This window comes from Carettochelys insculpta, chromosome 3, assembly GCF_033958435.1.
Source record: "Carettochelys insculpta isolate YL-2023 chromosome 3, ASM3395843v1, whole genome shotgun sequence".
NCBI lineage: Eukaryota > Metazoa > Chordata > Testudines > Carettochelyidae > Carettochelys > Carettochelys insculpta.
The window spans coordinates 85283154-85355242 of record NC_134139.1 but is presented as its reverse complement, the minus strand read 5'-3'; the positions used below and the strand labels follow the sequence as shown (position 1 = coordinate 85355242).

Genomic DNA, 72089 nt, shown 5'->3' with positions numbered 1-72089 from the left:
ACTATGTTTGTTGGAATTGTATATCTGGGATCTGTTTAGCCTTTGTTCCCTTCATCAGCTTCAATCAGCCTTGTGATCATCTGCCCCTGGTGAGGCTAGCCAGGGGGTAGGGCTGACCTAGGAGAGAAGGCCTTCAAACCCAGAGTCTAAGTGACCAGGGGGTGGGTTGAGAGGCAGTTTGTTGGAGGGAGTTTGAGTACAACCAGTGTGGTCAGGAAGGGCTGCATTGCCTGTGTCAACATTGCTGCTGTCTCCTCTGCCTGTAGCCAGGCAGGCAACCTGACCTGAGATGCCTCTACCCAGATCTTGGTATGGTTTTGCAGAGATTGTGGCCAGCATTACCCACTTACATAGATCCGGGCTTGGGGGGAGCCATCCAATGTGAGAGGTGCCTGCTAGTGGACTATCTCAGAAAACAGGTGGGAGAGCTACAGGAGGTGGTGAGTAGGCTGAAAAGCATTTGTGCCCATGAGTGATTCCTCAAGTGTATTCATGTGGAGACATCCAAAGTTGAGGAAGCTATCCAGCTACAGAACACTGCTGGCCCACCAGTGTAAGGGGAGGAGATAGCTCTGTCTCTGGGAGGACACTGGCAGCTGGCTACTTCTCATGCAGGCAGTGCTCCACCCTTGCTTCCAGCCCACTCGCCGCAGTTCTGGAGAACCATTAAGCTGCCCTGGCTCGGAGAGATGAGGAATTGCCCCCTAAGGCAACCGAGGAGAAGCTGCATACCCCCAAGGCATGTGCAGCCACCATTCCCAGGAAGAAATGTAGGGGCAGCAGTGGCTGGACACTCTTGTCTTAGGGGAACAAAGGCACCTCCTTGACACGACACCCTGGCCATGTCTACACTTGCCCCAAACTTCAAAATGGCCACACAAACGACCATTTCGAAGTTTACTAATGAAGCTCCGAAATGCATATTCAGCGCTTCATTAGCATGCAGGCGGCCGCAGCACTTCGAAATTGATGCACCACGCAGCCGCACGGCTCGTCCCGACGGGGCTCCTTTTCAAACTCATGGGAATAAGGAGACTTCGAAGTAGGCGGGGTCCTTTCGAAAAGGAGACCCGTTGGGGCGAGGCGGCGTCAATTTCAAAGTGCCGCGGCCGCCTGCATGCCAATGAAGCGCTGAATATGCATTTCAGCGCTTCATTAGTAAACTTTGAAATGGCCATTTGCATGGCCATTTTGAAGTTTGGGGCTAGTGTACATGTAGCCCCTGGGAGGCATGCTGCCAGCCAGGGGGCTGCTTATTCAGGGCATTATGGAGGGATCGTGGAGGCTCGTTTGGCCATCTGACTACTACCGCATGTTACTCATCCACACAGGCACTAACAATACTCTGATGTGTCACCCTGAGCAGATCAGAAGTGACTACACGGCTCAGAGTATGGAAGAGGGAGATTGGAGTGCAGGTGGCATGCTTGTTGCTCCTTCTGGTCAAGAGTAGGAGCCCAGACGGAAACAGATGCATCTTGTAGGTGAATGCCTGCCTGGCTGTGAAGATGGTGTTCCCAGGAGGGCGTTGGCTTCCTGGACCAGGGGATGCTGAAGCAGGATTGCTAAGTGGAGATGGGGTCCACCTTTAAGGAAAGGGAAGAGAGAATTTGGACATAGGCTCATTAACTTAGTGAGGATGGCTTTGAACTAGGTTTGATGGGGGCAGATGAACAAAGCCCATGGGTAAGTCAAACTTAGAGACCAGAGAGATGGGTCAGAAATGGCGAGGGGAACCATGGGCTGCAGTAGGGGGGATAAAGGAGAAAAAAGACAGAACTGGGGGCAGGGGTGGGAAATGCAAGATCAAATTAGTATCTTAGTTGTCTATACACTAATCTGAGAAGTATGGGGAATCAGCAGAAATTCTAGTAAATAAACACAACCATGACATGGTTGGTATAACAGAGACTTGGTGCGATAATACATAAGATTGGAATATTGGTGTAGACGGGTACAGCTTGCCCAGGAATGACAGGAAAGGAAAAAAAGAGGTGTAGGTTGGAGTTGTCTTTTTATTTTAAAAATTTGTTGGAAGTTTCTGGTTGAAAAGGGGTAAAAATCAGGGTGATGATATGGTAGGGGTCTGCTACAGACCACCAAACCAGGAAGCAGAGGTGGATGAGGTGTTTAACAGCTAACAAAAATCCTCAGGCACAGAGGACTTGGTGATGATGGAGGACTTCAACTTTCCAGTCATCTGCTGGGAAAGTAAATCAGCAGCGCACAGATTATCCAACACGTGCTTGGAATGTATTGGAGAATTTTTTTATTTCAGAAGGTGGAGAAAGCTACTGGGGGAGGCTGTCCTAGATTTGATTTTAGCAAATAAGGAGAAATTGGCTGATAATTTGAAAATGGAAGGCAGTTTGGGTGAAAGAGAATCATGAACTCTCACTTCATGATCAAAGGAATGGTAATAGGGAGAACAGCAAAATAAAGACAATGGATTTTAAGAAGCTGGCAGGTTTCAGCAAGCTCAGTGAGTTAGTAGGTAAGGTCCCATAGGAAGCATGTCTTGAAGGAAAAACTATTAAAGACATTTGGTAGTTTTTCAAAGAAACCTTTCTAAAGGCAGAAGAGCAAACTGTTCCACTGTGTAGAAAAGAGAAGAACTATGGTATGAGACTACTCTGGTTTAACCAGGAGATCTTTAACAATCTAAAAGGAGTCCTACAAAAAGTAGAAACTAGGTCAAATCACAAAATCTGAATACAAACAAACGCACAAGGATGTGGGGGCAAGATAAGAGAGACCGAGGCACAAAATGAAGTCAAGCTAACTAGGGATATAAAAAAGTAGCAAGAAAACTTCTAGCCATCTCTTGGGGCTGGCAGCGACGGGCGGCCTGAGCTTTGCCCAAGGCCCGGGGACGAGGAAACAGTGGAGCTGGGAGGGACCCGGAGGCGACCGCTCCGTGGGGTTCAGTAAAGTCCCCACTCGCTGGTAACTAGAGCCCGTTACTAGACCCAGGGGCGGCCCCTCACCAGCCCCTGAGGCTGAAGCCGGGCCTCCCCCACCTCCGGGGGTGACTAGGCTGCGTCCCCCTTCCCCTCCCGCCAGTGAGACCCGCCCCAGGGTCTGCCCAGCCCAGCCTGGGGCCAAGCGCCTTAGAGAGCTGGGGGACGGGCAGGACCCTGTGGCGTGGGGCTCCGTTTTGGGGGGTAAATTCACCTTGAGAAAGAGGGAAACACCCCCCCCCCCGGCTGGGATTGAGGGATCCGTGGAGTAGCCCCTAGGGGAAGCTGCAGAGCGGCTGTTTCCTCGGGTAGGCCCCCTGCCACTGCCAGGGCTTGGGCACGGGCCCTCTCCTGCCTGGGCTCGGGTGTGAGTGACAGTTCTTTCCCAAACTCCTCGGGGACTCCTGCGATCACAGAGTCCCTGGGTCAGCCCCAGCTGTTAAGTGGAGCAAAGAGAAGATCCTGTCGGTACTAAGGTCCTTAGACTTTAAGGTCTGTGCTTCTCCTTTCCTGGGGCATGCTGGGGCGGGGGGGGCGGTCCTGAAAAGGAACCTGTTGTCAATTAGTAGTATTGCAAGGCTGCACACAGCAGTGCCCCAAAGGGATTGAACTCAGGATCGAGACTAACTCTGGCTGCACCCAGTTTAGCTGACTTCAGGATACGTGCAAAATCAAATAGATGGTGACATTGGCCTTGGCGGCTTAAGACCAGCAGACAAACCAACAAAACCCTTCTGTCAGCTTTGATTTTTAATTGAGAATGAAAATACAAAAATAGCATCTCCTATCCTATCTGTCAGTATGTGGAGTTGGGAAATCATTCCCAAAGCTGCTGCTTTGGGGAGCATGGGTGCACATTGCACTCGGGGGTTGAGCTATGAACCTTATTTTCAAAGTAGAATGCTGTGTTGTTTGATTATAAAAATGAAATATCCTTGGAATAGTTAATTTTGAAACTAGGATACTTGGAATTATCACTGTAGTGTGAATAGGTTCAATGTATATGCAGTTGATCAGGTTTAATAGACAATGCTAAACTTGGTGCCAGATACTTGAGGATTTCAGGGAAAAGTTGGTGTCAAGGTGTTTCCTTAGATCTTTTTTTTTTTTTCCCCTCTTAAAATAGTACCCACTAAAGCAACTGGTTCAAGAGCAAGTTGACTCCTCCAGACACTCAAAAAAGACTACTGAAGGGGCAAGATCAGTTGTTAATAATCCCATAGTAAAATTAGTCCCAGTTCTGGCATAAATTTTGGAAATAGGGAAATGAGTGCATTTGGAAAAATTAGATGTCTGCAAGTCACCAGGGCCTGATGAAATGCATCCTAGAATCCTCAAGGAGCTGATAGAAGAGGTAGCTGAGCCGTTAGCTCTCATTTTTGGAAAGTCATGGGAGACAGGAGAGATTCCAGAAGACTGGAAGAGGGATAATATAGTGCCAATCTACAAAAAGGGGAACAAGAACAACCCAGGAAATTACAAGCCAGTCAGCTTAACTTCTGTGCCAGGAGAGGTAATAGAGCAGGTAGTTAAGGAAGTCATCTGCAAGCACTTGGAAGGTAGTAAAGTGGTAGGGAACAGCCAGCATGGTTTTGTAAAAAAACAAATCATATCAAACCAACCTGATAGCTTTTTTTGACACGATAACGAGACTCGTAGATAAGGGAGAAGCAGTGGATGTGGTATACCTAGATTTTAGTAAAGCATTTGATACGGTCTCGCATAATATTCTTATCGACAAAGTAGGCAAGTCCAACTTAAATGGGGCTGCAATAAGGTGGGTGCATAACTGGCTGACTAATCATACCCAGAGAGTAGTTGTTAATGGTGCTCAATCCTGCTGGAAAAGCATAACAAGTGGGGTTCCGCAGGGGTCTGTTTTGGGACCAGTTCTGTTCAATATCTTCATTAATGATTTGGATATTGGCATAGAAAGTACGCTTATTAAGTTTGCAGATGAGACCAAGCTGGGAGGGGTTGCAACTACCTTGGAGGATAGGGTCATAATTCAGAATGATCTAGATAAATTGGAGAAATGGGCTGAAGTAAACAGGATGAAGTTTAATAAAGATAAATGTAAGGTGCTGCACTTAGGAAGGAATAAACTGTTTCACACATACAGAATGGGAAAAGACTGTCTAGGAAGGAGTACAGCAGAAAGGGATCTAGGGGTTCTAGTAGATCACAAGTTAAATATGAGTCCACAGTGTGATGCTGTTGCAAAAAAAGCAAACATGATTCTGGGATGCATTAGCAGGTGTGTTGTGAACAAGACACGAGAAATCATTCTTCCGCTCTACTCTGCGCTGGTTAGGCCTCAGCTGGAATATTGTGTCCAGTTCTGGGCACCCCAATTCAAGAAAGATGTGGAGAAATTAGAGAAGGTCCAGAGAAGAGCAACTAGAATGATTAAAGGTCTGGAGAACATGACTTATGAAGAAAGGCTGAAAGAATTGGGCTTGTTTAGCTTGGAAAAGAGAAGATTGAGGGGGGGACATGATAGCGGTTTTCAGATCTCTTAAAGGGTGTCATAAGGAGGAGGGAGAAAACTTGTTCTTCTTGGCCTCTGAGGAGAGAACAAGAGGCAATGGACTTAAGCTGCAGCAAGGGAAGTTTAGGTTGGACATTAGGAAAAAGTTCCTAACTGTCAGGGTGGTCAAGTACTAGAATAAGTTGCAAAGGGAGGTTGTGGAATCTCCCTCGCTGGAGATATTTAAGAACAGATTAGATAGATGTCTATCAGGGATGGTGTAGATAGTGGTCGGTCCTGCCGTCGGGGCAGGGGACTGGACTCGATGGCCTCTCGAGGCCCCTTTCGGTCCTAGTGTTCTATGATTCTATGATTCTTTCAGTGTGCCAATCTTCTCAGTCTCCCTCAGTAGTATATGCAACACTTTAATAGTGCTGGCAGTCTGGAAATTATTCCCAGTGCCCATTCTGCCTCAGACTCTCATGATATTCTTATAAAAAAACTAGGCAAATACAATTTAGATGAGGCTACTATAAGGTGGGTGCATAACTGGCTGGATAACCGTACCCAGAGAGTAGTTCTTAATGGTTCTCAATCCTTCTGGAAAAGTATAAAAAGTGGGGTTCCGCAGGGGTCTGTGTTAGGACCGGTTCTGTTCAATGTCTTCAATAATGATTTAGATATTGGCATAGAAAGTACGCTTATTAAGTTTGCAGATGATACCAACTTGGGAGGGGTTGCGACTACTTTGGAGGATAGGGTCATAATTCAAAATGATCTGGATAAATTGGAGAAATGGTCTGAGGTAAACAGGATGAAGTTTAATAAGGACAAATGCAAAGTGCTCCACTTAGGAAGGAACAATCAGTTTCTCACACACAGAATGGGGAGAGACTGTCTAGGAACGACTACAGCAGAAAGGGATTTAGGGGTTATAGTGGACCACAAGCTAAATATGAGTCAACAGCGTGATGCTGGTGCAAAAAAAGCAAACATGATTCTGGGATGCATTAATAGGTGTGTTGTGAACAAGACACGAGAAGTCATTCTCCCACTCTACTCTGTGCTGGTTAGGCCTCATCTGGAGTATTGTGTCCAGTTCTGGGCACCGCAAGTTCAAAAAAGATGTGGAGAAACTAGAGAGGGTCCGGAGAAGAGCGACAAGAATGATTAAAGGTCTAGAGAATGTGACCTATGAAAAAAGGTTGAAAGAACTGGGCTTGTTTAGTTTGGAAAAGAGGGGAGACATGATAGCGGTTTTCAGGTATCTAAAAGGGAGTCATAAGGTGGAAGGAGAAAACTTGTTCTTCTTGGCCTCTGAGGATAGAACAAGAGGCAACGGGCTTAAACTGCAGCAAGGGAGGTTTAGGTTGGACATTAGGAAAAAGTTCCTCACTGTCAGGGTGGTCAAACAGTGGAATAAATTGCCAAGGGAGGTTGTGGAATCTCCCTTGCTGGAGATATTTAAGAACAGGTTAGATAGATGTCTATCGGGGATAGTTAGATAGTACTTGGTTCTGCCATTGGGGCAGGAGGCTGGACTCGATGGCCTCTCAAGGTCCCTTCCAGTCCTAGTGTTCTATGATTCTATAACATTCTATTTGAAAAAATCTGCAAAATAGATGCAAAGGGGAACTAAGGGCAGGGTAGGCCACTAACTCAATGAAGAAGGAAAAACAATAACAGAAAATGTGGAAATGGCAGAGGTGCTTAATAACTTCTTTATTTTTTGCCAAAAAGATTGGGGGTGATTGGATACCCTAGTGCAGTGAGTGCTGGAGAAAATGAGAGAGGCTCAAAAGTTAGAGGGGAAAAAAAGTTAAAATGTCTTCAAGTCACCAGGGCCTGCTGAAATGCATCCTAGCGTACTCAAGGAGCTGACTGAGGAGATATCTGAGCCATTAGCAATCATCTTTGAAAAGTCTCGGAAGACAGGAGAGATTCTAGAAGAATGGAAAAGGGCAAATATAGTGCCCATCTATAGAAAGGGAAATAAGGAAAAGTTGGCAAACTACTGACCAATTAGCTTCACTTCTGTGCCAGGAAAAATAACAGAGCAAACAATTAAGGAATCCATTTGCAAGCATCTAGAGGATAATAGTGGTAAGTGATAGCCATCGTAGATTTGTAAAGAACAAATCATGTCAAACCAACCTAATAGCTTTCCTTGATAGATGACAAGCCTTGTGGGTAAAGGAGAGGCGGTAGATGTGGCACACCTGGACTTCACAAAAGCTTTGATAGTCTCACATGACCTTCTTATAAAGAAACTAGGGAAATACAACCTAGACAGGCCTACTATAAGGTGGGTACATAACAGGTTTGATAACTGTTCCCAGAGAGTAGTTTTCAATGTATCACAGTCATTCTAGAAGGGCATAACGAATGTAGTTCCACAAGGATCAGTGTTTTAGAAATGGTTCTGTTCAATATGTTCAGCAATGATTTAGATAATGGCATAGAGACTATGCTTATAAAGTTTGCAGATGATACCACGCAGGGAGGGGTTGTGAGAACTGCAAGATTTAGCCAAATTTTCTAGCGTGAAGAGTTCAGTTGCTACTTACACTCTAGTTGTCTGAACTCTGACATTGCTAACATAGATAATTCTTCATGGGACTTTTGTTTCAGGAGTAACCTTGCCAGGCCGCTCAGCAGACTTCATGAGGGACAGCCAACATAGGAAGCAGAGGCCTACAAATGACAAGATGCAGGCTCATGTTGGGAACACCACTGAAGAATATTAAAGAATGGGACAAGTGTCACGGAGCAGAACTGGCCAGAGTCAATAAGATATGTTTGGTTTACCACACCTAATAATTGAAAGCTGTCCTCCAGAGTCTGCCTGAAAATTTATGGTCTTCTCTAGACAGTGTTGCAGTGCCTCATCTAGAGGAGACAATAGCATATATCACTGTGGCTAAGTCATCATCTGAGAGGAATGGGTGTAATCTCTTGACTTGCTGAAGGTCATTTCTTGCCACCACTGCTATTTATTATCCAGTAGAGGCTGAGTGGAACAGGCACAGAACCTCCATGTAGCTAACCTTGACAGGTGGAGGGCAGATGCCCTTAATAGAAAGGAGTTAGGTTTCTGCTTTCCTACTGCTTAACAGTGCAGCTCTGAAGCTTCCTGATCTCTAATGAACCCTGAATTATCTCCGTCTTACTCTGTCTGGTAACCCTGGTCATGCTGAGAATATAATGCTGTGCCATTAAAACAGCAGTCTTCACTGAGTCAGCAGCCCTGTTCCCAGGGTAAAGATAATGAGTCAGTGACCGGTATTTCTGAAAACTGCTTTGAAACTTTTGAATACTGAAGTTGCTCAAATAAGGCTTTTTTTTTTTTTAAAAAAAAAAAGGAGACTCATCCAAATGCCAGCAAATATAATCTTAACCAGTGCTTTAGCTTACTGCTGAGTGCTCAGAAGCCTAAGTGCAGGTGATATACTTGGGGAACTGTGAAACAGACCTTGTGTAGCTCAAGCATTAATCCTTTCTGCATGCATGTTACCTTCTTTTCCTTTAGGCAGTGCAGCTGACACAATTTGGAGAGCAGTCTTCCAACGTCCTAAGAATTCTGAACTTTCAAACGAGCAGTACAAATATGCAGGTGGCATTCATAAGTTAGAATGCTCTAAACAGAGCCCTTGCAACTTGTGCATTTGTATTTTGCAGTGGCAAAGCTATGAAATTTCTGACTTTTTTTTGTCACACTCAGATAAGATTAAAAAACACAGTTAAATTTGCTCCTGCTGGCTTAATTGTAGAAGTAATTTCTCATACAATTGAAATCTAAAACTTTGGAGATTTCTTGCCTAGTGGGATGGAAAGTAATTTATCAATTTCTTTTAACTTTATCCTCCAATCAGGGAAGTGTTTATTTTCATTTAGAAAAGCCATAAGCTGACGTGAATTTTAGAAAGCAAATTGCTCTCAGTCTCTCTCTCCCTGTTTTGAGAGAGCTCTCTGGATGAGCAAAATGAAGCTTTGCATTTGCTTTGCAATTCTTACAAGGAGAACGCAAAAATCACAAGAGGGTGTGCTGAAACTTCACAGTTTTAAGGCACTCCCAGCTGCTTTGTGTTGGAAGCCCTTGGCCTCTCTCATTCTTGGTTTACACTACTGTTTAATTTAAAATAATTTACATTGCTCGGGATGTGAATAAGCCACCCTGAGCCACGTAAGCATTGACGCGGATAGCACTATGTTGGCAGGAAAGCTTCTTCACTGACACAGTTACTGCCACTCATGGAGGTGGATTTATTACGTCCATGGTAGTGCTCTGTCGCATGAGCATAGAACGTCTTCACTAAATACGTTACAGAGGCTTGGGTGCATAGGTGCTTCTGCACGGCTGTAGTGCTTCTAGAGTAGACCAGCCCTTAGTCTTGTACATACACATCTGAATTTCCTTCTGTATTTGCTCTTTTGACACACAAACATTTGCTAGAGACTTGAGATGACCACCCATTGCATTCCTTTCATGGCCTACAGGGCAGGGAAAAGGAGTTGCTCTTCCTTGGCGCTTGGTCCTGCCAAGAAGGCAGGGGACTGGACTCAATGACCTCCAGAGGTCCCTTGCAGTTCTATGATGTGTGTGTGTATCTCCTTCATTACAACAAGTGTGGGGTTGTGTAGCGTGTTTGCTTTGGGTAAAAATGCAAAGAACAGAGTTTTCTTGGAAGGATAATTTAGCTCCTTGAGTTATCTGGCCTCAAAACCTTCGAGGGAACAGATACCTCTGCGAGAATCAGCAGTATTGATTTCTGCCTCTAAGGAAAACAGGAAGAAGAGAATATTTACTGCACTGAAACATTACAGCATTAAACCAATTCATATTGGAGAGTTTTCTTCTGGTGTTATTCCTTCTCCTGGCTTTGTCTTTGCAGAAGGGAAAGTTTAGCAGTGCATCAATGAAGGACAATCAGGGACTTTTTATATGTAAACCATTTCAGGACAAAATAAGGGTTCTCTTGAAGAGTTGCACCCAGCTTGCTCTATGACCAATTTCACGTTGTTATAAACTTAAATACATTTGAGAAGTAAAAACCAACTCAGGCTCATTTTTAATCCTAGTCACTGTTGAGGACGGTCTTTTAACATAGGTGTTACAACAGATACAATCAGAAGAGGTGACATTAAAAAACATTGTCCTGATAATTGTTTTGTTACAGTCGATTATCAGTATTTTTGGTCTCTCTCTTTCTATGCCTGGCTAGTGCGTGAAGTCCTGGGAGGGTGAGATGGGGCTCACGAACCCACATTAAGGTCCAGGCACAGGAAAAGCTGGAGCAGGACTGCAGCAGGAAAGCTGCTCCCTTTGGGTCCTGCCGAGCGTCCTCCTGGGGAAAGGAGTAGTATAAAAACAGTTCCAGAAGCCCAAGCTAGGGAGAGGGGGAAACACTGTATTGAGATTAGAGGAGCTGAAGCACTTACTGAAGAGGTCCAGCTGTGGGTCTTTTCCATCGCCTTTTCTTGGAGACATCACCCCAGAGGTACAGAGAACAAAGTGGGGCACCAGAGGGTTGCCTGCATAAACCCTGAGACTCTGGGTGTTGGGTGAAAAGGACTATAGTCAAACAGCAGCCCTGTCCCACACTGAGACACCCCATGGGATAGCAAGGGGCCAAGTGTAGGCCAACATATACTGTCACTTTTTCAGGGACCTGGGCCAGGCACTGATTGAATGGGAGAGCCTGGTTTCCCCTATGCCTAGCCCTGGGATGGGAAGGACTAGGTGATTCCCAATAAGAAAGCTGACCCCCAGCTGTGGGTCTCTGTAACACTGAAATGAGAGTCCTGACCACTTGTCCTGCTGGCTGACCAGACAATTTTACTACAGACAGTGTAAGTAAAAACATATTTTTTTGTTTTTAGAGTGTTATGTGGGTGACTTTTTTTTTTTCTTTTCCATTTGGAGGAAAACAGTTGCGACTTCTGTGTTTTAGTGAGAGGTACATTAAAAATGTCTGACCTTGGAACACTTAAGGTTGATACATAAATATCACTTAGAGTGGAGTTCCAGTGAGAAAAGTGGTCCTGTAAAAATGGTACCTTCTTACTCAGCTGAACTGCTCTCTATATGTATTCAGTCAAATTGCTTACTTCCGTGACAGAAATAGGCCTTCACTAGAGCTGAATGATTTTTGTTGGAAAAGGCATTTTGCAGGTGGTGGGGTGGAGTGTGGAGGGATGGTACAAACAATTAATGAAACTGGGTGAATAGCCTCAAATGCGGGGGGGAACCCTCAAACATTTCAGAAATATTGAGATAGTTTGATGTGAAAAAGTAATCAAAGCAGCTTCAAAAGTGTGATTTCATAATAGCTTTGAAATGTGAAGTTGAATCAAAGCAAACTTTCTCTTTGACCTGAATGATGATTTCCGCTCGCCCCCGGGAGAGAGGAGGTGATCTCATTCAGGACTGGGAGGGGGAAAAGAAGAGATGGTTCAAAAGAAATTCATATTTGTCCCCAGGTTTTTGTTTGCTTGTCTACTGATCTGAAAAATCCATTTGTTTTTGCTTAGTTGTAGTTTTGATTGTTTTTTGCTCATTAGCAATGCTGAGACAACCTAGCCGCTAGTCAGGAGCTGGAGTCTTCTCTGTCCTGAACATGAATGAAAGCCGTAGAAATTTATAGGAGCCGATTTACTTGAATAAGCTTTTGATCAGGCCCTGTGATTGTTTACAGTTGTCCAATCAGTTACGTATATGGAAGCCCACTGAAAATTATAAGGTGCTAGGTGAAGAAAAGGGTCTAACTCGGCCCATAGAATCTTCCTTATTGCCAAGTATGTGATATGGAAAGATGATTAAAGCCTAGACTGAGTAGCTTAAAAAAGTCTAATTATGAATTGACCACATTCAGGCCCCCTGAGGGGGTGGGGGGATAAAGGAGCAAACTGCCCCAGGACCTGGTGGTTCAAAAGGGCCTGGAGCTCCCAGCTGCTGTTACTGTGGCAGTGATGGTGGCTAGAGCCCCAGATCCTTTAAATCACCAGTGGAACACCACGAGGCACACTGCGAATGGCTCTCAGGGCTGCCTGGAGAAGGACAGGTGCGACATGCTCCAGGCAGAGCTAAGGGGTGACCGCCCTTGCCCTGCCCCTTCCAGTTGAGCCCCCACTCCTTTTGGGAGTATGAAGCCAGCACTTCCCCCACTACACACACACAATGCCCACGATCCCAGCATGTCTGTTGGCTCCCCCATCACACTTGATATGGAAACTGACTGAAAGACAATGAATATGGAATCATTAGTTTAGTGGCCCCTTCCAGAATGGAACTGCACCTTTAATATGAGTGAGCACTTTGCTAAACTTAGGGTGTGTGTGTGTGGGGATATTGGATGAGCGCTAACACAATTAAAGCTTTCAAAATGCATCTACTAAAAAGCTGATTAGGCTGATGAGTGAATGACAATAACAAAAAATTACTTGGGGCAGTATTAGCATAAATTCTACTTAATGGGGATTGATTTAGTAAGTGTCATGCAGCAAAGTGGTGACTTACTGAATGTTAAATAAAATCTGCTTCCTGATACACAACGTGACAAATAAAATGAAGGGGAATATTTTACTAGGTACACAGGAGGTCTAGGTTAATAGAAGGCTTTCAATAAGGAGCAGTGTGCAGACAAATGTAGAGGCAAATATTTCTGAAGACCATGCAAAATTTTTGTATTTAAAAAAAAAAAAAAATCATGATTTTATAAATGTCATGTTTCCCTCCAGAAGCCTGTTTTATAAAAACGAAAATATTTTAAAAAGCTCACCACATTCAAAGAGAACTTTAAGGCTGAGAAATCAAACACTCAAAAGTAGGCAACGGAAGGGAAGTTTAAAGTGTTAATCTTAGTTTTGCTCCTGTGTTCTTACACATGTAAACATGGTGTCACTGGAGAGTATAATAAATCTTTGTCACCTAATACAATATAATACAAAATAGATTTTTAATGCCCTAATCCAGCTCATAAATCTTCAGACTTGGGTTGATTCTGAAGTCTGAATCAGATATATTAAACAAAGCAATGTTTGAAGAAAACCTGTTCACTTGCTCTGACTCTGAAGGTTCGAAGCTGAATGACCCTGTGTACGGTGATTTTTAGAGTAAAAATGAGAAGTCTGGCAAATGTGTAACCTCGGATCTCCCCAGGATTAGCTAATAAACCTCACGATTATTTCTGAGCTGTGTAGGAAAATGTGAGATCCTAGAAGTGTGGAGAGGGAAGGGAAGTCAGGGAGCAAATGGGAAATCAGCTAATGGAAATCACTCTCTGCCCTTAATAAAATAATGAAACACATTAAAGAAAAAATATCTGCAAGCACCTAAAGACTATGGGAATCATAAGAAATTCAGGGGTTTATAACAAATCACCTGGGTAACCTTGAGTGCCTTTTTTAGTTACCAAATGTGTGTCTGAGGGGAAGGGTATCACAGATGTAATAGCCAGTACAGCTCTGAATACTGAAAAATGGTTTGATACAATGCCCTGTGTCTTGAACAATTAATTGTTACTGACTTGGGGATAAGCACTGTCACATGGATGGAAGAAGTAAATTATAAATGGCAATGATCTGTAACCCAGTATTGAATCCTGCGGAGGTGTCCACCTCAGGTGTTGCAGGATCAGTATGGGACTCGATTTTATTTACCATCTTTATTAATGCCTTGGAAGAGATGGGTAAACATCATATTTATTAAATCCAATACTAAATTGGGAGGTGTAGCAAAGATTGGGCTAATTGCTTTGCCATTCACTAGGTGTACTGAGCCTGTATAATTTAGTTTACACAGATTTAAAAGTGGAAATAAATCCTGCCTGATAGGGTGTTTATTTCCTAAGATTATATTTAGAGCTAAGGTGTATTTCCTACTGGTGCTATAGATCGATTCTTTGTATGCTAAAGCATCTGCTTTTTCCTTCACACCACCCAAAATCACTTCTCACCCTTGTATATTAAAAGAAGCATAAATAACAAATTTCTGTAAAAGGTGGGCAAACACCAGTGGGACTGGGGATGAGGTGGAGGGGGCACAGCGGAATGATAAAGGTATTTAGGAAGGATAGGGGGCAGACCATGCACTGGGGAACCCCTGTGGCTTTATTCGTATTTGTGCAGAAGTGGGCCTGTTAGCAACTGTTCACCTGGCATTAGGGATTACTGGGGAGGGTAGGATCAAAGGTGACCCTCTTACCTTCCAATGCATGTGCATACACACTCTCTCCCTCTCTCATCCCAGAGAGTTTTCAGAAAAATCTAACCTTTCCTGAGGTGATTCTGACTCTCTTTAGAACCCCCTGCCCTGCGGGGGGAACCTCTTTTAATTCAGTCCCTCTCCTTCGTGTAAAGCTCCTTGTAAGCGTACTGACATGTCACAGTTCTTTCGAGTGCTGATCTCTAGGTAATGCAGAGGAACCCAGGAGCCAGTGGGAAGGCACAGAGGCTAGGAATGGCTGGCTTTGGTCTGCAGAACATCCTGGGAGTGAACCTTTTTTGCTGCTCTCACCCAGGGACACCATTTGTTTTGCGCCCATTGGCTCCTTAGCAGCGCTTTTTCTAAAAAGCTAAAAAGGAGCTGGTACTCCGCCAGCTCCCTGCCCCTCCCCCACCCAGCCAATCCCAGAGACAGAAATCTTATCATTTGGCACAAACAGCTGCACGAGTTTCCCCTCCCTAGAAATGTAGCCCAGCCTTTTCTGGGAGAAAGCACTTTGAGGGTGAATATTGAATTATTGCAGAGGCACTTATCCTCTCAGAATTAAAACAAAGCCCCTCCTCCCCAGCATGCATGTTACACAGGCCATCAAACTGGTATTGAATGGACCATATTCAGGAAATACAGATGTGTGGTCTGGATTTGGTCCAGTAGCCTGGGAGTGAAAGGCTCTGTGTTACCTACTGCCTAAGCCACGCATTAGTAAATAAGTGTCAGTTATTGACAGTCTTCCCGACTGGGTTTGATTGTGTTCTCTTTACAAAAAGGTCTGTCCGAGTGATGAAGCATTGCAGGGAAAGTTCAGTCACTCCTTCCCAGGCTCTTTTGCAGGTGTTTGTTCTGGAGTACCTTCCTCGTAGCCTGACACATCAGATACCATCTGGCGTGGTTGAGTTGCTCATCCATGCTATCTGTTGTTCCTATGAGGAAGTGTTGGAGCCTGCATGTGGATGCGATCTGGGTATGTTGGAACCTCTGTTTTAACTTTGTGTTCAGAAACGTAAAAGAGAAATCAAATCCTCACCCTGCACCTTCCCCTCCGCCCCCCCAGAAAGAAAATCCCAAAAAAGAAAAATATGGTCTGCCAGAATTATCAAAGGGCTTGAAAGGGCTTTGTTTAGGGACAGCATAGAGCAGTGTTTATGTTCTGCAGAACACTGGTATTCCGTCAACAACTTGTGGGTGTGCTGCGAGTGTCTGACGCTTTTTTTGATATCATAAGCTGATGGTAGATATTTTCTGTTGTTAAAACCAGATACAGGGTTACTACTTCCTTGCTATGATACAGGAATAAATTACTAGTTTTTGGTTTTGCTGGATATGTTGGTGGTTTTTTTGTTCTTTTACAACAGTGTTCGTTTTAAGAAAATTTTGTTAGGTGTTCTGCACAAACCACACTTATCATTTGGTGTTCTGTGGTCTCGGGGGGCAAAAAAAAAAGGTAAGAAACATTGGCACAGAGCGACTTTATTCCAGGGAAGCACTCAGGACATCAGGATGAGTGATTCAGGATGGTCTTGGCATTTTCCACATACTATCCCAGATACAAAGCTTTCCCAGTACTATCATGTTTTGTTGGCTGTAGCTTCTTGACCATACAGCCAATCAGCCCCGATACCTATTTTCCCTTTATCTCCTTTGGGACACTGTGCATTCTATAGGAAGACAGGGTAGAGGAACCCTTGCACTGCTCTGAGCACGGAGATTGTAGCTGGGGGTTGTGGGAGCGGGCAAGGGGGAAATACATGGAGAGCTTAAGTAAGAGAGGCTCCTTGCACCTTCTTCTCTACTTGCACCACATGCCCATGTGAGGACCCGACAGACTCTGCCCCACACTGAGAGAGAGCAGCAGGTGTCATTTAAATAACAGCATCCCATAGGAAGTATCAGAGGAGGTGCCAGCGTTGTCTGGCACCTTGCCTGACAACTGCCCTTTGCATAAGAAAGTCTTGTCTGTGTTTGCCATGGTTGAGCGCCTCAACTCGACTGGCTGTGGGCAACACAAGTGCTCTCCTTTAATGATTGCAGGTTAGCAATAGGCACGCTCCAACTCTAGAGTTCACCGAGGGCCTTTGTGGGCCCACTGAGCAATTGGTTCACAGATTTTCTGCCTCCCGAGTCAGTGGGTCCAAGCTTCCTAGCGTGACCTCAAATCACCACTGGGCTTAACACAAAGCATTCAGCCATACTTATTTTGAAATCAAATACAAGTTTACTAAACGTAACATGGAGATTCAAGTGTATGCAAATAGGAGTATTGGAAACAAATGGATATGTATCTAATACATCCAAACACATGTTCTAGAAAAACAAATCAGCAATCATGTAGCACTTTAAAAACTAACACAATTCATTAGGTGATGCGCTTTTGTAGCACAGACCCACTTTTTAGATCTGAAGAAGTGAGTCTGTCCCACAAAAGCGCATCACCTAATAAATTATGTTGTTAATTTTTAAAGTGCTACATGACGGATGGTCTTTTTTTCTTTTTTTTCAAGAATACAGACTAACACAGCTACCTCTCTGTTACATTCTAGAAACTAGACTTAAGTTGGTACAGTCATGTCTTGTAGAGGTATGCTCACTCTGTGTTTTTGAAGTCAGATTTAGTTATGACTACTCTGCTCCCATGTTCATAATACAAATATGCTGTTAGTTTGTTTCCTCAGTGAAAGATCCCGGGTTTACCTCTGCTCTCTGAAACACCCCAACATTCTGCTGTCTCTGTTTATAATCAGGAGCTCTTCCCACTTTTTTTTCCTCTCCCTACAAATTTCCCCCATGAAGATTTTTGTAGTCTTTTGACTAGCATTTGACTCTGTGCAAACAGGCATTCAGGGTGCAATAAGCTATGACCAGTAAACACACAACCAGTCAGAGATAAGCATCTGTTACCTCCTGCTGGAAAGGGACTTGAGACTTGTCGCTGCCTGGTGACTTGCCTCAAGAACACAGTTTTCAGGATCAATACATGTGCAAATAATATCTTCACATATACTTTGTAATGAGTATGACAGCCTGTGGGGCTCACATGCCCCTCTTAAGTGACCAGATGTATGTCTGACCCAGGGGGTCTCAAGGAAACGCTATGCCCCTGGCCTGCTAATCCCAGGGTGGTGATGTCAGCTCTTGAGGAGGCCACTTAGGGGCCTGGGGCAAAATAGATTTAAAAAAAAAATCTGTCAGGGATGGTGCTTGGTCCTGCCAAGAGGGTAGAGGACTGAACTTGATGACCTCCCAAGATCCCTTCCAGTTCTATGAGATGTGTATGTGTGTATCTCCTGTACCTTCTGCCACCTGGCATGCTAAATCATGCCCTGCTTCAACACACCAGATGTTTACTCTTCTCGAAGGAGATCCACCAGAGCGATACCAAGGAAAATGCTACTTGGGTGACCTAACCACCTCGTGTGCTTTTAACCGGATGGTTGTGCACTTACACCATCCATCATATCTTCTCCAGATTCTCCATCTCTGCTGCACAAATCGTATAGTCGAATGCCCTTCATGGTTCTTGGATTTGAGTCTGTCCTATAAAGATCAAAAGATCAAATACAGTATGATTATTAAACACAGTTTAAAGCTCCAATTTTAGCATCTCTTATTGGGCAAAACTCTGACATCCAATGACACTGAGAGGAGATTTGGAGGGCAAATGGCTTCAAACCTAATGCAAAAGAAGGGGCTGCTAGTTTTTATCTGAGACTTTCCTGTAGATTCCTGCCTAAAACATGTAGTGATTTGCATTTAAATTTCAGGATTTAAAATTTATTTTCCAAGAATGAGCTGGGAGGCTTCAGTCTTTTGAAGTATATACCTCTGCTAAGGGCATGAGTGGAAAGGAAAGCATTTCTGGATAGCTCTTGCACTCTGTTTGCTGGTATAATTCAGGAGGGTGGTAAAGGTTTAACACTTGCCTGAGGCAAGCTTTAGGCATACTGGCATTGCAGCTGTGTCGCTGCTTTGCAAGCAGAAAATTGGTACCATATAGACTGATTAGAGATACACATGCGAGGGATGGGTGGAGAATTTTAAGATGTTTCAAAATATGCAACTGTGTGCACGTGCTTGTTTTGAAAAAAATTTTCTTAGAAAAGTTTTTAAATCAGTATTTTCACAATCTAACATCTATTGACCTGTAGCTGGTCTGCTAACTTGAATTGAAACCAGTGTAATTACACTAATTTTACTGGGGTTGTGCCAGCCTTATACCAGTGTAAATGAGAATGGATTTAGCTATCTGGAGTTGAGGCCCAAGCCATAATTTTGGGCCAAGGTCGGAATTTCATACCCTAAGGCCATTTCTACACAGTCCACTTCCAAAAATTTTTGGGAAGAAGGGGCCTCCGGAAGAAGGACTTCCGTCTGGAAGCCCTCCATCCGCCGGCGGCCGTGCTTCTACATAGTGTTTTGGAGTCTGGAAGAACAGTCTTCCGGACTCCAAATCCCGTGATATTATGCTAATGAGGCATGGGGAATTTGCATCCGTGCCTCATTAGTATCTTTCGCTCCCTGTATTAGCATGCCACTTCTGCAGGAAGTGGTGTGTGTAGAAACGGATTAAAGGTGTGTGTACACTTGCATTCCTCTTTTGAAAGAGGTATGCAAATGAGGTAAAATTGCATATTCAGCACCTCATTTGCATATTCTAATTTCAAAAGAGCTTCTTTTGAAAGAAGAAAGCCAGTGTAGACACTGCTCTTTCTAAAGTAAACCCCATCTTCGAAAGAATCCTTCTTCCCTTTATTTATTTATTTATTAATTTAATTTATTTATTTCCCTTTATTTAAGAATTTGTCTCCTTGAGTCAGGGGTAGGGAGCCTTTGTGTCTAGGGCCACTGACCTGTAAACAAATCAGTTGGAAACACCCTCTCCCCCCAGGCACACACAAACCCCACTGATGTGGCCCCCCGACTGTATAGAGGTCAGGGCTATGGGGTCTGGGCAGGAGGGAGGGATCAAGCTGGGAACTGGGGGGTCTGGATGAGAGGGAGGGGTGCAGGAATGGGCTGGGCTGGGTGATATGGGCTGGAGTGCAGTGAAGGAGCTGGCTGTGGGTGGGAAGGGATACAGGAACAGGCTGGGAGGTGTGGGTCTGGGTGGGAGTAAGGGTGCAGGAAGGTTTGGGATGTGGGATCTGGGTGGGAGGCATTAGGGTGGGAGTGGGAGGTCTGGGAGGGGGCAGGGTATGGGTGGGGAATCTGGGGGCAGGAGAGGGGTTTGGGCAAGATGTGGGTGGAGGATGTATTGGAGTGAGGGGTCTGGGCGAGAGGGAGGGGTCAGGGTGGGCATGAGAGTGCATGTCTGGATGGGAGGGGGTCACAGGAGTGGTTCACGCTTATTTGCTCCACCTCCTTGGACACACATGGACCTGCTCCCAGGCACCACCCTCCATTGCTATGATTGGCCGGAATTCTAGCCAATCAAAGCAGTGGAAAGGAGCTTCTAGGCAGACTGCCAAGGCTGCTGCTGCTTTTTACCATCTCTTCCCAGAGCCTGGAGCCGCTTCCCGCCTACCAGCAGAACCTGCGGTCTGGATCTGGCCCCGGTTAGCCTGACACGGCCTGCAAGGCTGAGGGCTTGAAAGCTTCCATCCCACTATGGGCTGGATGCTGTGGAGGGGAGCCTTGAACCAGAGTCCAGATCCAGACGAGCTGCAGTCCTCATCTGGATCATGGGCCAGGAGTTCCCCACTCCTGCCTTAGGTGTGTACTGAAAGCCATTCTCCTGTGGAAGAAATGTAACAACGCAGCATGACTTGGGTTTGTCACACCCCTGAGTGACATAGCTGGGTCAGTTTAAATTCTGAGTACGGACCTGACCTTTGGATGATATCACTGCCTATATCCCCATCTCCCGCCTTTACTAATAGTAACAAGGGTATTCTCATTCCCCAGTCCCTGAAAACCAGACCAGGAGGAGCCCTTCAGGAATTTTTCAGCATTTGTTAAACTTTTGTCATTCGACTGCTAATTCTCTGAGCAACCTCTCCTGCGCTACTTGACTCCTAAGGCAATACTTATCAACTGTTTTCTCACAACTGCCCTCAGTGTTTCAAATGACATTTTTAGACATCCCTTCAGTAACAATGATCTTGCAGATCAGTCTGTCTTCCTCACCACTTCATCTACTAAGATAGTAGTTTCTAATTAGAACCCCTAATCAGTTTTCTCCCAAAGGACCAGATCAATCCTTGGTATTACCCTGTTGACCTTAATGGATTTACAATGGGAATGAAATGTGTCTGTAGTATTCCAGTTCTGGATGGTCATAGTGATAAGTTGACTGTGCAGTTTTACTAATTCTATTTAGTAAGCCCTTTAGGAGGGGAAAAATATTGCTCTGTGGTATTTGGACTTTACTGTGATTCTTGTAGCATTTACTAGGGTTAGAACAACTTTCAGTAAAGTCAAATTCTGAGGTGATATAAATGTTGCGCTTATTTTAAAGCACTCACTGCACGGTGGCAAAAGATATACCTAATACTTTGGTCTATAAATATGAAAATTGATCCAAGACTACATCCAGGGAGGGAGGGAAAGAAGTGACATTCTTCTGTTGGAGAAGTTGCTGATGGTGTGTATCAGTTACATCCAGACCTTCAGTTTTTCAGTTTACTTCCTGTTCTGGCTTTTCTTTTCTTTTACGTAAGAACATTGCTAAGAATATAGGAAAAGCCACGCTGGGTCAGACCAAAGGTCCATCTAGCTCAGTATCCTGTATTCTGGCAGGGGGCAGTGACAGGTGTCCTAGAGGGAATGAACAGTACAGGTGATCAAGTGATTCCTCTCCTGTCATCCATTTCCAGCCTCTGAGAGAGTCTAGGGACCCCATTTCTATGCATCCTGGCTAATAGGTATTGATGGACCTATTCTTCATGAATTTATCTAGTTCTTTTTTTCAATGCTGTTAATGTCCTGGCCTTCGCAACATCCTGTGGCAGGGAGTTTCACAGGCTGACTGTACACTGTGTGAAGAAATATTGTTTGTTTTTAAACCTCCTACCTATGAATTCCATTTGCTGGCTTCTAATATTTGTCTGTGTTATTTAATTGGTTCAATCTGTTCTTATCTCCAAATCATCATGGCCAACAGGCCAGTCTTGTGAAATCCTGAGCACTCTCACATCCAGTTGAGTTCAATAGCTTTTTGCAAGTGCTTGACACGTCACAGGACTGGAACTCCAAATGAAAAAAAAAAATTTAGGTCTTAATCCTGAACTGCTGAGCATCTGCACCTCCCACTGGACATCACCCTGGTATGGATAAGCAGAACATTTCAGATATGGGTGTCTCATGTTTAGTACCATACATAAAAGGGACGATCTAAAGTTCAAAGCTACTGTGCAACTGCTGACGCCAGTGGAAGCTGTAGGTCCTCAGCACCTTTGACAATTGCTAATTATTTTGCAGCTATTCTTCAAGAGACTTATAAAATTCTGAGACGTTCCTCTTATCTGAGGGAAGATGGGTCAAGTGGAAGGAATAGGGGTCCCATATTTGACCTTTCCAAAAGGAGGACACCCCCGAGTGGTTCTGTATGTGTATTGACCAACTCATGTTGTATTAGTGTACTATGTATACTATAACACATTAATACAATGCGAGTTGGTAGATACTGATATGGATACACTCCCTCTTAGGGGTGTCCTCTCTTTTAATATGGTGACTCTAGCAATGAACAGTTTAAAATTGATCCTTTATCCAGTAGAAGTAGTGTTAGCTGGTGAAGAAAAGGGGACAGCTGCCTAGCCAGGGTGCAGAGCAGGGCGGCCACTGTTGGCCCTAGAAGGAATATTCAACAAATTTTATTATCTGGCCTCCCTAGTTCCCCAGGGATGCTGGACAATAAAGCTTGTGGTGTACAACTTGCATTACCATATGCAACTCAGTTTTTGCCATCATATATTTGATACCCTCTCTTATTGCTGATGCAAGAAAGTAACAGTTCTGTTCTCTAGGTTGGTATGGTTCTGAGATTTTCCACTCTAGGGGTGGTCAGCCCCATTTAGCTACTACCACTCAACTATGCTGACCGCAGAGAAATAACTTACCGAAACCTACTAACACATCCCTTCCAGCTGTCTCTTGCTACTGTCTTCAGCAACAGCCTATGCCTGAATTAGTGTTCACCCATCTGTAACAGTGCATGCATAGCTCGTTGGGCATGTTGTGGTTCCCCCTGCAGCCTAAGAGTTTGCCACCTCTGTTCTCGTTCACTGTTAGAGAGCTGTGTAACTGGATCCGCACAAAGGTGCGGCAAGCTGATGCAGCGCTTCAATACTGCACGTACTGAGCCATGACATTAGCAGTCCCCCGCCGCCACAAGACCTAGCGAAAAGTGCATGAAAATAACATATTGACATGAAGAAACATTTTACATTTGGGATACTGAGCTGCTTTCAGGTGCATCCAGGCTGGAAGGAAGCAGGGCTGAAATGGATGGATCTGTACTGGTTTAATGCCATAGTGAGACTGAAGAGTCAGGGTTTGGAGATGTGGTACCTCCCGGTTTCAAAAAGATATAGACATACCCTTATTGGCGAATGGGGATGGATTTAAATGGTGTGACTGCTTCTGTAATCTAATGGCACAATAGGATAAAAATGACATTGATCATTAAAGGGGTATTGTTACTTTAGTGTTTTTCTAAAAATCCATTGGCTCAGCAAAGAACATTTCTGTATCTGCTATGCTGCATTGATTTTTATTTGTTTTTTAAAAGCCAGAAGCTCAAGATTCCTTTGACATGCGTTAAAAGTTCAAAGCAGCTTAAACAATAAAAGCAAGCAGAGGCGTTTTCTTAAACAAGAAAAGAGGAGAGAGGATCCATGCTCCTGTCCAATGGAGTATCTAAATTTTTCCATCCGTATGCAGAATAAATTTTGTTATATGCACTGAGGCATGTGAGGATGTGCACCACCAGAAGAAACACAAACCTAGGTGTGGGCACTCTGCCTATCAGCTGGATGGCATTTGAATCTCTCCCAAGTGGCTGCCCCAGCACACAGCTTACCGGGAACATGGCTCTTGTCACTGAGAGTGGACATACAGGACCCCTCCCACAATCTTCAGCTTCCTCTGTTCTTTTCCCTCACCTCCAGAAAAAACCTAGGAAAAGAGATGGATCTTTCAGAGTGCCCTCAAGAATAGCACGTGGACGCTACACTGACCCAAGGATGGAATGAGGATTGAGATGAGATGTCAGAATTCTAACCCTTCTAGGGAAAAGGCTCTGATGGCACCTTTGCCTGTTTAAACAGGACAGGGCACAGCCCTACCAGGGCACAAGGTGTCCAATTTTAGATTAGAACACGGGTTGAAAAGAGCCCTGATGGCTCCGGTCAGCACTGCCAACCAGGCTAAGTCAAGTCATGTTGGTGGCACAGTGGGACTATGGCAGGCCTCGTACCTGCCCAGACTTGTGTGGCTTCTAGCAAGCAGACAGCATGTTCTTGTGGCTCCTAGAAGCATGGCAGGCCAGAGAGGCTCTGCATTCTTACCCGTCACAACCGTCAGTTCTGCAGCTCCCATTGGCTGGAAACAGCACCCAGTGGGAGTTGCAGGGGCATTGCTTGCGGCACATGGAGTTTTCTGAGTCACAGGGACCTGCTGGATGTTTCCTGGGAGCTGCCTAAGGTAAGCACTGCTTGGAGTCCACAACCCCTCCTATGCCCCAACCCTGAACCCTATCAGCTCCACACTGGAGCTCCTCCTCCACCCCAGCCTCCTCATCCCCAGAGCCCACACCGGCCTCACACTCTGAACCTCTCAGGCCCAGCCTGGAGCCCCTTTCTGTACCTGCACCCCAGGCCATGTTCTCCCTCCCCTGGAATCTTCAACCTCCCACATCCCAACTCTCTGAGCCCCATCGTCCACTGCAAGCGGCTCACCTCTGGTCCAACCCCATAGCCCCCACACCACCCGCTGGAGCCTTCACCCCCTCCCCAGTCCTTGCCCCCAGCCTGCTGAAGGTGAAAGAGAGGGAGAAGGGAAATGGGGACTTAGGGAAGGAGCAGAGTGCGGGGTGGGGAAAGACATCCTGTTTTGTGCCTTTGTAAAGTTGGCAACCCTACTGACTTACCAACGCTGCCAGCCACAGTAAATCAGTGGATAGTAAATCAGTCTCTTGAACAGGCTGTGATGTTAAGGTGGGCCCTGTAGCTCAGGATTAGGCAAAACTATCCCAGAATAGACATATTTCTAAATCAGGGTAGGTGAAAACAAAGCTCAAGGTATCCGCCTGATGTGACTGGTCCTCCAAAGGCTGTTACATTTAAAGTAGGGCCATCAACGTGCATTAATATCTCTTCTTAATGTAGGGCAGAATTAATGCATTAAAGAATTCATTTGTGTTAATGCTTGTTAATTGAAAGTCCCAGCTTTTTACACTTTTCAACACCTGTGGCTGTTGTAATACAAAGCAGAGGCTCAACTACTGCAGCAGAGAGTGCTTTGGATTCCCTTAGACCAGTCTTAGTTCCCAATCTTTTCGGAATCATGCCCTGCCTTTTGAGAAACCCTCACACCTCCACCTCTTTTTTTACCATCATCCAACCTCCCCTTTGAACAAAAAATTAAATTCATAATTTAAAACTTGATATAAAAATGTTACTTAAAATTAAAAATAAGCACAAATAGTTTTTCTTGGCCTTTTGACGGTGCCTGGTGCAGCCCCAGCTGCCTGAGCCCTGTGCCATCTACCAGAGCTGCCCGCACTGGCCGCCCACCCACCTGAGACCTGTGCTGCCAGAGTCGCCTGCCTGAGCCCCATGCCACCAAGGTCAGCTGGCCACCCGAGCCCCACACTACTGGAGTCAGCCACCCACCTGCTAGCCTGAGCTGCCCAAGCCTCACGTTGCCAGGGCCAGTCACCCAAGCCCCATGCTACTGGGGCCAGCCACCTGCCTGCACATCAGCCCCCTGACCCCTGTGTTGCAGGGGTCAGCCGCCAGCCCGAGCCTCCTGAGCTCCACAATGCTGGAGCCAGCGGTCCAAACCCTACGAGCCACTGGCCCAAGCCCCTCCCCTCTCACAAAGCCAGGCACCACCAGCCCCCTGTTGTTACCCGTCTCCCTACCCGAGCCAGGAACCCCCAGCCCCCACCTAACCCTATCCTCTTCCTTCCCCTCCCCCACAACTGACACTCACCTTTTCAGAAGGCAGCTAGCTCCATGTGGGTCTTCACTGGCTGCCTGCTTTTTACAGTGGCTGTGCTGGGTCACCCATGTAAAATGACAGGGGCTGAGAGCCGGAAAGAAAGGCCAGCTCTTTCTTTAGATGGGGGGAATGATGGTGGGGGTCTGGGTTGCCTCGTGCCCCCCCCCCAAGGGGGCACACCCCAAAGTTTGAGAAATCATGCCTTAGACCATTTAAATGGTAAGTTTGCAAGCCCTGACTTGCAGCTGGTTTGCTCAACCCAGTTGCACTTTGCCACTTATAACAAAAAGCTTGTGTGTTGATTGAAAAGTAATGTACTAGCTGCTGGGGGAGGAGCAGAGGGCAAAAAATGTGGAGGCACTAGAATTAGTTCTTAGAAAGCTGTTGGTTTGCAAAATGGTAAACATGAATACTTCGGGGAAGGTACAATACATTGTCCAGGGAGTTACAGAGAGCTCTCAAAACTTAGAGGTTGTGATTAAATTTTTCGAAAGGCCTGGAGCATATCAATATCCTGGGTAATGACAGCTAAAGGGATGTTATGCTTCAGATCACAGGCTGACAGCTCCCAGGTCTAAGGTAGGGATTCACCTACTTCTGTCCCCATACATGGGCCAGCTTCATACTGGCTGGTTCATTTCCTGTGTCTGAAACTGGCCTCTGCCGGAGGCACAATACCAAATGAAATCCTGGTCGTGCCATGAGTGTCTCTTGTTTATGCCTTTTCCCCATCCTAGGCTCTCCATGGGTCTACGTTAGCAGATCTTGTTGTAGAAATAGCACTTACAGGACATCATGTGCACATGGGGCAAAATTGCATGCTGCCCCTCCTGCTGTATTGCTCGCCCCAACCACTCAAAAACCAGGAGATTTGTTCTGTAAATCAGATGATTTGTAGAAAAATAAAACTTTGGGTTCTGTGCAGTTTCTGGGTTCTCTTTGCTCCTTTAGTTTCCATGTTCAAGGTTTTTTCTCTACAATAATAAAGGCTAATTTAAAAAAAAAACCTTATTGTTCAACAGCGTGATTAATCTTGATTAATTTTTAATCATGTGATTAATTCTGATTTTTTAAGTCACTTGACAGCCCTAATTTAAAGATACCATTATGATAAACTGGTCTGACCTCCCAGGTAACACAGGCCAATGAATTGCACCATCTAATCTCTGCATCAAGCATATAACTCCTCTTTTGAGCTACAGCCTCTCTGACTGACATCTAGGCTGGGTTTAAAGATGTCACATGATGAGGAATCCCTCCTCCACACCTAGGTAGGTTGTTCCAATGGCTACTCATCTTCACTGCTTAAAAATTTGCACCTTATTTTTAGTGTGAACTTTTATTAGCTTCAGTTTTCCCCCATTAGATCATGCCATAGCACGATCTTCTAGGCTAGAATCCTTTGCTATCAGAAAACTTCTCCCCATATAGGTACCTGTGAACCATTGCCAAGACACCACTTCAGCTTCTCCTTGAGAAATGTAACAGACTGTGCTTCCTGACTCTTTTGCTGGAAGACAGATATGACAGATTCTGCTGGTTCTTTTGGACTTCTTCAGAATGGTTTTCAGTTTTTCATCATCCTTTTTTTTTTTTTTTTTTTCCAAAGTGTGGGAGCCCCAGTATTCCAGTGATGGTCTCAGTAGCGTTCCATACAGAACTCACAGTACCTTCCTCTTTCTACTTAGTATTTCTGTTTTTATACATTCCAGCCTTGTGTTAGTCCACTTAGGCTTTTCATTCCCTAGTGAGGACAAAGCCTTTTTCATACATGTTTAGCTAACACCTGTTAATTAATCTGTTAAAATGCAAGTATGAAATCCTGACTCCATCACAATAAATAGAAAAATTCTTATTGGCGGCTAGTGCAGACAGGGCAAGATGCAATGTTATTGTATAATCAGACTGAGGTAGACTCCAGGCTCCTTGCTGATGGCTAAACTAGTTTGATTAACAGGGTCAAACAACAGCTTCACTCATCTGCACTGGCATTTTAATGTGTTTAAAAGCGCACACTTTCCCCTAAAATGGAGATGGCTTCAGTCAGACACTGCACTTGGGGCTCATGTTCAGTGGCTTATTAAGGAGACCCTTGAGCCCTTTTCAGAGTCACTTCTTTCCCAGACTGAATCCCCATCTTACAAGTGTATCTTGGTGCCTAGTTCCCTCAGTAGAGTTAGTGAAGGGAAATCCTCATATTTTCAGATGCTAGAAAATGGTAAATCTTCTTTATATATCTTCATGGAAGCAGCGCGAGGCAAAAAAAAGATCACGTTTTGATCTTTAACGTGAGAAAAGTTGACGACAAAACACAAATCTTTACCATTGAAAAGATACTGATTTTTAAAGATGACTTTTACAAGCGTGTGGAAGATGGTTCATATCCATGCAAGAGTTAACTGTATAGCTGGAATATATTGTGTGACCAAATTAATATGTATGAGAACATCCAATGTGCATATGCAGAAAGTCACAGTTTTCATGGTGCCTTGTTATACAGGAATTCAGTGAAGTGAGTGGTGTAATCTGAATTCAAGTTACTTTGCAGTCAATTGGAAATCTGGGGAAGGCTGAGCTGCTTTGCATTGCTGTAGCTGGTGAAGTTCATTAATGCTCATTTTGGGAATGATTTAATGATGTGTGTGTTGTTACATTGCCAGGTCATAAAATCAGTGCAATATCAACTCATTAGCAAGAAGTTGAACTCTGCTTACATTGTTTTGAGATTTGCACCATGAACGATTCTTAAGGGAAATTCAAATCTTATTAAAAGAAAAAGGGAATTTGAGAACTAACTTTAAACAATGAGGGTGAGAGGAACGCCATGATTCTGTTGCTCCTTAGAAGCTGTTTTACAGTGAATATTGCCCTTTAAAATGACTTTTTAAACACAAAGTTTGTATAAAAGAATACTTGCGGTCTCCAAACTATTTTAGGTTTTAACACAAACAGTAAACTGTGGAATGGTTATGCTTGCTTAAGCTTTGGAAAGTAAGAGGTAGCCGTGTTAGTCTGTACTCCAACAAAACAAAACAGTGGAAATGTAGCACTTTAAAGACTAACAAAATGAATTGTTTGGTGATGAGCTTTTGTGGGACACACTCACTTCATCAGATCAATTTCATTTCCAATACAGACTGATATTTACAAGTACAGTCTGTCTGTACTGGAAATGAGATTGATCTGATGAAGTGGGTCTGTCCCACAAAAGCTCATCACCAAATCAATCATTTTGTTACTCTTTTTAAAATGCTACATTTCTGCTGTTTTGTTTTGTAAGCTTAGGAAATTCACTGTTAAAGTCCACATAGTATCCAATTAATATCAACATAGAGCTCTCATGATAGATGCATGTCATCTAGCACACTAGGAAGGAAACACCCCCTGCAAAACAAGCTTATCTTTGGGTCCAGATGCAAACTTTGAGGTGTAGGCTCCCATTTCTATTTTGGGATAAGTCAAACCAGGCTTGTGTGCTTGGCTGTTTGGTTTCTGCTGCCTCACCTTCCTTAGCTGACTGGCTAAATTGCCTGGGGAACTCTGGAAAGGCGGGTAGAAGTTGTTCAGATTTTGGGAGTGGAATGGGATCTTTTTCGGTCTGGGGTATCCAGGTAGTGCATTAGAGCACTCCATTTGGGGTGTAAAGTCTAAGGTGCACCATCGTGTTGCTGCTAACTGGCCCAACTGGTGCATACTAAAAGTTCCCTGCTATATGTTAATGGAGTCCCATTTCAAAGCATAACAACTGTTTGTTAGCTGTGGAGAGGCATAGGTCAATGGTTTGAGTATTGGACTGCTGAATCAAGGGTTGCAAGCTCTTAGGGGCAATTTAGGGGTCTGGGGCAAATAGATTTTTTTTGGGGGGAAAAAAAACCCTGTCAGGGACGGTGCTTGACCCTGCCAAGAGGGTAGGGGGCTAGACTCCATGACCTCCCGAGGTCCTTTCCAGCTTTACGAGATGTGTGATGTGTTTCACTGATTATGGAAGTAATGGAGAGAGAAGAGAAAAGGAGCCAACAAATCTAAAAGGGAGAGCATATGTGGAAGAAAAACTGAATTATTGGATTATTCTTTAGGGCTTGAGCAACTTGAAAAAATCCATTTTCTTTTGCTTCTGAATGGTTTTGTTCATGTAGAACCATTAGAAGCCTGGGCATAGTAATTTGTGAAATAGCCTGTGACCCTCGCTACTTCTCCTGGCTGACCTAACAAGCTTCCTCTCTTATTGTCAAAAGCCTTTGGAGGCTAAAAAGATAAATGCAGCAAATCATGTCTTGTTAAAAGGTATATCCAAAGTTCTCTCTTAACCAGCATAAAGTTTTCTGTGGAAGCAGTGAGTTTATTTTCTATTCATCTTGGGAAGAAAATGGGGACAAATTGTATGTCTTGAAATCCTTCCGGTCAGCTTAGAAAGGGGGAGAATAAAGAGCCAAATATCTCTTTCTTTGTTCAAGTTGCACCAAGAATTGTTGAGGCATATTGTGTAGGATATGTTAACAGAGAAATAGAGGTGTTGAAACTAACTTGCATTCACATGGTATGTATGGTGAGAGCAGTGACCGGCAAATTTATGCACCACATGTTTACAAGTGTGAAGTGTGTATGTATGCATACCCCCTTCTTTTGGTGCACGTTTTACCCAGCTTGTATGTAGAACGGCATATTTGGTGCCATTTCTCTGTTTGGGACTGCAGGTATTTATTTTCTATGCTCAACTTACGTTTTTAAATTTGAAAAATGTCCCTTTTGCATTGGTTTTATTTGAATAGACTCCAATAAGCACCTAGCTGGATTTTTAGGGTCCTAAATGCCTTAGAAAAATCTGAGTAGTAGTTCATAAAAGATCTGTGTGTACTATTGTTTCTTTTCCATGGTTGAGGTGATGTTTTTAGGACTAGGGGGCTACACTCTGTGGTCATCAGTCTCCAATGTTTGCTGAAGGAAAGCCTCATGATGACTCTGCCTTTCCTGAATTGTCCTTTTTGATTTAAAGGTAAGGTGAGCCTGGATTAGGCTCATACAATGTTCCTGTAATTACTCCATCTGTTTAGTCTTCCTCATTTATAATAATTAACATTTTCACTATCCCCTGTTGGATTGTGTTGGTTATGGAATCAGTTTCCTGGTTTATAAACATTGCTAATGTCAAATTCTGATGAGTGCATGTTTTACACTGTGTTACAGCCTTTCAGCTGGATGTAGTTTTGACATAAGCTTTCAGGACAAGCTGTCATTTGTCACTTACATGAGTTTTTCCCCCTTGTAAATAGAATCTACAACTTTCTGTTGCCCCAAAGATAATCAGACATTCTTTTCTTGTCTGCTTTATTTGTTTGTCCTTACACCACTTATTGCTGTGCTTGAGTGAGATGCACAGAGGCGGTTACTATTCCTAATTATTTGCAGTGGTCATTAAGCTCAACTTGTACCTTTTCTTTTTTTTTGGTGATGCAAAGGAGAAGCTTAATAGCTGGTCTAGCAGGTAGCAATACTTATGAATAAAACTTGGAAACTCCAGTCAGTTAGCTGTGAATGAAGAACTGTCATGGTCCACTGGACGAGAAGTTAGCGGATCTTACCTGAACAATACTATGCTTTGCACTTCTCAGTGAGCCAGTGCAGCTCTTAAACCATGCCAGGCTACAGATATGACAAATCCCTCAGAAACTGGAGCCCTTTGTAACCAGGGCAAAATAAAGCCCCAGGACTACAAGCTGCCGCCTTGGACCCAAGTTCTTTTATCATGCAGTGTTAAGATTGCAGCTTGCGTTTGGGGGGGAAAAAAAAAGTGTGGGGAAGGGGTTAGCCTACCAGGTTGTCTAAAAAACTTTGAAAATGTGACCTGAACAGAGTTGTTGCGATGATGTCTGCTCGAGTCGGCAAAGAGCTTGAAACAATCAGAGAAGGTGCAACTAGGACAGTATGTCTAAGTGGGGTCTTCACACCAAAATCTATGGTTCTGGGCAGGGCCTGCCAACAGCATCTCAGCAGAGGAATACATGGCGGGAGCAGAAGGGTGCAGTAGGCTGAGCCCACAAGCGCAAAGGCAACATCTACGCTTACGAACAACTTCGAAATGGCCACGCTAATGGCCAAATTGAGGAATGCTAATGAGGCGCTGAAATGAATATTCAGCACCTCATTAGCATGCTGCTGGCCGTGGCACTTCGAAAGTGCTGTGTTTCATTTCAGCTGATAGGAATAAGGGGATTTTGATGTTTGCAGGGTCCTTTTGAGAAGGACCCCAGTGTACACGAGCCGTGGGCGGGAGAAAGGTGGCACTTTCGAAGTGCTGCGGCCGGCGGCATGCTAAATATTCATTTCAGTGCCTTGTTAGTATTCTTTGATTTGGTAGTTAGCATGGCCTTTTTGAAGTTTTTCGTAAGTGTAGACATGGCCAAAGAGAAACACCCTGCCTGCTGGGGTATGTAGTGAAGGGTATCCTGATGCTTCCCTTGACTCTCTTGAAGCCAGTGAGCCCTGTGCCAGAGACCTTCCAGGTTGGAGAGTTTAGCCAAAGTATTGGTGGGGTGGGAGGTGGGGAAGGAACCTTAGGCAGCTTGGGGTCTGTGACTGGATCGGAATTGGACCTTGCCTGTAGCTTGCTCTTCCTGTATTGAGAAACTAGGAAGGTCCTGAGTGCAAGTTAAAAATGAGGAGATCTAACCAATTGTCAGATAACTGAGAGCTCTGGTTAACCAGAGTTTCACTGACTGAGGTTTAAATGTACCTATGACTCAAGGAATTTAGAAAGCCAGTAGGAAAACCCAATGAAGTTATAAACGCTACACATTAATTAGTCTTCATATTTATTTAAAGAAAGGACAAAGCCAGAGCTAAAAGCTAATAATGTAACTCCATGTAGGTCCACCCTTCACCATTCAGTTTGTGTTTTAAAAAAAAAAGTTTGCAGTGTTTTGTAATTGTGTTGGTCACAGGGAAGGAGACAAGGTTGGTGCAATAATAGATTGTAATGGAACAATTTCTGTCAGTGGAAGAGAGTAACAAGCTCTCGAGCTACACAGGGCTCCTCAGGGCTCAGAAAGGTACTCGGGGTGCCACAGCGAAACACATGCTGGAACACATTGTTAAGGGCAGGAGATGGTTGTAAATGTAAGTGTTCAAACCAGAAAATTCTCAGAGGTGCCCATTCTGTGGGTGCCCCAGGGCTGGAGTACCTACGGATAAAATTAGCAGGTGCTTAGCACTGACTGGTAGCCAGATTCTCCCTTCCTCCCTGTGCGTCCTGCCCACCGGCAGACATGTGAATCAAATTCCCAGAGGGCTAAGAAGACTGATGTAGAGATACGTGATATTAACCTATCAGGGGTTGTCATTTGACTCCTGTACTCCTTGCTATTTCAAGGAATAAGGAAGGTCAGTGGGAGAAATTCTTTCCTCAACCTTCCTCAATGAGGGTAGCCATGTAAGACAATTGCAGATAACTCGATTCTAGCTACACAACTGCCGTAGCTAGAATTGCGTATCTGCAATTGACTAACGTGCCTAGTGTGGACCAAGCCAGAGTAGGGGACCTTTTTGCCCATCCTGGGGGTGCAATCCCATCATTGTCCAAGTCTTTCATACATACATACTCGTTGCCAGCTCTGCCCACATATCTACACCAGCAACACCATTACAGGACCTAACCAGATCAGCCACACCATCATGGGTTCATTCAGCTGCACATGTACCAATATAATTTATGCCATCATGTGCCAGCAATGCCCCTCTGCTATATACATCAGACAAACTGGACAGTCTCTACGTAAAAGAATAAACGCACACAAATCAGATATCACAAATGGCAATATACAAAAACCCCATAGGACAGCGCTTCAATCTCCCAGGCCACACAGTAGCAGACTTAAAAGTAGCTATCCTACAGCAAAGAAATTTCCGGACCAGACTCCAAAGAGAAATTTCTGAGCTACAGTTCATCTGCAAATTCGATGCCCTCAGCTCAGGCTTAAACAAAGACTGCGAAGGGCTGACTAAATACAGAAGCAGCTTCCCCTCCCTTGGTGTTCACACCTCCAGATCAACTGCTGGTAGTAAGCCTCACCCTTGCTGACTGAACTAACCTTGTTATCCCCACTCTCGCTCTGGCTTATTTATACCTGGCCCTGCAGATTTCCAAGACCAGCATCTGATGAAGTGAGTCTGTGCTCACGAAAGCTCATGCTCAAAACTTTTCTATTAGTCTATAAGGTGCCACAGGACCCTTCGTTGCTGTGCATACATACTCTTTCTACTGTTTTTAACTGCAGAGATGACCCCTAAAAGTGGGAGGGCCCAGAGAGGGCAGTGGCTTCAGCATATGTTACTGAGCATGTTCAGTACAAGCCAAGCAGCAAATAAGGGGAGCAGTGATCCTTGTGTGGCTCCTCCCTGGGTGTTACTGCCAGGTGTACTTAAAATAGTACAACACTCTCTAGTACAGATGGCTTTCCTGTATGAGAGGGGGAAATAAGCTCTACTGGTATAACTATAGAACATCTATATGAGTAAGTCTTCTGGGTGTTGCCAAGGCATTAGACTGAGATTGCAGTGCATTGGCTAAGCGCATAGTTTGGTTAGCATCTACAGGACCCAATATAAAACAAGCAAACTGCATTTAGATATTTAATAACATAAAGAAGTATAGAAAATGTAACAGAAGCTGCACTACATATCTTAAAAGCCAAAGGTTTGCCTTGCCCAAAGGCTATCACAGGCAGGCCTATCCTGAGAGCTTCCCTTATAGACAGTGATGAACAACCTTACGATGTCTTATAAACCAAGCTTCTTTTCAGACCTACTCTGGTCGGAGCTGGCAGCCTCTTCTGTGGGCCTCGTAACCTGGCATCTCCATATCACATGCCTGTGCCTGGCTTGAACAGCAGGGCCTTTTACTCTGTCATTAAGAATCCCCCTACATATTGCCCAGGTGTGGGGTTCTTTTTGTGTCTTAGAAGTCACCTCGTTTAGCTAAATGTGTCTACTGCAAAAGCAGATATCTCACTTCCAGGGTAGTCAAGCCTATGAACGTGGCAGGTGCGTGCTCTCTTCTGCATTCAAGGGCCACTGGGCCTTAAAGGTGGTAGCCACTGACCCTGAGTGTGTCATCTCCTGAACTGCAATAAAGGTGGGGAGGGCACAAATGCGTGTGGTAATCTGGTCAAGGTTGCCTTCCTGGCGTAGTGCTGGGTCCCCTTCGTTTCTAGAAACTTGCAGATATCCCTTCGGAAATCAGACATAAAGTTCTGATTTTTGTCCTGACTGTCACCCAATGAAGTTGGCTTGAAGGCTGCTTTTCGCAGCCAATGTCACAAAACAACTTTAGTGGGGACCAAGGTCTGCTCCATTGACTTGCCTACATTGCACTCAGAGGGTTAAATACTGCTCTCTGCTTCGGTTGACCATCCATCCGATTTTGGCTGGGACAGCCCTGTATTTCAGGTGCCAGGAAGGCACCCAGATTTATATTAACAAAGGCTAATTGTCTCGTATTCAGGTCCCCTGCTGAGCTGACATTTGCTGCCCCCATCCCCACCACTCTCCACAAGGCAGGAGCAGCTGCTGGCCGGAGAGCACCCATATGCTCTCTGGCCACACTCGACAGGGAGCCAGCAGGGGGCTCTGTCATCAGGGTGTGGCTGCTGTCCGGTTCTCAGCTCACTGTAGCTCAGGGAATCTAGGAGTCCAGTTCGTTGTCCACTGCAGCTTGGGGTAGCCGCACTGGCATGGTTGCCACCTGGTTCCTGGTTTCCCACAGCTCTGGGAATCAGGGAGGAGCACTGGCATGGCTGCTGCCCCATTCCCAACACCCTGAGGCATGGGGCAGCCAAGGTAGTATCCCGTGGGGTGGCAGCCCTGTTCCTGGAACCCCAAGTCATGGTGCAGCCAGGCAGCTGTCCCCATCCCTCAGGGTATCCTGTGTTTGGGGCTAGGGAAATATGGTCACCCTATCTCTGCTTCAATCTTATGCAGGTTAGTGGGCAGCCACAAGAAAGAACAGCAATTGACCCAGATGATGCAGTGGTCTTTTATTTCAGTTTTCCTTCTTAAATGTACCTACTTACCTCTCTGCTCTGGCTTTTAAGCCACCTTCAGGCATAGGTGCTGGAAGTAGGGATGCTAGGGATTCTGCAACACCTGCCCCCTCCAGTCCCAAGGCTTGAAGTGTGTTCCATTATACAGCAGATTTACTGATTGGTTCAATGGCGCTCAGTATCCCAACCATAAAAATTGTTCCAGCACTCCTCCCTTCAGCGCCATGGACTCAGAGTGCCTTTCATGGACTACTGTTTGCTGTTAAAACATACACAAGTGAAATCTCCAGGACTTGTAGTCGAGTTAACGTTGCAGGAGAACACATCATTTGGAATTTTCTACTTGATGTCCCAACTTAAGAACTGCATTAATGCTAGTATATAAAAATGAGGTAATCTGCTATTTGGATAGTGCCCGTGTGCTAGGTGCACTGGCCTGGTACAGAACAAAATTTATATTATCCCCTTTTTATGCATTTATATCTTTAAGCCCAACACTTAAATAACATTTCTTATTTTGTATAGAATTAGATCTAAATTTCTTGTAATATCTGCAAGCTCCAGTAAGAATCCTTTTTCTCTTCTGTTTTGTGGTAGCTTTAACATACCCAAACTAAACAATCTTATAAAATTTATTTGTAATCCTTCCTCAGGAACCCAGTGTCTTGGAAAAGTCACAGTGGCTATCAAAAAGCAGCACTTTAATTTTATGGGTGCACCTGTGCATTTAATTCTCTCCCTAAAGCTTTTTTTAACTCCAGAAAGGGTCATTCAAAACTCGAGGGCAAAGCTATTATTGTATCATCGCAGTGTACTACACAAGTGTAATATATTGGGACCTGATAATGAAGTGTTCATTAATCCTGAAACCCAGCTAGTCCATTGGTTATCCTGAAGGGCATTGTATTAAAGTGACAGGTCCCCTTATGGCGCACACAGGTTTCTTTCTTAAATTATTGTTACTACTACTTACAGTTGTCTTCCACTTGTAACTGTCAATAGTTGTTAGTAAGATGAAAGGCATTTAAAAGCTAGGCTTGACTGACGAAATCCAGTAAATTGTAAATTTTGTCATGGACTGCATGAAATTGGTTCATACCTATTGCTAGAAGAGCAAGTCCTACTGTGAAGGTGATTTCAGAAAGAGTTCTAAGATGGAACACACCCACTTTCTAACATACCCTCTCTGCATTTCTTCTCAAAGAAGAAGCTGTGTGAAGTGTGTGTAAAATAGAAAATAATGACTATTATTTTCACCAGTATTACATCTAACAATGGTGTCTCTTCCTAGTGGTTTAAAAATGCATCATCTATTTGGTACAGTGGGTTAGAATGTTACCTCCATTTTCAAGAGATGAAAATTAACTAGAGTTTTAAAATTGTTGAAGCATATGGTTGAGTAGTTAGGCCAATTGGTGATTTGAGTCATCTCTGTTCAAACTAAGTCCAGATCCAAACTTACCCACAATTCATTTTGGGTGATTTTTGGATGTGGGACAGAGGAGTTTAGATTAAATTGTGCCTCATGCAACATATTATCATGAGCTATTTTTTCTGAGGCCAGTGAAATGGATATGCCACAGCATAGGCCGTGATGGGTGACCAAATTGGTTTGGATACAGCCAGTGCTATTTTTCTTTTTTTTTTGATAAGTACTGGCATCACAACAGCCTCAGCTGCTAGATTGGCTGGGGTGGAGAGTAGGGAGCCGACTGAGTACCAGCTCCTTTTAACAAAACAAAAACGAAACAGAAAGCACAGGCTATAGGAAGAAGTAACGTGTGCCTTTCTCCAAAAATCCCATTACAAATATTAAAAAATGTGAGTCACATTTTATTAACATTTTTAAAAATTATGCTGGTCTTGGTGCTCCACTGCACCTGAAGTGGAAGTGTTGAAATACACATTGTGATGGCCTACTTTTCCTTCTGGAAAAATGGCCATTTGCTTCCAACGGGAGGGGAATGAGGGCAATGCAATGTGGTAAGATGACATCACATATTTACAACCACTTGTGTGGCATTTTTTCCCATACTGCGCCAGCAAAAATACTCAGAATGCTATGGGGCTCAGGGAATTGTGGGATAGGTTCCCACAATGCACTGCTACAACAGTCAATGTTTAGGGATAGTGTGTGGCAGCAATAAGTTGACTTTGGTGGAATTTGTGGGGAGGTTAAGGTAGTCAAATTCAAATTTATAAAACCCAGCATTACAAAACTGATTTTAATAAATTCAGATTTACCTCACAGTGTAGACCTAGCCCAAGAGAAGTAAGTAATTCATAAGAGCATCCATTTTTATGGATGATTGGTGTTCCTTGAGTGATTACCTGAACTATTGAGACTTGCCAGTCATGAAGTGGCATATTTTGTCCTTTTTTAACTGGAAAAGGCCCACAAAAGGGCAAGAAGTATGTCAGCGGTCCTTTCCATATCTGCTTACAGCCCACTCTTTGGGGTCACCAAAATCCCAATCTGCCAGAGCACTTAGGCATTTGCTTAGCTTTAAGAGCATGAGTACTCCCGCAGGATGGTGGTAATACTGTTTTTATATATGTAAGAGCATGATTAACTTTAAGTGATCGGCTAGAAAAGGAGCCTGAGTGGCGGTGATAGACAGAGCAGGATATTGATTGTGCATATGTTTCAACAACAAAAGGTGGCGGCGGCGGTGGTTTTAATTGCAGGATGATTAACAAACATAAGCTAACCCAGAGCAAAAAGTTAGCTAAGTGAAGACACTCTAGTTTCACTGCAAGGCAAACAAGTCAAGGCCTACCCGGTCAAGAGAGAGAGGCAAAGACACCACTATCTGCCTCATGGTAAACACTACCAGTGCCTTGTGAGGATTTTACAGTAAGGTAATCATCAAATCTGCACTCTCGTTGTAACTTCCATCCCTTCAAAGTCTCCACTGAAACCCACCTTTGTGTTAGCAACGACAAAAAGGACTATGGTTTTGAGAGCCAGGAAAAAGTTATGGCCAAATCCCATAGCCTCAATAAGGAATTTGTTTTAAATTCAGTACTCATTGAATTCTGTCTTGGGACAGTAAAAAAAGAGAGAAGACAGACCCCAAGAGGACAGAAGAAGAAAGTGAGAGCAAAGAGGTGGAGGGGGCAAAAACGAACACAAAAAGCATGATTAATATAAAAGCCCTGTGTACAACCCTGCAATATTTTGACATCGACTTTGCTTTATTATATCTCTTAACTGTGTTCTTTTTGCCCTTTACGCCTGCAAATGAGAATTGCTCCATATTTTGCAAATATAACACATTTAACCTGTTAAAGCTTTTGTAATGTCTGTGCAACCTAATAAAGCTTGATCATTTGTAATCCTGTGTATTACGATTTGTACTGTTATGACATTGGCAAAAGGAAATCTGACAGCTAAGCAAACAATTCTAGCAAAAGAAACAAAATCCAAGGAAGATTTGAGTCTTCTGACTCTCAAAGTACAATGAATTTATAATGAAACAGCATTCACAAAAAGGAGGCTTTGAGTGTTCACTGGATGTTCTATTCTAGAGGCATTTGACAGTGGTGCTCATAATTTATAATCTGGAGTACAAAGAGATATTATTTTCTTTTCTTCCTCACTAAAATATTCCCTTGGTGTTTGATCCATAATCTACTATATCTTTGAGAAAGTTTGTCCATCTGCCTGCTTGTGAGTTTCTTTGTCTGTGTGCCTGTCTGTTCAAGAACACCTCCTCAGTGGTAAGAGCTCGGACCACCAAATTCAGTATGCAGCCTCCTCTTATCTAAGTTAAAACAAAGAAAGGGTTTGGTTGGGCTGGGGAAATGGGGTGTGCCTGGAATGGGCTTGCTTCTCATAAAACCATACAGAGGTGGGAGAGACTCATCAGGCAGGTGGGTGGGGCTGGCCAGGAGCACATGCAGCCCCTCCTCCCTTGGAACTATTCCAGTCCTGAAATTCCCATCCTGCAGGGACCCTTTAGGCAGTTTGCAGCTCCCCCTTCCCCTTGATTCGTACAGGGATGTTGGTAGCTTCATCAGGGGACAAGGGAAAAATGCTGCAGTTCTCTGTCTGGGAGTGTAGAGGGCAGATGAACCTGAACCTTTCCCATCTGGGGGACATGCGCTCCTCCTCTGGCTGCACCTGCTTTTGCTGCAGCAGCTATGGAGAAGAGCTTTCCACCTGCCCCCGAGCTACTGCGGTGAGAGAGGGCTGGGGTAGACCTCTCTACCCCAGAGCAGCCTGCATGCTGAACCTCTCATCCCCATCCCAAAAATCAATGCTTTACATGATATTGAGTAAAGGACCCAAGCCACACCGGGTGAGTCTTCTAGTGTAATATATTATGTTTATATATCATTTTGCGGACCTTGGAGCTTTGCAAACATTACAATTAAGCCTTACAATAATCCCGTGGTGCTGGGAAATATTATCCCCATTTCAGACAAGAAGAAACTGAGGTACAGAGACATTGTGATTTGGCCAAGATCAGGCAGTAAGTCTGTGGCAGAGATGGGAATAGAATCCACATTGCCTGTTTCTGGTCCAGTGCTTTAACCACTGCAATATGCATTCCAGACCTTGGAGACCTGCCTGACCTACCCAAGTCTCCTGGATTTGAATATAATGCACATGCCGTCCTGGCAAGAACCACAAAATGCAGAAGCATGTGAAAATGCAGAAAAATGTGTTACCCAGTTGCCATTAGGGTTGCATTGGGTGTGTCTTGGGGCAGAATTTGACACACAGCTTAGTGTTTGACTTTGTGGTCCACAGCCATGTGTGGTAGGTGTAATGGTAAGAAAATTCTCACCACATTTGGCTATGTCTACACTACAAGATAAATTTGATTTTATTAATATTGATGATGTAATTCTGGAACTAATAAGTTGGAATTTGACCATCTTCACCTCCCACATGCACCTCACAAAGTCGACTCATTGCTGCCACGCTCAAATTGCCAAATGCTGACTGTTGCATTTGTGTGCTGTGGGAACCTATCCCACAGTTTCCTCATCCCTGTAGCATTCTGGGAAGGCCCACTGGTCTTTGACATCATCTTCCCCCATTGCATGTTCCTCATTCCCCTCTCATGCTAAGCAAACATCCATTTTTCCTGCTGCAAGGAAGGAAAAGTAGGGCATCCAGACAGATGACAAAAAAAGTTTACAGAAATGTCTTTCTTTTGTAGCTGAATTCTCAACGGGCCATCCAGTGAGTGTCCTCCCTCCAGTGATGATACTACAGAAACCCTGACTCTCTTCTCAGTTAGAAGAAAGAGGATAGAAAAGTCTAGGAAAAAAATTTTGTTTTTATTGAAAATAATATAGGGACCCCGAAAAGCATGAAGAAAGAGCAGATAGGAAAGTTTTTCAGAAAAGAGAGTTGCCGATGGGGAGAGTCTTTGGCTTTCCGGTGCGCTATAAGGCTTCTGTGCAACGACTGTTCTCAACTGGCCATCCACTGAGTGTCCCCCCACCCATCATTGTGAGTGATCCCTGAAAATCATACAGGGGCCTGGACTGTACTGTAAAGATAGAAGAAAGAGGATAGGAAAGTCTAGGAAAAAAGAATTTTTGACTTTTCCCTTCACTATACAGGTATTGCCAACATGACACTCGCATAAAAGACACAAGTGTAGAGACAGAACCACAAACTCCCTACAGGGGCTATTTGTAATGGGTAGATGCGCTCATAGCATTAATAGCAAAGAAAGACATTTCTTAGGCTCTCATACAAACATGACCCCACGGCCATGGGCTTGCTGGTTCTGCTTTGATATTCTTGGTCTTCCTGTTACCTAATTAATTGGAGAGCAGTGGCCAGAGCAGGGCACTGTGGGCCATGGGGGGGTTACATATGGGACACCTCTGGAGGCTAATAAATTTCATTTTTAAGACGTGGCACTTCCGCGCTGGCCTTCATTTGAACTTTTAAATTTGAACTTGACGCTACACCCAGCTGGTACTGACAATGATACATCGATATCAGTGCTCCCTACATTGAGCTAATGGTATTTACAATGAAGGCAGTCATGTGGTAATATCAAGCTAACTGCCTTAAATTCGAATGTATCTTGTAGTCTAGATGCAGCCCTTGTCACGTCCTTGTGCTTTATTTCGTTTACGTAAAATAGCTGAGTGTTGAAAAAGCTTCCTCATGCTTTTTCTAGTTTTAAAAAACAACCCTGGTGTTTTATTTCTGGAATGACTGTTTCATTAAATATCTGCCTTGTTCTTTTCTTATTTTAACTTCAAGAGCGGGAGGTTAGCTAATTAATTTCCTCCATAAAGCCCTGAGCAGGATATGTAAATCAGTGTGTCGTTGTGCCTGTTACAGTCTGTTTGCCTATGGTAGGCCTTTATCTCTTGCTTCTAATGAAAATAACTGAGCTTTGTTTGTGATGTTAGCTTCTTAGAGCCTCAGAGTTGAGCTGGTGGCGGAAATAGAAACTTTTCTTCAAAGTCCATTTTAGTTGTACTGTAGTTGTTTTACAAAGCATTTTGGGGGGTTTCCAGCTTGTGCCAATTGCCCATTACATTTATTTCTGTAAGTTTGCCCATAAAATTCCTCAGAGTTCCTGTTGTTTGACTCCATATGGATATTGCTTTCTCTGCAGTACACCTTTAAATTGCCCAGGGCTAAGCAGTCCACAGAAGGAGACATTATTTTGTGTTGTGTTTTGTGCAGTTTGTGGCAGCAAAGGCTCACACTGTGGGGCCTCTTGTGGAGCCTTTATTCTTTCATTTCCATCTTTGTGAATCTTGCGCAGATCAGATTGGTGGGAAAATATACTTACTCACTTTACGTGTGCGTGTGTGGGGTGGAGGAACACAGTTGTGCTGAAACGGAGCTCGATGAAAACAGCTTCAAATACTTTTGTCCAGCCTGGTGATAACATTAGGTGCACTAATCAGCTCTATTGGGTTCATCACCATTTTCCTGCAGGGCTGCTTTTCTTCCTCTAGCCTTTTCTAAAACCAGTTCTGAACCTGCAACTTCTTTGCCCAGTGCCCGAGGGGCTATTTCTGCTCCAGAACCTCTGGTGCTCTGTGAGCAATCTGCTCTACAGTCAGCTGCTTTCAGTCTGCATGGATTACATCATGTTCTGTTTCTCTTCACACTTCAAAAAGCAGCAGAAGAGACATGCTTTTCTAACGTGCAACGATATTCTGAGGTGGAGCCCATCAGATTAAAACTTTAGAAAGTATTCTGTTCTGATGCCTAATTTTAGGGTTTATTAGCAATTGTTCTTTCTCACTGCTAAGGAGCCAATACATTTCTTTGCCACACTGTGGAAAGGAGTAGCCCTTGATACCCAACCAACTATCTCAGTTAATTGTGCCTCTGGGTGCTGAAATAGCTGAGAGAGAAGGGGTGCTGCCTTAGACTGTGTTAAGTCAAGCAGAAAGATCAGCCTTGCTTATATTTGTGCAAAATAAAGTCACGTGTAACTTTCAAAATTTACAACTGAGACTCTTGCTAGTGAAGTCTATTCTGGGCAGCGCTTAAGTACATGCTTGCAATGTAAACACATGCGTAAGTGCCGTCCAGAATCTGGGGGGTTGTCTTCAGTGGATGACAGAAGTGATTAGGCTTGCCCAGCTGATCCTTCGTGTCTTAGTGGAGATGTGGGAGGAATTGAATTGAAACCAACCACTCCTTTCAGACGACCAAAAAAAAAAAGGGCAGTCCTGTAGTACCTTAAACACTAACAATTTCATTTATTAGGTAGTCTTTGAGGTGCTATAGGACTCTTTTTTTTTTTTTTGTAAGCTACAGACTAACACAGCTACCCCTCTGAGACTATTTGCTTTCAGACTATCCTATTAGGAGGCATTGTCTCTGAATAAGCTGGGACCAAAGCTGTCCCATCCCTAGGATGAGATGGGGTGGATGCACCAAGCCCCATCCTTTTGGGGGCCCTGCAGTGGCCACCCAGCTGCCCTATGGATGGGAAAGGGGGAGGATTAGCTGGGGCAGGGTGATGGTGGCAGGAGCAAGCAACAGCAGCTGCAGGGGGGGCATCTCCCTTCAGCTTGCCTTCCTCCCACTCCACATTTACCGTGTGGCACAAGTGGCAGCCTGGTCTGCACTGAAACACCTTCCTGCTTTGTTGAGCCCCACTTCTCCACAGGCAGTGGGAAGGCCTCCGCTCCCAGCTTCTCACAGAGAAGATGGGCTCAGAGGAGCACCATGTGGTGAGTGCACGGGGTGGGAAGTGAGGCTGGGGGAGGTGACCCCCCATGACTGCTGTCTGCTCCCCACCCCATGTGCCAGGTAATCCCCAGCCAGACTGCTTGGGGAGTGGTCGGGGTCCAGGTGGGGGCAGCGTACAGAAGGGGCGGACATGCGGCATGAGGGGGCTGCCTGAGGCCATGAACCTGAGACAATGGAGGGGAGGTTGCCTTCCCCACCCCTCCAGTCCCTTGGGCCAGTCCCGACTGGGACCATTGAATGACCATGAGATGCTCTCATTCTATGAGCACATTTCAAATGCTTGTTCAATAAGACACCTGGCGTGGCTTCTTCTAGCATGCAGTTTGCATGTGCTCTAAAGCTCCTTCATGTCCAATACTTATATTTCACTGTGTTGTTTTCCTACATTTTTATACTTGGATACTTATTTTTTTAACGAAGCTCGCTTAACATTACTAGTACTCTTTAGTTTTGTAACTCTTCAGTCACTTGAATAATAAGCTCCCATTGTATTGGCTGTAGTCACTCTGGGTAATGATATGCCTGATAGTTATTGAAATAATAATATGCCTGGTAGCTATTTAAGATATTTATTATAAATCCTCACCTCCACCCACCCTTCCCGGTTTTTAACTGTCAAGATGACACGGGAGAGAAGTGAGTCACCGTTCTCATGGTAAAGGCAATTTCAAATAACATTTTTCATAAGAACTGACAAGCTTCCAAGAGCCTTAATTGGTATATGGGGGAAGGGAGTTGGAGTGGGGAGGACTGGTGAATTGCCCCTGGCATGCTGCATGGATTCTGGGCCTTAATATAAATCTATATACTGTTTAATGTGCCTGTGCAAAATGGAATTCCTTTTGTTTCACAGAAGTTTCATGCAAGCTCTTTCTTTTGGTTAGCATTTATTCTCAGATCCTGCACATAGGTATTTCTAAGTGTCTAGTATACCCTGACTGAACTACTAACCTTTGCTTGGTTTTGGGTGGAAAAACTAATAAGTATTTCACAGCTCTCACGAAAGAACACGCTTCCACCCCAAAAATTCATCTGAAATTTTGATCTGGGATTGCCTAAAGCGCGTTGGGATTTTAGAAAGTTTTTTTTGTAAATTTACTCAAACTTAGGTTGAAACCTGTTGAGATTTGTTTTTTCTCTAGGCTTGGAGTTTTAGGAGGATTTTTCACAGCTTTACTTATTTTGGCTTTTGTTCTCACAGTTGCTCCCCCACCTCCCCTTACCTCAGTAAAAGTAAGATAAGCAGGTGCTTGTGACTCCAAATATCACTTGGTTTGAGTCCTCAGGCCCACCCTTCTTCCCCCACCCTCCCTTTCAGCGGTGCAATCAGAGTACCAGGCACCTCATGGCCTGATTTCTCTCCCCACTTCCTGCTTTTCGGCAGCAGGACCTGATAGAAAATGATATTGGTACAATTAGACTTCTGAGCCCTTCTAGCTTGTGAAGCAATTTGTTCTAGCCTTGCCATTTCCCCTTTTACATCAGTAACTCCTCTCCTCAGAAATAATAGTAAGTGGTCATCGGCGCACTTCACCTCTGACACGAATCTGTCTCCAAAAGGTTTATTACTGCAGTGCCTAGGAACTGAGTCATGGATGGAGGACCACTGGTATTAAGCTCTATACTAACACAACAGAAGAACGTTCCTGGCAACAAAGCAGCATTAACACTTTCACTTGTGGTAGCAAAACTTTGTTGTTCATGTTTTCTTTCTTTCCCCCCCCCCCCCCCCAAGAACCCATGAATGGCAAGTTTTGCCAATCAGATGCAAGTGTAGTGGAACCCTGGACTTATAAAACCAAAGGCAGCATTCTGCTGTTATGGACCACGTCAGTGGAAAAAAAATACAATTGGATTGTCATTACATTTCACATTAGGTAGGGGGAGTTGACTCTTTGTTTAAAGAAGGCTGTGGAACACTTTGAATAATACAATCCTATTTAATGGTTTCTTTACATTTTCCCTCTGGAAGAGAAAGGAAATGTCAGAGTTTAGCAAATGGGAGAGAACTGGCTTCTAACGCCATGCAGATGTATGAGACCTCCTGTCTCTGGTGAGAAATGCCGTCTCATGACTGACCTTTCAAGTAAGGGTACGTTCTGTAGAATGACCCTGAATCAATTGGCTTCCAGATGCTCCTTTTTAAGAATCATTATTAAAGTTCACAGGGGGAAAGCTAGTTACCGCTGAAGCTTGGCTCATGAACGTATTTCTTTCCCCGCCCCCCCCCCCCCCCCGCAAAAAAAAAATCTCCAGCATAAAATAAATCCATATACAAGTGGAAGGTGACTTTGGGTTTATGTGGGGGAGAGACCATTTCTGAAATATCATAGGGTTCGGGGTAAGACAAACAAAACTACCCCAACAGCTTAGACTTAATTGACTACGAGTACCTAGGAAAGAACAAAGGATGGCCACATGCAGGTAATGCAGCACTTGAGGCCAGAAACCTACATGCTATTGCAGGCTCTTCAGCTGACTTTCTGTGGGTTCAACTGGCATAACACCTGTGTGCTTGTTTCCCCATGTCAAGTGGACACAATGCTTACTCACCGCCTGTGATATTTCTAAATATAATGGTTAATTATTTGGTTGGCAGAAGACCCTGTTATAGCACTTAGATCCACTTTCAATGTGACTTTGAGTAGGTGTGAGGATCCACTCTCACGTAGCTGATTACAGAGCAGGTACTTTAGCAATATCAACAAGAAGTCCTGTGGCACCTTATAGACTAGCAGATATTTTGGAGCATAAGCTTTCATGGGCAAAGACCCACTTCATCAGATGCATCTTTGCCCACAAAAGCTTATGCTCTAAAATATCTTGGTCTATAAGGTCCCACAGGAATTCCTGTTGTGTTTGAAGATACAGACTAACTTGGCTACCTCTCTGATAGTTAGCAATATCAGTAACTTTGTGACAGCACCTCATAATGTTTTTAGATTTTACTTGGATATGGGTTATTTACTTGTTTTGGAGGCTGAGAATGGATGGTTGTCTTTTATGGATAAGTGAGTCCCCCAAATTAATTTCCTATTGTTGTGTGTAGCTTTATTCAGACATTGGATTGCTGCTATACTGACAATAAACCTTTGTAGATAAGGCTGGGGTGGGGGAAAACTAATTGAAAACAATTAAGATGAAATTTGGATTTTTGCCCATTAATTGTTCAGAGTGAATTGGAATTTGGAAGTTCTGTGTTTTTGTATGAGTGCTTTAGTTCACTGGCGTGTGGGTGACATGAGCTTTGTGAGTGACTTTGAGCCGAATTTATTCTCCAGTCTTTGGATTGATGGATTATGGCGTCACCTAGCATTTTGCAAGGGAAGTGGAGGAGCAAAAGATTCACAGGATATGTCTTCACTGCAGAGTTAGCTTGAATTATCTATACTTAGGTAGATGTCACATGAGTGCAAGTGGTCACTCAGTGACACCTCCTGAGTTGCTGCACCCCCTTCTCTTTGGCAGTAAGACTTGTCTCATTTGGCGCCGGTCAGGTTCTGGGGTGCTGGACCAGAGAGGTTCAGCCTGTAACCTGGACTTGCTCCCTCCAAGAAGTGAGTCCCTGTGGCTGCTTTCAAAGCTCTAGTGTCAAGTACAAAGATCTATTTAGCTAACCTAGTCTCTTACAAAAACTTCAAATCAAACTTCATGAATTGCCCCTAGGGACTCACTCATCTGAAAAGGGTGAATCCAAGATAATGGCAACTTTTCTGTAGAAGCTACAGCTTGATCACATTGTAAAGTGACCAGATTCTATGTACTATATTATATAATATATAGTTTAGAAAGAAAATAAAGCCATAACCTGCCTTTACACATGCTAATGGATTTTAATAACATTGTGGTAATGACTGATGCTCTAATGGCTTTGTGATAGCACTAGAAAACTGAGCTGCTGGAGGCGTGAATCTTTATTCATTGCTTTTCTGATGTATTTTAGATACTTGAAAGATATAATAAGATTTTACCGCTCCCCAAAAGTATATGTTTAGAATAAGTAAATGCCTTTTGACACCCTATTTTTTCCCCTTATGGAGATGTCTGACAGAATCTAATAAATGAAAACAAAGTTTTTATTATTTATTACAATAGTGTCTGGAGGGCCTCCATTAGAGACCATTGTTCTAGTGAGCTAAACACTATCAACACAAACACAGCATATGTTTTAAAAATGAGTCCCTGCCAGAAAAATCCTTACCGTTCAATCTGAAAGACGGTGATAAGAAAATACAGACAAAAATAACTATGCCTTGTATCAAGTATTGGAGGGGTAGCCGTGTTAGTCTGGATCTGTAACAGCAACCAAGGGACCTGTGGCACCTTATAGACTAACAGAAAAGTTTTGAGCATGAGCTTTCGTGAGCACAGACTCACTTCATCAGATCTGATGAAGTGAGTCTGTGCTCACGAAAGCTCATGCTCAAAACTTTTTTGTTAGTCTATAAGGTGCCACAGGACCCTTCGCTGCTATGCCTTGTATGTAACATTGTCTGAAGCACATATTTGGTTCATCCGACAGAAATTACTCTAAAAACTGTATAATGTAATAAATCAGTTTGTATTTACATAGTTTTTTTTAAACATCCAGTAGAACTCTAAAGTGGAGATTTGACTCTCCATTAAATTCTACAGAAAAACGTATAGATTGTTGTGAGATGCTGTTGGGCATTCCCAAAGGGAAGATGGTGTGTGACTGAGAGAGAGAGTGAAAGGTCCAATCAGAACGTAGTTTTGAAGGGGAACTGTGCTTTGGCAGGCTGTGCTCTGGAAAGCTCCATCACAGCATTCAGTTGTCTAAAGGGCTCCAGAGAAACAAGGTGCTATTTCAGATTTTGGGGGATGTGGGGCAGGGGTGCTTGAAGGGCGGGCAGCTTTAACTGTGATTCCAGGGGGTATTTAGTTGATGGGAGCAATGTGTCTAATGTGTCTATATTTATTTATTTTAAAAAAAGAGAGAAATAAATATTAGACCCACTCAGCTCTGTTGGTAACATGTTCTTATATCTCACATTAACTCACTCAAAGGACACTGGTTAAGTGTAAAATTTTAATGTACATTCCGACTTTGTAACCAACTCTTGAATACAACAACTGTAGAAAAAATCTATATAACTTTTTGCTGCTCACCTAGCATGGAACAGATCACTTAACTTTGTGTGGAGGAGTAGCTCAGTGGGTTGTGAGTTCACTCCTTGAAGGGGCCTTCCAAAGGTCTGGGGCAGCTTAGATTAAAAAAAAATCTGTCAGGGATGGTGATAGGTCCTGATGTGAATGCAGGGGACGGGACTTCAGGACTGCTCAAGGTCCCTTCCAGTTCTAAAGATATGCATATCTCCATGTTTCAACCCATCTCCATGTTTTCAGAAACATTGTACTACCTCAAGATCCTGTGAGTTTATATTGCATCTATTTTGGGCTCTAGGGGAGTTATCCCACTGCAAATAATATAGTAGAAACTAACCTTAAAAAGGAATGAAGCTGATGCTTTCAGGAAACTCTTATGGTATTACCAAACCCAAACGTTCAAACATCATGAATCAAACCAACCAAAAATCATGATATTCACTTTGAAATCCTGAGATCATGTAACAAGAGTAGCTTTGGTTGCCTTCAGCTTTTTGAACCTTCAGGATGCACTAGGATCTTATTTTGAAGCTTTCTCCACAGCCATGAGGGCTGAAAACTTCTTAATTTTTGTTTAAGAATGAAATTTGAAATGATCGTAGAGCCACCTGACTCTGGGAGCTGGGGCTTTAAGGAAACAAATTATCATCTTGAGACTCATTACAAAATCATGAGTTGGCAACAATGCTTTTAATTCTGTTGAAAGGCTAGTTACTTTCCAGAAGGCTCTTTAGTTCAACCACCAGGAGGTTATGTTTTAGTTCTTGCAGGAGAATATTTAAAACCAAACACCATAAAAATTCTATGTTTTAGAATTGAGAACAAAATTGAAGCTTCTGGTGTATCTCAGGGCCACTGCAGGTGGGAAAGAAAAATAAACAAGCATAGAAGATATGGGCAGCTTTTTGTCTTGAAAGAAAGTTGGGGGGGTTCAAATCTTCTAGTAATGAATCAAGTGAAACCTGTATATTTTTATTTTATTTTTTTTTATTTTGAGTTTGGCTGTATTTCTTCTGAGTCCCCTATATACTCTCAACATACTGACCCCCAGCAGAGGATTTAATGTTTTACAGACAATTACCAGCCTTTTTTTACCTTCATCATCCTGCCTCTGTTTGTAAACAAAAAACTGACCCCCCTGCCCCAGGGGCACCTTTCCTGTGCAGAACTCTCAATCCACACTAATGCATAAGTTGAAGTGTGTGTGTGTGTGTGTGTGTGTGTGTGTGTTGGGGGAGGGCAGCCCTCTCACGCCCCACAAATGGTACCCCTGTAGGACAGGAGTGTTTAAGGCTTTGCATTGAGGTGCTCTGGTAGAGATACAGAGGAATTTAGTGTGTCTTTGCACAATAATAGTGGCAACCAGCACTTAGTACTTCACCACGAACATCTCATCTGATCAGCTTAGACGTTTACTACAAACCAGACCAAACTAAAAATGATAAGTAACAACAACAACAACAACAAAAAAAACCCACCTCTGCAAAATATTATTTTTCCAGTATTGGCTTGTACTTCACAAAACCCTGTCTGCAGTGTCTGCTTTGTCTCCAGATTCATATCCAAGGGATGTCATATTTGCTGGTTTTCTGAAGAATTGTGCTGCTGGTTTCCAGACAATTCACTGCTGCCATGACAGTGGCATCACTGCAGGGCATTTGTGCTGTGTTTGCAGTGACAGGGCCTGATGTTCAAAGGTTGGCTTCATCCAGTTGCTTTAATGGAGTAGCAAGTGAATGCCTGCCTGCAAGCTACAGCAGCCGTGATGCCAAATCTGTTAAGGGAGCCTGCATTTCAGAGGTGAGAGCTCCCTTCCCTGTCTCATTAGCTGGTAGGATCTGCTAATCTGGCTTCACTTGAACTGAGTTGCAGTCCAGTCTTGCTTGCCTCTTTCCTGGTTTTACCTGAATCATTGGCATTCTTTCTTTCTGTATTTGAGACTCCAATTAGGATGCTGGATTGAAAAGGAGCCTAGAAGATACAGCAGGCATCCTGCAGTTTAAATCAACCCTGATTAGAGATGAACAATTTCTGTCTCCTTTTTTATTGAGGCATTGTGTGTCTGTGAACATTAGCATTTTATCCGCTTATAAAATGACAGCCACAATTGAATATTCTTTTGAAATTGGGGGTTTATTGTTAAAAATCATTTTTATTTTTAGATTTCTGAATGTTTATTTTCTTCCTTTTTTTTTCACTTGCTGCAGTTGATCTTAGCTCCTTGTTTCTGATTTCTAGCCTCCATGTCAGGAAGCAGAGCGAGCGACAGAAATAGCATGTCAGATCTTTGCTCAGTTGGTAGGGAATTTGTTCTTTGCTGTGGCAAAGAGGGTGACAGCTCCAGAACTTAGGGCGGGGAGGGTGCCAAGGAGGGTGAGAATGAATCAGGGAAAACCCAACCAGGCTATTACTCTAAGACATTGCTGTTTCAAAACCATGGAGCACTACAGCAGCATAAAACATTAGTGAGTGGATAAAAATTTCACATATTCTCCTCTCCAGTAAAATCTCATGCATGCACCTGTGTACATTCGTAAGCCCACGCATGCACACACGTATTAATCTGATCTCAATTTCCTAGAGTCTCCAGCTCTCCTGAGCTATCTAGCTTGTTTCCTCTGTGCGATCACTTCCCCCCTCCTCACAGGCAAACCTGGAGTTAGCCGCCTATTAATCCTCCCTCCTTTTGAGCTCCCATTGATGAGTTAGGATTAGGCCTTACTGCCTGACCTTTTCCCTGCTCTGTACCTGGCTGTCTCACTCATGCTTTGAACCCAGGCAGCATTCTCTGTGGTGATTGGTTGCTGGATCAGGCTGGGGCCATTCCACTCTGTCACGAGGCCTGCCTGTATGCAGCACAGAGGGCCGAATGAAAGACACACCTGCTTGCTCCTTTTTCCCACCTGTCAGGGTGGTGAAACACTGGTATAAATTGCCTAGGGAGGCTGTGGAGTCTCCATCACTGGAGATATTTAAGAGCAGGTTAGATAAACATCTGTCAGGAAAGGGCTAGATGGTGCTTGGTCCTGCCATGAGGGCAGAGGACTGGACTCGATGACCTCATACGTTTTGGTGTGATTTTCATTCTTATGAGAAAGGGACATCTGAAAAATCAGTTGTAGGACTACAGAGGTGGAGTCAGGGATCTTTCTTCCAGAGATCCCACAATCTAATACCCCAGTGCTGCAAAAACATACATACGATATTTAACTGTAAGATTCGGCGTCATTGCACTGCCTTCAGTAGGACTGCTCCTGTTAGGGAAGGTATTCACGTGTTTAAGTGTTGGTAGGATTGAAGATGAAGGACTTAAAATCACAGAACACTAGAACTGGAAGCGACATTGAGAGGTCATCGAGTCCAGTCCCCTGCCCTCATGGCAAGACCAAGCACCATCTAGAGTCTCTAGACCATCCCGGATAGACATTTATCTAACCTGCTCTTAAATATCTCCAGCGATGAAGATTCCACAACCTCCCTAGGCAATTTATTCCAGTGTTTAACCACCCTGGCAGGTAGGAAGTTTTTTCCTAATGTCCAACCTAAACCTCCCTTGCTGCAATTCTTTGCTTCTTGTCCTGCCAGTGATGAGCTACAGGAGTCAGGGTACCAGAATGTGGGAGTGGGGCAGCAGGCTTTTACTGGCCACAAGGGCAAGCAACAGGGCGTGTAGAGAAAAAAATGAGTAGAGACAGGGCCTAAGGTAGGGTGACTGTAATTCCCTGTCCCAAATATGGGGAAGGGAGATATGGGAGGTGGGGCAGCTTCTCCTGGCTCCACCAAACCCCAGGGAGCCGGGAAGGAGGCAGCAGCTGCTGATGCTCCCCTGGTGCCCCAGGGAAGCGGCAGCCACCCATGCTCTACCCACTTCCCCAAGGCATGGGAAGGTGACTCCTACCAGCAGCTGTGCCTGCATAGCTGCTGGAGGAAAAGGTCAGTGGGGGCCCAAATATTGGACAATGAGTCCCTGTTCAAACAAACAAGTAAGCACACCTTTCAGCAACCCAAATAAGGGACTGTCCTGCCTGCCTAATACTGGATGGATGATCACCCCAGCCTAAGGGGAATAGGTGGCATGAGAGCAGGACCACAAGGGAATGGGCAGACCCAGGGCCAGACCTCTGAAACAATGGGTGGCATGGGGAGTGGGGCCATTTTTCAGGCACTGGTGACTCCCCTACTTTTATGAAGCTTTTGCTGCTCCTGGGCTTTGCAAGCCTCTTGTCAGCAAAGCTTTTTCTTTCTTTAAAGAAGGCTTTTGGTCCTCGTCCTTGGAAATTTTGCCTTTGGAAAAATCAACTGATTGTAGGGGTGAAAGGAACAAGCAGCTGGACAGCACATCTGCAGCAGGAGGCTGAGTAGGCCCTTATGGTCATTTAAGCAAAATGGCTTTAAGTTTAGGATATACCCCAAAGAACATGGTGCCGACACTCTACAAATCCTTAGCCTGGCCCTTTACTTAGTAGGACAGGAATGATAGGCAGGGCTGGATTAAAATAGGGGTTTAGGGGCTGCATGCCAGAGCCCCAGGCTAAGCAGGGCCCAAAAGATCTCCAGGCCACCAAAAGTGTCCTATTATCCTGGGGTCCTGGACTGCAGCCACTAAAGTCCCTGTATCCTGGCCCTGCCTGGCAAAGTGGGTGGGGAGATGCAGTTCTGTGCAATGCCATTTACCCGCTCCCTTGCTCCCCACAAGGCTGGAGCTGCAAGTGCCAGGAAGCTACATTTGTGTGCTTCCTGTGCCTGTAGGCTATGTCCCTGCAGCTCCAATTGGCTGGAAATCACAGCCAATGGGAGCTAAGGGGGATGATGCCTGTATGTGAGATCAGGGCAGTGTGCAGAGCCACCTTCCCCTATCCCCTGTCCTGCCCCTAAGTCCTTTCCTGGACCTTACTCCTAACCACGTCCTGCACCCCCACCTCCTGCCCTAAAGCTCCTCCTTATTCAAACCCCTTGACTCCAGTCCAGAGCCCCCTCCTGCACTCTAAATGTCTCATTCCCAGCCCTATCGTGGAGCCTTCCCGTCTCAACCCAGAATCCCATCCTGCTCTTTGAATCCCACATTTTTGGCACCCTGGAATCCAATAGCCTGGGGCCCTTGAAGAATAATTTGGCCCTGCAGACAGATTTTGATGATTAGTTTTTTTGCAGTGGGTATTCTTAGGGTATTTATCACTAGAGTATCTGAGCACTATGTCATCTTTGCAGTGTACTTAATCTGACAACAGACTGAGACAGAGAAGAACCTTTTATCCTAATTTCTCACATGTGGGACTAAGGTGTTGTTTCAGGTTGCATGTGAGAGAACAGGGAACTCAGTCCAGCTCTTCTGAGGACCCAGCCCTAACTGCTAGACCATCAAAAAGTACTAAGCCTAGCTTTGCTGGTTGAGATGCTCAGCCTCACAGAGCCAGTTGTACCACACTCAGACTGGCAGGCGAGGAGCAGGAAGGTGGCTTAAGGCAAGGTAACGTATTATGGTATTGAGGGGACTGGTTAGAAGACAGTGTCATTGGAGGGGAAGATGGCAGCATGGATTATGGGTAAACATGGCTTCAGAGTAGGGGGATTAGTTTTGATGGATGGGGTCATTGAAGGAGCCTGTCTGTCTGTCCTACTGCATGGTCCCAGATTTCATTTGGAAAACTTGTTCACTATACTTTTGTGTCCACCACTAGTGCACATAGGTGTGCATTTGGGATGAATTGTCCCTGGCTTTCACCTGCAGCAGCATACTAGGGAGAGATGGTGAGGAAGTGGCAGAGGTCCTGCCACACTTGAGTTGGGAATCCTATAGGCAGAGAAACCTACCTCTTTCCTCGCTACTGCCTGTCCACCCAGCCCTGGTATGGAGTTTGGAGAGCCTAGGCATGTGAAGATCCTGCTCTACATGGAGGGCGTCAGAAGAATGCTTTACTTAGGGAGTGTCCCAAGTATTGCTGACAAAGGCAGAGACTCTTTGAATGAACACCACATTAAAATTTTGGCAGCATGTTGCTGGATCGTGCAAAGTGCAAGCAACTCCTGCCAGGTCTAGAGCGCGCTGGGAGCATTTCCTCCAGTAGACAAGATAAAGAGTGTAGCTAAGTGAATGAGGAATAATTGTTCTATAAATGTTGTCTCTTTGTGCTCACAGGAAGAAGTACAAACAGATCACGATTTCTTCAAAGGTATTCTTTATTTGTATTTATTTTTTATTAAATTGTTCATGAATGCTCCCAACTACCCCTGCATTTTGACATGACAGGTTGGATGAAATATTCTTATATGAAAATGTGCATGTCTAACTTGAGACTTCTTCACTCTCTGTGCAGCTTGTGTCTGTGACTTTGAAATACTGCTTTCTGTGACATTTTTGCTGAGAAAACTCAAAGGCATGAATGTTTGCAGAAGGCAAACACAAGGATCAGGACTAGGGTGATAGCAAAATCAGTTAAAAAATTCCTGACTAATAGCAATGTTGTTTTCCAACACATTCTTCCAGTTCTGAAACAGGCGAAGCAGTGGGGGAGAAATTCTATATGCCTATCTTAAAAACTTATTTTAACTGTTGCTTTGTTTGGCTGGAGGGCGATATTTTAACCATTTATTACATCCACTGCTGCTTCACCCTCTCTCTCCAGATTCTCCTCTGTCTTCTTGACCTAGCACAACTATTCCACCATAGCCCTCTTGGTAGCGCTCATCTTGACTTCTTCATCAATCCTTCATTTTCACCAGGTTTTTTCCCCTCTTTTACCTCATGGCTCATGTGTTATTACAGCCTCCAGCACAAAGTGAGAAGATATTTCTGAATAGCTAACCTGTCATTTTGTATTAAAGTTCTGAGCTTCTGAGTTCACTCCCCAAATCCTATTTATGGCTTCTGTCACCATAATAACTGAGTGGTCCCTAACTATATGAAAGTAGGAGCATCTCTCTCTTCCGTCTATAGGAGGAGTTGTTTAATTTGTTTATAGTTCATATTGCTGCTTGGTTTTTAGCAGGTAAGTGGGCTGTGTGCAAAGGACTTCCTGAGGAAAAGTCATCTGAAAGAAATGAGTTTTTTCAATATGTATTTAGTTGCGGATCCTTTATTTCTTGTGGGGGAGGGTTCCATCATTTAGTTTCAACTTCTGGGCCAGAAAATGCAGTCTGCAAATCAAAATCTTCTGAAGGTAAACTTTGTATATTTGCTCAAAAATTTCAGGCAGGGAACAGTTTAAACTGCTTCAGACAAACCAGTGTGAATGTGTGCTGTCAGTTCAGTCATAATTAAATGATGATAATGTGTAATTATAGTGAACAGTATTGTCAAACTTTGTGGACAAGGCCTTAGATTGCAACCCCTTTGGGCCAGAGACTCTGTCTTGCAGTATGTGTATATCTGCAGACGATGTCTAGCACAGTTGTTCCCTGAGTGAGCAGCTCACAATATAAATAACATCTTTACTGGTTGTATTGGTAGCTTTGAGAGAAACTGCTTTTAAAGGCTTGGCTACCTCCAGAGGCTGTGGCTTGTCTCAGGAAAAGCTTTGGAACAAAGGCCCATCTTAAATGTTGCTAATGGAGACTGACATGGGTGAGGAACTGGCTAACACACATGGACAAGCAGACAAAAATAGGATGGGGCAGCTTAGTGTCTTCTGAGAAGGGGGTTTGAGAATTGTGGCAGGTGTCAGAATTGGGAGTTTTTTTCTTTAAATAGTCTAGGAGTCTTCTAGCCAGCCTGCTTGTCCTGTGGAAAGTAGAAGTTTGCAATGGAAAGAAGAGCAGACTTGGTTACATCACCATTAATAGGCCCACAGAATAACTGAAAGAACAAACCTGGCACTCACTGAAAACTGAACTGCAAACTTACTTCTTGATCCAGGAGAATTTAATACAATTCTGCCTCAGGTACTTTTCCTTCAGTGATAGAACTCCATCCTGAATCTAAATTGGGTAACATGTCAATTCCTTCCCCCCATTCCCACTTCCCTATACCCATACACTGATGAGGACACATTTGTTCAAATCATCAGTGACGGTACCACCTTATTCCATTGCAAGGCCATACATGCATAAGTGATGCCGATACAAGTTTACAAAGCCATTTCGCAAGTCAAGCTGTGTGATAACCTCTGAAAGTCCCTGAGTGAAGGAAGCAAAGAGGAGAGAAGGTGAGAGGGTTACTTATATTTCACAAGTCCGCAAACTGCAGCCAGACTCAAAACTGCTTAAGCATGGCCTGACTACAAAAGGAATTCAATATTCCATTCTCCAGAGTGAATGACTCTGATCAAAGAAACCACTTCTGAAAAGGCACATTCTCTCCCTCCTGTTTTTCAGTTGCAAACTTGTCCTTAGACAGCACCCTCCAATGAGCTTTCAAACTCAAAAGCTCCATTTCCTTGAACCAGAACATTCCTCTACCTTGCCCGTGAGATCCTCCTGAATTAATTGTTATTTTTATTAAGGGGCAAACCATATGATAGTCTTACTGCAGAAATCCTCTGGCAGCTGTGGAAGACAATATGGTTCCATTGTGCAGGGAAAGAAGTGGTTCAGATCATCACATCCCTGGGCAAGTGGTTTATACCCTCTGGTGCTTTACAGAGCACAGAAGCTACTCTTTGGTCCCTGAGGAGGACTCTTAATTTGTCTCATGAGTACTCACAGCACAGCTGGTTACTTGGGATGTGTCCTGAGAATTGGATCTGAACATCACTGTGTGTCCTCCCCTTCCCTGAAAGATTTTACATGCAAAACACTAACAATGAAAACAATGTAAGCATAAAACTGCGTCAGATCAAATAGCCAAAATTATAGCGAACAATTTGAGACAAAACCTCTTTTCATTTAGCTCTCTGGGGACACCGTACTTTTTGTTTTGAGCCCTGCTATTGACGAAGCACAAGATCTAAAATTATAATAATTAAAATGGTGATTATAAGTATCAAGGATTGTACTTTTTTAATAGCTGAGAACAATCTGTTCATTCCGAAAGCCAAAGCTTGGCTTGATATGCACATCAGTTGGGGAAAAAGGCGAGGATTAAGCGGAGCAGAGCACATGCCTGACCACTGAACCTCTCTGCATAATAGATGTGACCCACCCTTCATTGTTTGTCACTAACAAGGAGGATAGCCTTCTGGTAAAGGGAGAGTCTTGCAAATAAGCTGGAGGTATGAAGCTACTCAGTTTTTGTGGACATTCTGGTAATCTTTAGCATTATTATCACGTTACGAATGGCAACCAATGGTTCGCTGCAGCTCTTCCTCAGAGGTGGATGTGGAAGTTTATAAAGCAGACGTTTGTATGAAAGTGAAATGGAAGAAGAATTCAAAGAAGGCTGCAGAGGGCATTGATGATAAGGTGCAGGCATCGTTTAGTCTGTTTACTACACCAGTCACACATCTCATGATGGAGTTGTTTCCCCTCACCCAGCACCCATGGAAGGAGGCCACACCAGCTGCAAGGCAAAGAAGCTGGTTCAGCTGCTGACAGCTAGCCAGTATAGAACTCCTGGGGGCCCTAGGAGCAGCATGTGTGGTGCTGTGAATTGGCCTGTTACTGAAATAGTTTAGGGAGCAACGGCTGTGAGCTTTTACAGGAGCCCAGGACTAGACGTGGATACTTGGGCGCGAGGAGGAGGAATCCAAACCTAACACAAACTGAGAAGAGGTGAGGGTGGTAGTCAGCGGAAAATATTTGGGGAGTCTTGGAGCACTCTAGGATTCCTTGCTGAAGCTGATGTATCAAATTGCAGGGGCCATAAGTAATGTTTTGTACCATCTCCAGCTGGGTGAACAAACTGTGGTGAACAAATACGTGGTCTCATTTACTCATGCCTTTGTCACCTCTTGGCTGGACTGTGGCAGTATCTGGGCATGAAACCTTCTGCACTTGGGAAACTCAAACTAGTTCAGAATGCTGCATGGCGCCTCCTCAGAAAGATGGCCTGCAGGGAGCACATCACATCTGTCGTCTGCTCTTTACTCTGGCTTCCCAGAGAGTTCCAAATTGAGTACAAAGTCTCAGCTCTTATCTCCAAAGAGCAAAAGGGCCTGGGCCCATAATACTTAATAGACAGTTCAAAGCTCCAGGACAAAAACTATGATTGACAACTTTGCATTCCTACCATGATGAAACTCAACAATGAGAATAACTCTTATCTGGGCAGGTGGGATGGCACCTCCTCCGAGGGTGGTTTGAGACTGTCAAATGCATTCCCCCCAATCCCACCAAACTGTCCTAAACCTCACCACGCTCGGTGCTAAGTACAAGGTTTGTTCTTCGGCCTGGGCTTCTCTAACATTGCCACATATCAACTCCCTATCACAGCAGGATACTCCATTCTACATGTCTCTTTCTCTGGGGCGAGAATGAGAGAACAAATACATGACATATTCATGTTGCTAATGTGAAGGTGCTTGGACAACAGGGTGAGGAGTGTGGTATAAAATCTATCATCTTCCTGGAAAAAAATCAGCAGCAACATCCAAGCTCTGACTGTAGGTTTCAAGGCAATCCTTGTAACAAAAAGGGTTAGGGTTCTACTTTATGCTTATTCTGTTTTACAGGGCCATGAAAGTTGAGTTCAGCTTTAGCTTTGGACACATCTAAAATCATGGAAGAGGGTGGAGGAAGCCCCCAGCATAGAGTATAAGGGCCTCACGTCTGGTCTGGGAGTTATTGTTTGTCCCTGCATTGATCATACCAGTAGCTGAGAGGAAGTGGCTGGGGAGCAGCCGGGAAATGGAAAAAAAAGGGTTGCGGGGGAGGGGAAGAAAGGGAACTGGCGAAATGTTGATAAATTCTATTTAGTGAATAACACAATGCATGTAGTAGCACAATGGCCTTTTCTGCAGGCAGATTATCCCAGCCAGAGTCTTTGCTATATTAAAAAGAGGGGGGAAAAATAGAGCACCAAAGAAAAGGAAAGGCGGACTGTACAGCAGCAATCAATGCTGCCCTTTGTGCTGCCTGACATTTGAGGGACTTGTTATCAATGATTGCTGGCTGCTTTATCTAAATGTATCTCCCAGCTGCCAGGCACAGTACTGATAGGCGGCAGAATGTGCTGATGGCCCCAGCCGATACGGTGTCCGCCCAATTCACCTGCCTGCCTTCCTGTCAGGTTCTTGACGGCTTCTGTCATTCCATTGCTGACATGTGTTTGCTTCCCTCAATAAAGGAGGGGAGGGGGGCATTTCACATGTCTGTTCTTCCTCTTCCACTTTGGTCACGTCCTTGTGGTCCTCTTTTAGCCTTTTTTTTTTTTTTAAAGGAAAAAAGACAAAGGGCCAAACTTAACAAACAGGAAGCTGAAGGAGGCATGAGTTGGGGAGAGGGGAAAACTGACTTTAGTTTTTGTTTGTCAGGCAACAGCTTTGTCATCTGCTGCTCTGGCAGAAATTGCTTTGCTCTCTTTCCTCCTCTCTCCCCCTGGTTACTGCAGAAGAGTGATAAGACTAATCTACTGCTTGGCCGTTAGTTTGTTTTTTATTGTGGAAAATGCCTCTCTTTAATATTGTGTGTGTGTGTGTGTGTGTGTGTGTGTGTGTATAGATACTCTCACTCTGTATAAATACACACCCAGCTTTGGGATGGAGGTAGAGGGTAGTGAGGGCATGTAGAATAGGAGGTAGTTGTTGCAGTTTCCTGAATTCTGGGGCATGGGGAAATATACCCCTCAAACAGTTGCTGCTTTTAAGAGTGCAAGCTGGATCAAATGAGCTGAACATTTGTTACAAAAGTAGCCAATTATTGACAGCTCTTAAAGCACAGAGGCTCTTGGTTGCCCATAGCCTCTTATTTCAAGAGACAGCTTAAATTATAACTTTTGCTGCTAAAAAGGTTTTGAAGTTTGTGTGGAAATGTCCGCTAATAGGCTTACATGGATATTTACTCTTGCTTAGCGACAATGAATCCATTTAAAAAAATGCAGTACGGGCAAGGTTTTAGCACTTCTCTAACACTAAGCTTTCTGCTGTTAAAACAAAAAGCAGTCAAATAGCACTTTAAAGACTAGCAAAATGGTTTATTAGGCAAGCTTTCGTGGGACAGATCCACTTCTGTCTTCTTCAGGGAATCATCCCATCTTCAAAATGAGTGTTGAAAAAAACATAGTGCATAATGTTACTAGAGGCTAATTCAGCAATCACCATCAGCTGGTTGGCTTTTAATGATTCTTCATCAAATCTGAAGTTAATTACATAGAGCTCTCACGATATAGAATGGTGGGAGGTCAGGTTATGGTCTCACCAGTCTCAGATGTTAAATATTTTCCGTTTATTTTTTACAGTTCCTTACAAATCAAGGACTTGATTCTGCAAATGTCCATGTGTTTACTCCTTTTGAACTCCACAGGGCTACTCACATCAGTAAGTGTTGCTGGATTCTGGCCTACGCAAAGCAACATAAAAGTATGATGAGCCAAAGTTATGTGATTTAAAATAGAGATCCTTATAAAGGTTTCTTGCATTAGTGTTGTTTTTGCTTTTTGTTCTAGGTCGTGTCTACTTGGAATGTAACATCTTCCGAGCCTGGGCTCTCTCTTTGGGTTTACTCTGCTTATTGTACAGGGTTTGGGTAAACTGATGCTTTGGACCAAATTCTAAAATCCTTCGTCAGTGTTTCCTCAGTACAGTAAAAGCTTTGCTGTCTGGCATGTTGAAGGAACGGGGCGGGGTGCCAGTAGGTCAAAAATTCCAATTAACTAAGAGCAGGGAGTTTGGGTGCGGGAAGGATCTGGGATTAGGGCACAGAAGGGGTGAAGGACATAGGCTCTCAGACAGAGCTGAGGTGTGTTAGGGGGTTCAGGACAGCAGGGTTGGGGTGTGGGAGGAGTTTTGAAGTGCCAGATCCAGGCAGCACTCCCGGCAAGCAGTGGCATGTCACTACTGCTCCTAGTTGGATGTATGGACAAGTGGCTCTGAGTGCTGCTTTTACCTGCAGGCAAAGGCAGCTCCCATTAGTCATGGGTCCCAGTGAATAGGAGCTGCAGAGTGAGGGGGAGAATGGGGGCAGCTCATGGAACTCTGGTGGCTGTTCCCTCACACAGGAGTATCAGGGACACGTCACTACTTGCAGGTAGGAAGCCTGCTCGCTCTGCACCAACCAGACCCTACTGAAGATGGGAAATGCCATTTCATAGGATTTGCTGGTTGATAAAGTGATGGATAACACAGTTTTTGCTGTGCTTTCTCAAGCAGGACTGTAGTCTGAGTGAGGACTCAGTCACTAAATATGGAGTTCGGGATTTAGCCCTCCATTAATGAACGCTAATGATAACTGAAAGAGAAAAAGCAGATGTGTAGAAGAGCTATTCCAGTCAGCAAAATCTGTTGAAGGAATAAGAGCTAAAGCTCAGAAATGAGTGTGTATCTGAATGTAGTAAAAATAAAGGTATTAATAAAACGTAAAATTGGTCTTCTTAAAAGGGTGGTTAAAAACTGGAATAAATCACCTTGGGAGGTTGTAGAATTTCCACCACTGGTGATATTTAAGAAGAGGTTTAGATAAACACCAATCAGCGATGATCTAGAAAGCACAGGGACCTGCTGTGAGGGCAGGGGACCAAGCTTGATGATCTCTCAAGGTCTCTTCCAGGTCTAGTGTTCTATGACTCTAAGGAAATGGGACAATTCTATAAAATGTCAAAGCTTAGGACACCTGTGAATCAGAGGCGTGTGTCAAAGGATACCTCGATGCGGTTCTATATAAAAAGACATAGCTTTTTCTTTTCTTTTCTTTTTGTTTTTTGTTTTGTTTTTTAAAGAAAAGGCAGCCAAGAATGCAAAATATAATACCACTGTTTGATTATTAATTCTAGCTTTCATTTACATCGAGTGATCAGTTAAAGGCAAGAGGAAGAAGTTTCATTACTAAATGAAAAGCAGGAAGAACTAACGTAAGTTAAGGAGAATGAAATAAAGTGTGTGTGTGTGTGTGTGTGTGTGTGTGTGTGTTTCTAATTTCTTAAGAAGAGCAAATTGAGAGAGAGAGGCAGTTTTAAAGGTTAGTTGCCACTGCATCCATTTCCATTGATCAGACTCAGCAAATATAGCATATTCTTCTACACCCTTCCCATCCACCTGCACTGATAGCATCAGCCACCGCATGCACTCAGACATGCACTTGGCATAACCTTTTAGAGAATTTGTTTCGGTGGAGCCAATGAGTTTTAGGAAGCCAATTCCTCCCAGGAGCACGTTTATATCCATCTAAAATTCATTTAATCTGAAATATTTATGATTTTTTTTTTGTGGGGGGAGGAGGGATGGGCTGAGCTGAGCTTGGTCAGATCAAGTTAGACACTGCAGGCAGTGTTGATAGAAGCAGTAATCTCTATCTGTCCCTCCTGCTCAGACTTAAAAGAGCATTTATTCTAAGCCCTTTCTTAATGCTGTAATATAATTCATTAGGACAGTCATAATGAGCTGATAATTAGTCTGGTGGGAGGGGGTGAGCAAAGGAAACAGAAATGCTAGACAGAGAGAAAGTCAAGCAGGCTGGGCCATCTTAAAGAGCCCTGAGAGAGCCTTTTGTCAACAAAATGGATCAGGCTTTCAGGCAGTAAAACTTTCAAATGACCTTCATGTCAAAAGATTAGGCTGCTGTTTTTTTGCTTGATGGTAGTTTCATAAACATAAAAGACACACACATCATTCAGCAAGCCCCAACATTTATCTCAGAGATGTGATGAGTTGTGCCCCCCAGCCCCTCCGGGGGGAAAAAAGGAAAAAAAAGCTATATAGCTTCCAACTGTGGGGGAGGGGGAAGGGACAGGGAAGATGACGACAACATCCAATATCACAGCCTTCCACTTAGTCTGAAACTGAGATTTACAGCAGTGTGTGTGTGTGTGTGTGTGTGTGTGTGTGTGTGAGAGAGAGAGAGGCAGTAAATTATATGCATTGCTGTAGAAACATATAGATCCAGGAGGTAGTTATAAACCCCTGGAGAAATTTCACTTATTTCATTCAGGAAAATTACCCATTGAGGTGTACAGTTGATGGTGAAAGCTGGAAAATGACAACCGTGTTTAATATGCTGTAATTTAGAAGATAGATAAGATACGGTTATTATAAAGAAGGCCTTTCCTGGATGAGTGAAACATCAAAACAATCCACAGCAGGTGTTCTCCCTCAGAAGTCCTCTCTTTCCAAGGAGAAACTTCAATACAGGAAGACAGGGAGTTGAATTTACACTGCCTAAAATTACAGGAAAGAGAAATGTATTACTGAAAACTTCAACTGCTTTGGTATTGCATTTGTCTTTAGGCTATTGCCCTGTCTGTCCTTATCTAACAAGTCCCAGAGCTGTGGGACGCCTGTAACATGAACTAGCAAAGGACTGATAAGACATCACTGAGGTTGAACCATGAAAACATGTGTAAGCTGCAGCAGATACAAGGATGACGAGCCAATTTAGTAAAAGTAGAACTAAGTGGGTAGCAAGGAGACAGAAAAGTTGTCTTGCTGATAAATTAATTACTTGTTTTTCTACTGTGACATATGGAATTATTAAACTGTTCTCTCTCTCTTTCTCTCTCTCCCCCACCCTCTTTCCACCTCCAGCCTCCCAGCCCGACTGGCCCCTTTCGCTGCCTAATCTCTTTACCACTAGGAATCAATGCACTGGTGCCTACAAGCTACACTCTTCAAGCAATTTTGGGCAGCAATGCAGTAAGCCTTAGACCATGTTTACACTTGAAAATAGCCTTTAGTCACTGGTGAGCCTCAGGCTTTGTCCTAGTGCTGACGGCTAATTGCAGCAAAGGCAAGCCAAGGAGTACAATGATAGAACAAATTTACATTTACTTGCTGGCTACCAGTGGCTGAATCACGGCTATTCACAGACCTGGCATGAACGATATAAAATGTTTACAACACGTCCAAAATACCAATCTCCTTTGGTTTCAGGTGTCTTTCTAGCCCAGTACCTGATCAATGCATATATTCACTAAAGTCTACAAATCCTTCAGCTAGGCTGTCTGAGAGTTACCACCTCTGGGGAAACACCCAGACACTGATGACCTCCACCTTAAGCCCCAGACACGGCCCCCTAGCATTCTGTCCCAGGATCCCCTGCCTCCTTCTCTTTTCTGGCAGGTCTGGGCTCCACCCTGCTCTGGCTTCCCAGCACCAAGAGGAACCACTGAAGTTCTGGCAGGCCTGAGAGGGCCTAGCATGCAAAGTGGGAGCTGGATATTAGATGTACTCCCAGCCATGCAATGTGTGGCAATGACAAGATCATTGCATGACCACACAGCTTTCAAGGAATGTTGGTCCAGAGTGTGGGTGGGTGGGTTGGCGGGCATGTGCGCTGAGGGGGATATGTCAAAAATATTCTCACCAGTGAGCATCACTTAAACAAACAAACCAGGCCAGCCATCTCCAGTGTTGAGCGACACTCAGCTACTTTACGTTTTTGCTTCCAGACTTATGTGGGTGTTCATAATAATGGCAACCTCCCTCAAGGCTGCTTTGTAATGTTTGGAGTGGGGAAAAAATGTGCTGTGGTGGGACTTGGTAGGTTTGACTGAATTTTGCTTTGAGGTTTGAAGGTTCTCCCCCCTCACCATTAAATCCAAAGCAAAGGGTAGGCTAGAATATGGGCCCGAACAGGTGAAGAGGTTTACATGCATCTCTGAAAGGTTTAGACCGTCATTGTTTCCCAGTTCTAATGGGAGATTTGGAAAATTAAACAATGTAGCTGGCACAGGTGTTTTTTCAAATACTGTCATGGTTGAGTTCTGTCAAAAAAGCTGAACGTGGATCTCAGTGACCTGTAATGAACAATTCAGTACACATTTTTTGAAAAGGGGAAACCACCATGCAGTCTTAGCATGCAGACCCACTCAGAATCTAGATTTGATCAATTTACAATGAGGCAAGACTCTGACATTGCATTCAAGTGACATTGTATCATGCTGGCTGGCTAGATCAAGACTTTTATTTCTTTATTTCTTTATTTATTTATTTAAAGTCCTCCTTTCTTTGAGGGGAAACAGCCATGGGTCTCCATCTTCCAAGAAGGTAACAGTTAGGAATCTCTGGAAACCAAACCCACCCCAGATGCCATAATACTAACTGAATACTTAATAAAGGGAACATCACTGCTAAAAACATGGAGATATATACCTATCTCCCACAACTGGAAGGGACCTTGGGTGGTCATTGAGCCCAGTCCCCTTCCCTCACAGCAGCACCTATCACCCTCCCTGGTATTTTTTTATTTTAACAGTCTCAGAACTTTGAAAGGTCCCCTCAAGGTCTGAGGTCGCAACCCTGGGTTTACAAGGCCAATGCGCTAACCACTGAGTTATCCCACCACCACCTTAATGCTAGTAGCCAGAGTGAAGGGTTCATGTCTGCATTGTAACATCTTGTTACATTGTATTGTAACATTCTTATCACACATTATTTTATTTTTTTTAAATCGCATTGAATTGCTGTAATGTAGTTAGTCTCCATTATGTGAATGACTGTGCTTCTCTGTGTGCAACTGCGTGAGGTGTAGGTATGGACTGAGGTTAGAAAGTTAAGGTAGCATTGCCTATTAAGTTTGCCCTGGTTTGAGTTACTGGTAACATAGTCAAATCTTAAGCATTTGGGTTGCAATTATCCATGCTGGGTGTCTGCCAAGACTGTATTTTACTGCTGTAGTTTCAGCCAAAATAGCTCAGGTGTTTGTGAATGGGGCTAATGGGAAAATGAAATTATTTTGCCCATGTCAGGGGAAAAAAATGACACTCTCTATTTTTGAGATGCTCTTGGAGTAGGGTCTTGAAATTTGCTAGGGGGATGACCTTTGTGCCAAGGACATGCCTTTTGCTCTCTTTGTGAAAATCTGCCCAGATTTGGACAAGCTATAAGGTCTTGGAAAACCACAGTTGATACAAACTCAGGAGAGACTTGTAAAATGGGAGGTACATCTCCTGAAGGTTCTATATGCATGGGACATGCTCCATCCGGGGGTTAGGTGGTTGTAAATAGGGCCTAACCTGCAACTGCAGCTCTGGATTGCTGCAGGCTGAAAGTGGGGAGTCTCTCCTGGGACATTGACGAGCCCTGCTGGGCCCAGAAAATATGGAGGAGGGAGCTGCCTGGCTATAATGGAGGTAGGAAGTTAGAGAGAGAGAGAGAAGAACAGAACTGGTTAGAGAAAGAGACTGGGAATGTGATGGGGAGTGTAGAGTGGCAGAAAGATTGGCTTAGAGACGAGAGCGCTGCAGAACGGAAGCTGTAACTGTGTAGGAAAGGAGAATAAGCCTGGGATGAGGAGCCCAGAGTGGGAAAGAGAGGACTGACATGGGTGGAGTTTGGAGGCAATGGGAAACCTATCTGCCCACTATAGCATGTTTGCCTCCAGTTCTGGGAATGGTCCCCACGATTATGAAGTATTTCCATTCTGCCACTGTTGGCAAATGAGTGCATATCCCATTGGTGCAGCGTCCCACCCCCATCTAGCACTGGTCCACGTGGAGACTGAAAATCCACTGTTGATCTAAGTTACTCATTAACTTCAGTGGCAGAGGTTTGCATGGTGAACCTAAAGGTTCCAATCTGCCCCAGCCCTACCCCTTCTGCATGAGGCCCCACCCTTTCCAGGGATGCAGAGCATCACACACACACACACACACACACACACACACACACACACACACACCCTTGCCCAGGGGCCCAGCAAGGCCATCACCTCCACGTCTTAAAAAGTTAAGAAGTGTCAGAATTAAAGCTGCCTTAAGGATGAGTTGATGATTAAGGAAGTTGAGTCCTGCCCTGGAAAATTGGTTACTCTCTTGCTTCTGCCATAGAATTTCTATGACATTAGGTGTCACTTATACCAACATTTTTATATGTGGTCACCAATTGTATGTTCCCTGGCTCCAAGGTGCTCCACTTGAGACACCTGGATTCTGATTGACAGAAGTGTTAAACAGTTACAGCTGCAAGTGAAGTCAATAGGCGGTGTGCACTGAACACCCAGCATGCTATAGATATGCTGAGGACTCTGAAAGCAACAGGTCTTGGATGCAGTAAAATGGAGGTGCAAAACCTATTAAACACTTAACAGTTTTAGCTTTTATGTTTGTGACTCAGCTTTCTGCCTGCAAAAAGGGGATAATGTCACACTCTCACCTTACAGGAGTGTTGTGAAATTAAATTAATTAATGTCTGTGAAGCCCTTGGACATTTTGAGAGTACAGGTGGAATGACTATGAGGAAATTAATAATTTTGCATTCAGTGTGGGATTGGATGACCTACTCATGGGCAGTGGGTGACCTCATGGCTCAGCAAGGCATGCAGTCCCATCCCTGCCCTGTCTATGTGAGGCCCCACTCCCCACTGTGAACACTGGTTTCTGCCCGGCTCCTTTGCACAGACACCCAATGTCTGCCCAGCTTGTCATAGCACACTCTGGGCCCCTGGGGAGCCCACAGCTGATGCAGCAGCTGTCTCCTCTGGTCCCAGAGTGCCGGTGGTGTGGCTGCAGCCTCCTTCAGCCCCCGTTCTCCAGCTGAGCCACCAGTCCCAGGGCTAGGAGGACAGGTGGTGGTGTGCAGCCCGCAACCTGCCTGCCTCAGCATTTGCCACTGCAAGAGCAGGCTGTGGGAAAGAGCCTGAGGGCCTCCAGTGAAGCATGTGGGGGAGGTGCGCCAGGTAAGGCAGTTTGGGAAGGCATTAGCTACATTCAGTTTGGGGCAAAACTGTATGGGGGAGGCAGCCTTTTTCTAAAGGAGTCACGGTTAGACCTCAATGGTATGAGTACAAGTGGTTATCATAAACAGTATTTAAAATGTGAGCCCAACGGAGTGGGATCCCAATGCATAAGTGGTAGCTTTGATTGTATGAACAGTAGCCAGATAAAAGTGAGCATGCTTGGGAGAGTGCATTACATAAATGAAATAAGAAATATGATGTGCTTTCTTGAAACACCGAGAGGCAAAACTGAATTAATCTCATGGTTTTATCTGTAGTCTGCACCTTACCTTCAATGCAGGCAGATGCTTATTGCTGAATAAGACAAACTATCTCAGCATTCTGTAACACTGAAATGAAATGCAGATTGGTTTTATTTCATAGGGACAAAGACAATAAATTCTTGACAAACCTCTATTAATAAAGCTTTGCAAATTGGAGGGGGGGAGCTTCAGTAGAGATGTGGGTAAACAGAGTTGTCTCATTGCACGTTTGTAATGGGTTGAAGCAGAAAGGGGAATATAAGGGTGAGTGGATATAGGTGTCCCAGCAATCAGGTGCAACCCTGGGAAAAAGAGAACTCAGCATGGAGGTATGGGGGAGGGAAAAGGGGAGAAAAGCCAGAAGAAGATCAAGGGCACAACACGGTGCATTGGACTTGATAAGTTTTAAACCCAAGAATGCTTGCTCCCGGGAAGAGTGATGCGTGCTAGGAAAATGATGAGCCTTAATTCTCGGATCATCTTGTCTCCTGGGGTGGGTATTTGTATGTGACACGTCCAGCAGCATCACCTCAGAAGTGTTTTCAGATGCAGCAGAGGGCGGGTAGAATTAAGTTTTGCTGCTTGCCCGGCTCTCTCTCAACAGAGGGGCTGACCGGAAGCTTTGCAAACATGGCTGCCTGGTGAACTGGAAGCTCAGTCTGTCAACAAAAGGGCCCTGGAGTGTCTACATGGCTGTTTGTCGACAGAACACTGTCGAGAGAGGTGTTAAAATTGACTGGGGAGAGGTATAACGGTGCTGGCGGATGTGCCGAGTTTTGTTGACAAACTGTCAAGAGCACATTTGCTGTTTAGACACTCTGCGTCCCCCCACCCACCGCCCAGCAAAAGCCGCTTGTGTAGACATGGCCAAATAGCCCCACAGAAGATTACTTGTGCTTGGAAAGTGGGCAGGATTTGGCACTGGGTGATCTTCATAGAGCTTAGTGTAGATGATGATGAACTCTATAACTACGACCAGTGAAGGAACCAGGGAAACTTGTAGCCCCCAGTTGCCTTTACTTTGGTGGGGGACATGATCTCCCCCAGAAAAATAGATGTTGCAAACCTACATGTGGAACCTTTAATTGTTTCATACACACAAATGCTTGGGCATGGGCAATGTGGCATCTTGATTTGATATTTTTGTACAGCTTTGCTATATTCCTACCCTGTCTATCAATTATACATATTTGTATACGAAGGAAGTTCTGGCCAGTAAGATACACCAGGCTGGTGTTGAGTTAATCTAAATCAAGATAGGAGGAGGCAGTACTAGGGATAACGGAGTGCATCAGTATAAATGACCCCTTTCATTTGTGTTGATGAATCAAAATAAATGCCATTTGGAATTGCCATATATTCCCTAATAGCAATAAAAGCATTAACATGGTCCTGTCTGGCTCCTGTGGCAAGTAATATCTTCCTTTAGAAGGACAAATACACATTTTAGAGAGCTGCTTATCCCTCTCCTCTTTGTTCTACTTCTTCACTGTAATAGCATCTTACCACGCAATGTTTTCCTTCCTTCTCCTATAAAGGAACAGTAAATTGGACTTGTCCTTTTCTTATGATTTATAAAGGAAGTTTGAAAGAGTTTTATTTTTAAAAGATATTTTTCTTGTTGTATTTCTATATTAGACATTTAAGTCCCATCTATGTCGGGGCCTCTGAGTCCTGAAAAACAAAGAAATTTTGAAGTAAGAAAGTAAAATAAGAGCTATTAAAAGGGGAAGAGATTTTTAGATTGACTTATTTACAGTTATGCCTTTTTAACTTTAATGACTCATTTTGAACATTTTGGAGAGAGGAAGCTTTTGTTAAAGATTTGAAATCTTTGGTCCTTTAACCAAGGTGTTTAGAACTCATGGAGGAAAAAACAAAATTCTTGATCTCCCAGAGATTCTCCAATAATACCAGGAAATATTAAACTTTACTGATTTTTTTTCCCCCCTCCAAAACTTAAAACAACCAGAACCACTCAAGCACCCCCATTCCCATGGCCTTTTGTTTCTTTGAGCCAAAAATGTCCATTTAAGAAAAATCATTACCAGTTCACCTTTTAAGAAGGCTGCATTTATGACAGCAGCATTCCTTCCATATTTCGGCCAGTACCCTGCTTCCCCTGAGTTCAGTTGCAACACTTCCACTGAATGAAATGGGAACAGGATGGAGTGTCTGTGGATTGTCTAACTTGGTACAGAACCACAACATTAGTTCTCTCTGATGTTAATACAAGTCATATGCACATTTAGAGAAGAAAAGATTCCTTAGCCTTTGCTACATTTCTAGCTTGTCTGTCAATCACATGAATTCATAGACGTACAATTCTGATGCTTTATGAAATAGCTGTTTCAAGCCTGGAATCCAGAGGGTTAAACCTTCTCGGTAGGTTGAAAAAGGGGGCAATAAAAAAAGAGAACCTCACACCAAAAACATTATTATTATTATTATTAATAATAAAAAAGACATTTTGGCCATTTGGTCATAAATAGTACCGTTCAATAGCATAAGAAATCATGCAGGCTGTGCAGGGAGACATAAAACCACTGAATTATGTATTAATGTGTCATATAAAAGCAAAAAAGCACTAAAGAAATATTGTAGAAAAAAAATAAAACCACCATTAAAAGTGAACATGTCAATTATGCTAAACATGAAGCGAGAAACGTTGGTCAATTATGCGAAACATAAAACAAGAAGCAGCACCATTTGGAAGTTAAGAAGTTAAACACTCTTAATTTTGACACTCGATTTTCCATTATAAACCATAGAGAAGCGTGGCTAGACCAAGGGTACAGGAATTGATTTTATGTCTACCCTCATGTAAAACAGCTTTTTGTTTGTGGGTTTTTTTTTCCTTTAAGAACTTGGAAACCTGGGGATGTACGTGCTGGCTGACAAGAAATTGTAGCTGACACATGCAAAGAGGGTATTTTGAATGAAAAAAACCCTGATTTGAAATCTGCTGGCAATAG

General features: G+C 43.9%; 1 long non-coding RNA gene across 1 annotated transcript; it reads right to left on the bottom strand.

Moving 5' to 3' along the window:
- Window positions 1-16838: 16838 nt before the first annotated feature.
- LOC142011207 (uncharacterized) lies at window positions 16839-50781 on the bottom strand. Its single transcript, XR_012645001.1, has 3 exons — window positions 50656-50781; window positions 23670-23764; window positions 16839-18184 (listed from the first exon to the last, which is right to left on the bottom strand). It is a non-coding gene; the product is annotated as an uncharacterized LOC142011207 (long non-coding RNA).
- Between the last annotated feature and the right edge of the window lie 21308 nt (window positions 50782-72089).